Source organism: Neomonachus schauinslandi, chromosome 6 (genome assembly GCF_002201575.2).
Source record: "Neomonachus schauinslandi chromosome 6, ASM220157v2, whole genome shotgun sequence".
Lineage (NCBI taxonomy): Eukaryota > Metazoa > Chordata > Mammalia > Carnivora > Phocidae > Neomonachus > Neomonachus schauinslandi.
In genome coordinates, this window is record NC_058408.1 from 47106762 (window position 1) to 47178850 (window position 72089).

Consider the following 72089-nt stretch of genomic DNA (forward strand, 5'->3'; position numbering starts at 1 on the left):
GATCGAGTCCCACATCGGGCTCCCTGCTCGGCAGGGAGTCTGCTTCTCCCTCTGACCCTCCTCCCTCTCATGCTCTCTGTCTCTCATTCTGTCTCAAATAAATAAAATCTTTAAAAAAAAAAATATTTACTGACACCCCCCCAAAAAAGTGATTCATTTGTCTCTTAGATTATAACTACACCATCCACATAATATTAAACACATATTCTGACTTACAAATAAAAATTAGTAATACTTGAAAAACTAAACTGAGAATTAGATTAATAATGAAAAATTCTGAATAAATGTACATATTTCAATTTTAGGACAGCGTTTTAACCATTGTTTTATCCACAGACTGGATATGTCAATTTCCCTTCCCGACAGGTTGCTCGGAATGTATATCGTGGTGTCTTTCTGTCATAGTTACATTCAAATTCAACAATATCCTCTGCTCTTGCGGAAATTTGTTTCTCACTACTCCATTGTAACCATATGTTAAACATTCTCATGGTTTCTTCTGATAGCACACATGGATCTGAAAGTATAAAAAATGAACAAAAAACATTAAGTAGTAAATAAATATTTTCCCCAGAATTTTGGACTTTCAAGGGGAATCTTCCACACTGGTTCAGGGCTTCATTCTCAAAATCTTTTCTAAACCAACTGACTGAAAATCCATCATGTAGATTTAAATGATTTTAAGCAATGAATGATGTAAAAATGAGGTACTATGTTTAGTCTGTGATAATTAAGTGTTACAATCAAAGATTCATAATGTCAATTATGAATTATGAATTAAAAAATATTTTGCTGCCTGAACAAGAATTTTTCAAACTTTATTTCCTCACGTATTAATATTTGATAGTCAAGCATTCAACAGAATGATGGTTTGTTAATCCATGAAAATTCTATTATAAATAGCTAAACATCATATTCACTACACTGATTTTCCCAGGATCCATGAGAACATTAAAATATTTACCTAAGCATTTTGATGGTTTCGACCACTGTCCATTACTACATATTACATTCCTGTTTCCCTGAAGTGCATAGAAGGCCTGGCATTGGTACTCAACTGATGATCCTGGAGCATAAGCTGGTAATGGGAATGAGGTAATGTCTCCATTGTCAATAGGCAGAGGGAGCCCACATTTTCCTTTAGGGTATAAAAGACATTATTTGATTTATTGAAAGGCCAAAGAAAAACAGGTTAAAGCGATAAAAATATAGTACAATACTTAATATCAACACTTGTAATATCTGCTGACACAAATGATTCATTAAAGAAATTTTAATCACAGAAACTGAAAAGCACACGTTTACACCCTTTTTTATCCCACATGAAAGCATACAGAAGCATTAACAAATACATCTGCTTTGCAGTATTGTGATATTAAAAATGTTTTTCTTAGTGAATAAATGCTGGATAGATGGGTAGCTAATATAAACAAAGAATCTTTATTGCTATAGACAACATACTACAGCGTCTATTGGATCTCTAGTCATTGTTTATTGATTTTCACTTTTATTACAAAAGAAATATCGACTTCTTTAATAAAATTCAAAGAATTACACATCTGTATAATGTGAAAGGGAATTGCTGGCTCCTGTTCTGGACAAGATGGGGTAGGAACATTTCTGCTCAGTCCTTCTGCTAAGTATAACTAAAAATCCTGAACGTATTGCAAAAATCCAACATAAGAGACTATGAAAGATGTAGACAAGAAGTCAGTCTTTCAAGGACTTCAGAATTCAAGGACTTCAGAATTCAAGGAATCACACTGCAGTGAGTTATTTGGTTTTTCATTCTGCCTTCAGTGGATTCTGGACTGAGCACTGAAGAAGACTGTAACCCAGAAATGATACCAAGTTCAAGCAAAAAAAAAAGGGGGGGGGGTGTCCCAAGAATTTCCTTTGTTTCTTTAGACAAAGGCTCAGGAAAGGAGTAACCTAGCAAAACAAACATTTTTACACAATACTTAAATTACCTCAGAAAAATATCATAAAAGAAACCTAAGACCACACCTCTCCCGACCTTGATCCACAGAGGCCAAGTGAGGAGCCTGAACTTACACCCTGCATGGTAGTAATGGGAGCCTGAGAAATAAAAGACTTCAATAAAATCCAAAGTCTTAAAACACAATACCCAAAATGTCCAGAATATAATTGGAAATCATTCATCATACCAAGGACCAGAAATACCTAAAAAGGGAAAGAAAATCAACAGAAGACCACACCAAGATGACACCGATATTGGAATTCTTTGACAATGATTTTTAAAAATCCAATAGGAAGTATAGAACTGAGAAATATAATAATAAAAATTTTTAGAAACCTACTGGATGGGCTCCGTTATAGATCTCAGGTGACAGAAGGATACACAAACTTGAATATAGAACACAAATTATTCACTTTGAAAACAACAACAAAAAGTAGACAGAGATTTAAGGACCTATGAGAAGATAGCAAAAAACTGGATACCCAGAAAGAGAAAAGAAAGAGGTTGGAGATTAAAACAACAACAAAACAACTTCCAAAAATAATGTCCAAAAATTTCCCAAATTGGGCATAAGGCATAAACCTACACATTAAAAAGGCTGAACAGGATAAACCTAAAGAAACTCATGCCAAGATACATTGTAATCAAACTGCTGAAAACTACTGAGAAAAGAAAAATATATATATATCCAAAGCAGCTAGATAGAAATTATGCTAACCTAAAGGGGAAAGAGGATTCCAATGTTAGTGGGATTCTCATCTGTCACCATGGAGCCAGAAAGAAGTGACTACACCTCTCAAGTGCTGGAAGACAAGAACTGTCAAACCCAAATTCTATATGCAGAGATACTATCTTGTAGGATTTAAGGGCAAATGAAGACATTCTGAGACAAAGGAAGACAGAGAATTTGTCTGCAGCAGACCTGTCTGTCCTTAAAGAATTGCTCAAGGAATTCCTCAAGTTAAAAGGAAAGGATAACAGAAGGATGGAGACTTCAGGAAGGAAGAAAAAAAAAACAATGAAATTAATAAAAATGGGGGTGAATGTAATATACTTTTTCCTAATGAGTTTGTTAGGTTTGATGTTTGTGCAAAATTATAAAATTTAATGTGGTGCTCACTAAATGTAGAGGAAATACTTAAAAGCTTTATGTTAAAAATGTGGAGAGAGTAAATAGACCTAAATGGAAGCAAGGTTCCCATATTTCACTTGATATGGTAAAATGTCAATACCGGGGGGGAGTGATAAGCTATATATGTGCATCTTCACACTGCCAGAAACACTAATAAAACTATACAAAGAGATCTGTTCAACAACAATATAGATATATCAAAACAAAATGATTTTAAAATGTTCCAAAAATCCACAGGGAAGGCAAGAAACAGGAATGAAAAACAGAGGAAACACACATAAAACAAATAATAAAATGGCTAACACAGCCCCTAATTTATCAATAATTATGTGTAAATGGTATATATTTTTTAAGATTTTATTTATTTGTCAGAGAGAGATAGAGAGAGAGAGAGCATATGCATGCACAAGTCGGCAGAGGCAGACGGAGAAACAGGCTTCCCTCTGACCAAGGAGCCTGATGCTGGACTCCATCCCAGGACCCTGAGATTGTGACCTGAACTGAAGGCAGATACTTAGTCAACTGAGCCACCCAGTCGTCCCTGTGTAAATGGTTTAAATACTTCAGTTAAAAGAGTGAAAATGGCAGGGTGGACACATAAACAAGACCCAACTATATAGCATCTAAAAGAAACTCACTTTGAACATGAAAACATAGGTGGGCTCAAAGTAAAAGATTGGAAAATATATATGGCAGGCAAAAGTTTATATGAAATACAAGTGGCTAATATAATATCACTTTTGTTGGCTTCCTTTATTTCCTGAACTCTAAATACTAGAGTGTTCTATGACCGTTTCTCAGACTTTCTTTTCTGTACACACTAATCCCCTGGATAAGCTCTGCTAGTAAACTACCTTGAAATATAATCCACATGCTGAAGAAGCCAAATTTATATCACCTTCTATGATCACACCCCAGCTGCCTATTCCATGTCTCAAAATGGAATTTCTTGAGTTGTCAAATGTACTTAAGGTAGCTTTAATACATTTGCCTCAGAAAATAACTGAGTGTCCTAATGCTTAAGATAGGCAATTTTCCATGATTCCAACTGTTCTTTTAATCTGGCCAAATCCTTCATGAAACAAATACACTACATTGGGGGAGGAAAAGATGGCAGAGGAGTAGGGGACCCTATTCCAACCAGTCCCTGGAATTGAGCTGGATATCTACCAGACCACTCTGAACACCCACGAAATCAGCCTGAGATGTAAGAAGATAGATCTGGATCTCTACAAACAGAATATCGCAGGCGGTTGGTTTCGAGGTGTGAAGTGGGGAGCCATGATTCTGCAGGCAGATATCAGAGGATAAATGGAAGTGGGGAGGGAGCAGAGCTGTGGCAATCCTACACCACCAGTGAGTGATAGCCTCTCACACTGGGGATGGGGCACAGACTTGCAGACTGGTAGCGATGGAGAAAGGACTTTAGGGCAGCCCCCAGACTGAAACCCAGAGCAGCGGGACCACGCATGTGAACTGGGGGCCACAGGCAGTTTTAGAAGCACAAAGGGCAGAGACATGCCCCAACCCAGAGGTCAGGACTGGGAGCCCTGCTGAGGGGTGCACAACACAGGACGCTGCAGTTTATAGCAGCACAGACAGAAATGGAGATAATGTGGCCTGGAGAGCTCACTGAAGAACAATCTGCAATCTCTCCGCTCTGAGGCAGAGGGTTGGAAACAATCTCTTCTGCTCTGACTCTCAGAAGAGATGTGGAAAGCTGCCAGGGAAAGCCGCCAGAGAACGAAAGCCCCAAAAAAACGGTTTTCACTGAGCCCATCCCCTGCCACAGGGGGGCAGGGCAACTTTGCCCAAACAGGGTTGCCTGAGTAACAGCATAGCAGGTCCCTCGCCCAGAAGACAGACTGGGAGAACAAGAGGCCGGCAACCCTAAGGTCCCTATAAAACAGGTGCATCTTGCTTGGGTTGTGGTCAATAATTTGGACTCTGCACATTCCCACAACCACCCCTCAGCAGAATGACTAGGAGGAACCCCCAAAATAGGAAAGACTCAGAGACTGTGACTTCTGCCACAGATTTACAAATGGATACAGATATAACCAAGATGTTGGAAATGGAATTCAAGGTAGCAATTGTGAAGACAATAGCTAGAATGGAGAAATTGATTAATGGCAACATAAAGTCTCTAAGGGCAGAAGTGAAAGCTGAACTGGCAGAACTTAAAAATGCTATCAATGAGATCCAATCTAATCTAGATAATCTAACAGCTAGGGTAAGCGAGGCAGAAGAACAAATTAGTGACCTAGAAGACCAATTGATAGAAAAGAAGGAAAAAGAGGAGGCCAGGGAAAAACAACTAAAAATCCATGAAAATATATGACCTCACTGATATGAGGAATTCTTAATCTCAGGAAACAAACTGAGGGTTGCTGGAGTGGTGGGGGGTGGGAGGGCGGGGGTGGCTGATAGACACTGGGGAGGGTATGTGCTATGGTGAGCACTGTGAATTGTGCAAGACTGTTGAATCACAGATCTGTACCTCTGAAACAAATAATACATTATATGTTAAAAAAAGAAGAAGAAGAAGATAGCAGGAAGGGGAAAATGAAGGGGGAGATATCGGAGGGGGAGATGAACTATGAGAGACTATGGACTCAGAGAAACAAACCGAGGGTTCTAGAGGGGAGGGGCATGGAGGTTTGGGTTAGCCTGATGATGGGTATTAAAGAGGGCACGTACTGAATGGAGCACTGGGTGTTATACGCAAACAATGAATCATGGAACACTACATCAAAAACTAATGATGTAATGTATGGTGATTAACATAATAAAAAAAATAAATAACATAAAAAGAATAAAAATCCATGAAAATAGAATCAGAGAAATAATTGACACCATGAAACGTTCCAATGTCAGAATTATTGGGATCCCTGAGGGGGTGGAGAGAGAGAGAGGACTAGAATATATATTTGAGCAAATCGTAGCTGAGAACTTCTCTAATCTGGGGAATGAAACAAACGTTAGTGTCCTAGAGGCAGAGAGGACCCCTCCCAAGATCAAGGAAAAAAGGCCAACACCTTGGAATGTAATAGTAAAACTCACAAATCTTAGAACGAAGGAAACCATCTTAAAGACAGTTAGGGGGAAGAGATTCCTTCCGCACAGAGGGAGGAACATCAGAATAACGTCAGATCTATCCACAGAGACCTGGCAAGCCAGAAAGGCCTGGAAAGACATATTCAGGGTACTAAACGAGAAGAACATGCAGCCAAGAATACTTTATCCAGCAAGGCTGTCATTTAGAATGGATGGAGAGATTCAGAGCTTCCAAGACTGGCAGAAACTGAAAGAATATGTGACCACTAAGCCGGCCCTGCAAGAAATATTAAGGAAGGGTTCTATAAAAGGAAAAACACCCCAAGAGTGATATAGAACAGAAAGTTACAGAGACAATCTATAGAAACAAGGACTTCACAGGCAACATGATGACAATAAATTCATATCTTTCAATAATCACTCTCAATGTGAACGGCCTAAATGCTCCCATAAAATGGCACAGGGTTGCAGATTGGATAAAAAGATAGGACCCATCTATATGCTGTCTACAAGAGACTCATTTTGAACCTAAAGATACATCCAGATTGAAAGTGAAGGCATGGAGATCCATCTTCCATGCCAATGGATCTCAAAAGAAAGCTGGGGTACCAATTCTTATATCAGACATTAGATTTTAAGCTAAAGACTGTAGTTAGGACACAGAAGGACAATATATCATTCTTAAAGTGTCTATCCAAAAAGAAGATCTAACAATTGTAAATATCTATGCCCCCAACATGGGAGCAGCTACCCACATAAGCCAACTGTTAACCAAAATAAAGAGTCATATTGATAACAATACGTTAATTGTAGGAGACCTCAGTACTCCACTCTCAGCAATAGACAGATCATCTAAGGAGAAAATCAACAAAGAAACAAGAGCTTTGAATGACACACTGGACCAGATGGATCTCATAGATATATACAGAATATTCCACCCTAAAACAACAGAATACTCATTCTTCTCAAGCACACATGGAACTTTCTACAGAATAGACCACATACTGGGTCACAAATCAGGTCTCAACCAATACCAAAAGATTGAGATTATTCCCTGCATATTCTGACCATAAGGCTTTAAAACTGGAACTCAATCACAAGAAAAAAGGTAGAAGAAATTCAAACACTTGGAAGCTAAAGACCACTCTGCTTAAGAATGTTTGGGTCAACCAAGAAATTAAAGAAGAACTTAAATAATTCATGGAAACCAATGAGAATGAAAATACATCAGTCCAAAACCTATGGGATACTGCAAAGGCTTATTTCCTAAGGGGAAAATACATAGCCATCCAAGCCTCACTCAAAAAAATAGAAAAATCCCAAATTCACCAACTAACTTTACACCTTAAAGAACTAGAGAAAAAGCAACAAACGATGCCTAAGCCACACATTAGAAGAGAAATAATTAAGATTAGAGCAGAGATCAATGAATTAGAAACCAGAAACACAGATCAGATCAATGAAACTAGAAGCTGGTTCTTTGAAAGAATTAATAAGATCAATAAACCACTGGCCAGACTTATCCAAAAGAAAAGAGGAAGGACCCAAATTAATAAAATTATGAATGAAAGGGGAGAGATCACGACTAACACCAAGGAAATAGAAACAATTATTAGAAATTATTATCAACAACAATATGCCAATAAATTGAGCAACCTGGAAGAAATGGATGCCTTCCTGGAAACCTATAAACTGCCAAGACTGAAACAGGAAGAAATTGACAACCTGAATAGGCCAATAACCAGTAACAAGATTGAGGCAGTGATCAAAACCTCCCAAAAAACAAGAGTCCAGGGCCTGATGGATTCCCTGGGGAATTGTACCAAACATTCAAAGAAGAAATAATACCTATTCTCCTGAAACTGTTCCAAAAAACAGAAACAGAAGGAAAGCTTCCAGACTCATTCTATGAGGCCAGCATTACCTTAATCCCCAAACCAGGCAAAGACCCCATCAAAAAGGAGAATTTCAGACCAATATCCCTGATGAATATGGATTCCAAAATTCTCAACAAAATCCTAATAGGATCCAACAATACATTAAAAAAGATCATTCACCTGACCAAGTGGGATTTATCCCTGGGATGCAAGGGTGGTTCAACATTCGCAAATCAATCAATGTGATAGAACACATTAATAAGAGGAGAGAGAAGAACCATATGATCCTCGCAATTGGTGCAGAAAAAGCACTTGACAAAATACAGCATCCTTCCCTAATTAAGACTCTTCAGAGCATAGGGATAGAGGGAACATTCCTCAAGTTCATAAAATCCATCTATGAAAAACCCACAGCAAATATCATCCTCAATGGGGAAAAGATGAGAGCCTTTCCCTTAAGATCAGGAACATGTCAAGAATGCCCACTCTTGCCACTGTTGTTCAACATAGTACTGGAAGTCCTGGCAACAGCAATCAGACAACAAAAAGAAATAAAAGGTATTCAAATTGGCAAAGAAGAAGTCAAACTCTCTCTCTTCACAGATGACATGATACTTTACGTGGAAAATCCAAAAGACTTCCCCCCCAAATTACTAGAACTCATACAGCAATTCAGTAATGTGTCAGGATACAAAATCAATGCACAGAAATCAGCTGCTTTCTTATAAACTAACAATGCAACTGTAGAAAGAGAAATTAGAGAAATGATTCCATTTACAATAGCACCAAAAGCCATAAGATACCTTGGAATAAACCTCATGAAATAAATTGAAGAAGACACAAAAAGATGGAAAAACATTCCATGCTCATGGATCAGAAGAATAAACATTGTCAAAATTCTATGCTACCCAGAGCAATCTATACCTTCAGTGCCATCCCGATCAAAGTTCCAATGACATTTTTCAAAGACACCTTCAGTGCCATCCCGATCAAAGTTCCAATGACATTTTTCAAAGAACAAAGAATCATAAGATTTGTATGGAAGCAGAAAAGACCCCGAATCACCAAGGAAATGTTGAAAAAGAAAAACAAAGCTGGGGGCATAACGTTGCCGGATTTCAAGCTATATTACAAAGCAGTGATCACTAAGACAGCATGGTACTGGCACAAAAACAGACATATAGACCAATGGAACAGAATAGAGAGCCCAGATATGGACCCTCAACTCTACAGTCAAATAATCTTCGACAAAGCAGGAAAAAAATATGCAATGGAAAAAAGACAGTCTCTTCAATAAATGGTGCTGGGAAAATTGGACAGCTATATACAGAAGAATGAAACTTGACCATTCTCTAACACCATACACAAAGATAAACTCAAAATGGATGAAAGACCTCAATTTGAGACAGGAATCCTAGAGGAGAACATAGGCAGTAACCTCTTCGACATCAGCCACAGCAAATTCTTTCAAGATACATCTCCAAAGGCTAGTTAAACAAAAGCAAAAAATGAAGTTTTGGGACTTCATCAAGATAAAAAGCTTCTGCACAGCAAAGGAAACAGTCAACAAAACAAAGAGGCAACCCACGGAATGGGAGAAGATATTTGCAAAGTGCTGATTTCCAAGATCTGTAAAGAACTTCTCAAACTCAACACCCAAAAAACAAATAATCAAGTCAAAAAGTGGGCAGAAGTCATGAACAGACACTTCTCTAAAGAAGACATACAAATGGCTAACAGACACATGAAAAAATGTTCATCATCATTAGCCATCAGGGAAATTCAAACCAAAACCACATTGAGATACCACCTTACACCAGTTAGAATAGCAAAAATTGACAAGGCAAGAAACAACAAATGTTGGAGAGATTGTGGAGGAAGGGGAACCCTCTTACACTGTTGGTGGGAATGCAAGTTGGTACAGCCACTTTGGAAAACAGTGTGGAGGTTCCTCAAAATATTAAAAATAGAGCTACCCTTTGACCCAGCAATTACACTACTAGTTATTTACCCCAAAGACACAGATGTAGTGAAAAGAAGAGCCATATGCACCCCAATGTTCATAGCAGCAATGTCTGCAATAGCCAAACTGTGGAAAGAGCTGAGATGCCCTTCAACAGATGAATGGATAGAGAGGATGTGGTCCATATATACAATGGAATATTACTCAGCCATCAGAAAGGATGAATACCCAACTTGTACATCAACATGGATGGGACTGGAGGAGATTATGCTAAGTGAAATAAGTCAAGCAGAGAAAGTCAATTATCATATGGTTTCACTTATTTGTGGAACATAAGGAATAGCATGGAGGACATTAGGAGAAGGAAGGGGAAAATGAAGGGGGGGGGATCGGAGGAGGAGACGAACCATGAGAGACTATGGACTCTGAGAAACAGACTGAAGGTTTTGGAGGGGAGAGGGGGATGGGTTGGCCCGGTGGTGGGTATTAAGGAGGGCATGTACTGCACGGAGCACTGGGTGTTATACGAAAACAATGAATCATGGATCACTACATCAAAAACTAATGATGTATTGCATGGTGACTAACATAACATAATAAAATTTAATTTAATTAAAAAAAAACAAAGAAAGAAATACACTACATTACTTAGTTCTATCCGCAAAAAAAAAAAAAAAAATTGAATTTTTTCTTACATAACATATTCTCTGACCAGGTAGATACCTAGGCATCTCATTTAATATAATAGCATTTTTCACTCTGGGTGGATTCACACAGGAAACATCTGAGAAAGAAAAGAGTAGCATCTCTAATGTAATGATCATTTTGAGTAATAAATCAACAAATGAGATTCCAAATATATTTCAAGGGGGACGTAAAATCAGTATTTAATCTTTCATGGAAGACTGGTAATTTTAAGAAATTTATATGTAAGGGGCGCCTGGGTGGCTCAGTCGTTGGGCATCTGCCTTGGGCTCAGGTCATGATCCCAGGGAGCCAAAGGCAGGAGGCTGCCTCTCCCTCTGCCCTCCCCCTGCTTGTTCTCTCCCTCTTTCTGTCAAATAAATAAATAATCTTTAAAAAAAAAAAAGAAAGAAAGAAAGAAAGAAAGAAATTTATATGTAAGACTGCAGAAAAGGAGATAAAGCAATATTTTTATAAGATTTAAGCTTCTATGAAAATAGTTTTTCTAGACATTTCCCTTTGAGTTTAATAAAATCAATATTACAAATCATATAAACTCAAAATCGATTTATAAACCACAAGAAATCATAATAAAAATATTATTTGACATCAGAATTGGGCTTGCAATCATCCTATTTATGAAAGTAATTTTAGGAGCAAGATGGCGGAGGAGTAGGAGACCTGGATTTCGTCTCCTCTCAGGAATTCAGCTGGATAGGGATCAAACCATTCTGAACACCTACAAACTCAACAGGAGATCGAAGAAAAGAAGAGCAACAACTCTCTCATCAGAAAAGCGACCACTTTCTGGAAGGTAGGACGTGCGGAGAAGTGAATCCGAGGCGATATTCGGGAGGAGAGACGGCGGGGGAGGGGCCTCCAGCGGCCGCTTCTGGCAAGTGATAGAGCCGCGGAGCACAAAATCGGAACTTTTAAAAGTCTGCTCCGCCAAGGGACGTCACTCTGGTGGCTAAGCGGGGGGTGGAACCCTCCGGGACAGTGTGGTCTCAGGACCCACGGGTCACAGAAAGACCGGGGGTGCCTGAGTGTGGCAGAGCTCCCAGGTATCGGAGCAGGGAGGCCGGCTGCAGAGGCGGAGCCCAGGCGCGGGCTCTCAGCTCGGGGTTGCCATAAACCGGGATCCGCGGCACAGTCGGGCCCCTGCTCCTCCAGCAGGGACCCAACAAGCGGCAGATCCGGGGAGACTCACCTTCCTCCCCTGGGAGGAGCCGCGCGGGAGTGCGCTGCAGGGATCTGCTGGGTTTGGAGACTCCACCCGGGGTCGGGTGCCAGAGATAGAAACGCGCGGTCACAGGCCGGGTGAGCACGGAGTGCGGCTGGAGACCCGGGAGACGGGAGTGACTGACGGCTTTTCTCTGGGGCTCACTGAGGAGCGGGGCCCCGAGTTCTCGGCTCCTCCGCGGCGGAGATTGGGAGGCCGCCATTTTCACTCTCCGCCTCCAAAGCTGTACAGAAAGCTCGCAGGGAACAAAAGCCCCGGAGAGCAAACCTGAGCAGATTACTTAGCTGGGAGGGGGCAAGGGCGGGGCAATTCTGCCTCCGGCAGAGACATTTGGAAACCACGGCAACAGGCCCCTCCCCAGAAGATCAGCGAGAACAGCCAGCCAAGACCAAGTTTACCCATCAATGAGAACGGCAGAACTCCAGCTCTAGGGGACTACTGCACATAGAATTCATGGCTTTTTTACCATGATTCTGTAGTCTTTCAAAGTTAATTTTTTTTTAACTGTCTTTTTTTCTTTTTTTTCTTTTTGAATTTTTCTTTTTCCCTTTTTCAACCAACATCTTATCAATCCCTTTTTAAAAAAAAAAAATTTATTTTTCATTTTTAGAGTCATATTCTATCCCTTCATAGTAGTTACCCGTATTTTTGGCTTATATATATAAGTTGTTCTCTCTTTAAAATTTTGAGATAGTTTCTTCTAACAGATCAAAATATACCCTAAATCTCTAGTATATGGTGTTTTCTATTCCCCTGCCTGATCACATCCTCTCCCTTTTTTTTTCTTTTTTTAAATCCTCCTCTTTCTTTTTTCAAACAACTTCTTATCAATTCCTTTTATAAAATTTTTTATAATTTCCATCTTTACAGTCATATTCCATCCCTTCATCATATCAACCCTTATTTTTGTACATATATAAGTTTTTCTTCTTTAAAATTTTGGGAGGCACTTTCTTCTAAAAGACCAAAATACACCCCAAATCTAGTGTGTGGCACTGATCTATATACCAGCCTGATCATATTTGATCACATTCTGGTTTTTTTGTTGTTGTTGTTTTGTTTTGTTTGTTTTTGTTTTTATCTTTATCTTTTTCTTTTTTTTCTTTTCCTTTTTTCTCTCTTTCCCTTTCTTTTCCCACTGCTTCAGGTTTTTTCTGATTTGTTTAGAGTATATTTTCTGGGGACGTTGTTACTCTGCTAGCATTTTGTTCTCTCATTAATCTATTCTCCTCTGCACAAAATGACAAGACGGAAAAAATCACCTCAACAAAAAGAACAAGAGGTAGTACCGACTGCCAGGGACCTACTCAATACGGACATTAGTACGATGTCAGATCTAGAGTTCAGAATCATCACTTTAAAGATACTAGCTGGGCTTGAAAAAAATATGGAAGTTATTAGAGAAACCCTTTCTGAAGAAGTAAAAGAACTAAAATCCAACCAAGTAGAAATCAAAAAGGCTATTAATGAGGTGCAATCAAAAATGGGGGCGCTAACTGCTAGGATAAATGAGGGAGAAGAGAGAATCAGTAATATAGAAGATGAAATGATGGAAAATAAAGAAGCTGAGAAAAAGAGAGATAAACAACTACTGGATCACGAGGGCAGAATTCGAGAGATAAGCGATACCATAAGACGAAACAACATTAGAATAATTGGGATCCCAGAAGAAGAAGAAAGAGAGAGAGGGGCAGAAGGTATAATGGAGCAAATTATAGCAGAGAACTTCCCTAATTTGGGGAAGGAAACAGGCATGAAAATCCAGGAAGCACAGAGAACCCCTCTCAAAATCAATAAAAATAGGTCAACACCCCGACATCTAATAGTAAAACTTATGAGTCTCATAGACAAAGAGAAAATCCTGAAAGCAGCTCGGGAGAAGAGATATGTAACCTACAAGGGTAGAAACATTAGATTGGCAACAGACCTATCCACAGAGACCTGGCAGGCCAGAAAGGACTGGCAGGATATATTCAGAGCACTAAATGAGAAAAATATGCAGCCAAGAATACTCTATCCAGCTAGGCTGTCATTGAAAATTGAAGGAGAGATAAAAAGCTTCCAGGACAAACAAAAACTAAAGGAATTTGCAAACACAAAACCAGCCCTACAGGAAATCTTGAAAGGGGTCCTCTAAGCAAAGAGAGAGCCTAAAAGCAACATAGACCAGAAAGGAACACAGACAATATACGGTAACAGTCACCTTACAGGCAATACAATGGCACCAAATTCCTATCTTTCAATAGTTACCCTGAATGTAAATGGGCTCAATGCCCCAATCAAAAGACACAGGCTATCAGACTGGATTAAAAAACAAGACCCATCGATATGCTGTCTGCAAGAGACTCATTTTCGACCCAAAGACAGCCCCAGATTGAAAGTGGGGGGGTGGAAAACCATTTACCATGCTAATGGACACCAAAAGAAAGCTGGGGTGGCAATCCTTATATCAGACAAATTAGATTTTAAACCAAAGACTGTAATAAGAGATGAGGAAGTACACTATATCCTACTTAAAGGATCTATCCAACAAGAAGATCTAACAATTGTAAATATCTATGCCCCTAACATGGGAGCAGCCAATTATATAAGCCAATTAATAACAAAAGCAAAGAAACACATCGACAACAATACAATAATAGTGGGGGACTTTAACACCCCCCTCACTGAAATGGACAGATCGTCTAAGCAAAAGATCAACAAGGAAATAAAGACTTTAAATGACACACTGGACCAAATGGACTTTACAGACATATTCAGAACATTCCACCTCAAAGCAATGGAATACACATGCTTCTCTACTGCCCATGGAACATTCTCCAGAATAGATCACATCCTAGGTCATAAATCAGGTCTCAACCGGTACCAAAAGATTGGAATCATTCCCTGCCTATTTTCAGACCACAATGCTTTGAAACTAGAGCTCAATCACAAGACAAAAGTCAGAAAGAACTCAAATACATGGAGGCTAAAGAGCATCCTACTGAAGAACGAATGGGTCAACCAGGAAATTAAAGAAGAATTAAAAAAATACATGGAAACCAATGAAAATGAAAACACAACTATTCAAAATCTTTGGGATGCAGCAAAGGCAGTCCTAAGAGGAAAGTATATAGCAATACAAGCCTTTCTCAAGAAGCAAGAAAGGTCTCAAGTATACAACCTAACCCTACACCTAAAGGAGCTGGACTAAAGAACAGCAAATAAAGCCTAAACCCAGCAGGAGAAGAGAAATAATAAAGATCAGAGCAGAAATCAATGAAATAGAAACTAAAAGAACAGTAGAACAGATCAACGAAACTAGGAGCTGGTTCTTTGAAAGAATTAACAAGATTGATAAACCCCTGGCCAGACTTATCAAAAAGAGAAGAGAAATGACCCAAATCAACAAAATCATGAATGAAAGAGGAGAGATCACAACCAACACCAAAGAAATACAAACAATTATAAGAACATATTATGAGCAACTCTATGCCAGCAAATTAAATAACCTGGAAGAAATGGATGCATTCCTAGAGATGTACCAACTACCAAAACTGAACCAGGATGAAATAGAAAACCTGAACAGACCTATAACCACTAAGGAAATTGAAGCAGTCATCAAAAATCTCCCAAAAAACAAAAGCCCAGGGCCAGATGGCTTCCCAGGGGAATTCTACCAAACATTTCAAGAAGAATTAATACCTATTCTTCTGAAACTGTTCCAAAAAATAGAAATGGAAGGAAAACTTCCCAACTCATTTTATGAGGCCAGCATCACCTTGATCCCAAAACCAGACAAAGACCCCATCAAAAAGGAGAATTACAGACCAATATCCCTGATGAACATGGATGCAAAAATTCTCACCAAAATACTAGCCAATAGGATCCAACAGTACATTAAAATAATTATTCACCATGACCAAGTGGGATTTATCCCTGGGCTGCAAGGTTGGTTCAACATCCGCAAATCAATCAACGTGATACAATACATTAACAAAAGAAAGAACAAGAATCATATGATCCTCTCAATAGATGCAGAAAAAGCATTTGACAAAGTACAGCATCCTTTCTTGATCAAAACTCTTCAGAGTATAGGGATAGAGGGTACATACCTCAATATCATAAAAGCCATCTATGAAAAACCTACAGCGAATATTATTCTCAATGGGGAAAAACTGAGAGCTTTCCCCCTAAGGTCAGGAACGCGGCAGGGATGTCCACTATCACCACTGCTATTCAACATAGTATTAGAAGTCCTAGCCACAGCAATCAGACAACAAAAAGAAATCAAAGGCATCCAAATTGGCAAGGAAGAAGTCAAACTCTCACTCTTTGCAGATGATATGATACTTTATGTGGAAAACCCAAAAGACTCCACCCCAAAACTGCTAGAACTCATACAGGAATTCAGTCAAGTGGCAGGATATAAAATCAATGCACAGAAGTCAGTGGCATTCCTATACACCAACAACAAGACAGAAGAAAGAGAAATTAAGGAGTCGATCCCATTTACAATTGCACCCAAAACCATAAGATACCTAGGAATAAATTTAACCAAAGAGACAAAGGATCTGTACTCAGAAAACTATAAAATACTCATGAAAGAAATTGAGGAAGACACAAAGAAATGGAAAAACGTTCCATGCTCATGGATTGGAAGAACAAATATTGTGAAGATGTCAATGCTACCTAGAGCAATCTACACATTCAATGCAATCCCCACCAAAATACCATCCACTCTTTTCAAAGAAATGGAACAAATAATCCTAAAACTTGTATGGAACCAGAAAAGACCCCGCATAGCCAGAGGAATGTTGAAAAAGAAAAGCAAAGCCGGCGGCATCACAATTCCGGACTTCCAGCTCTATTACAAAGCTGTCATCATTAAGACAGCATGGTACTGGCACAAAAACAGACACATAGATCAATGGAACAGAATAGAGAGCCCAGAAATGGACCCTCAACTCTATGGTCAACTCATCTTTGACAAAGCAGGAAAGAATGTCCAATGGAACAAAGACAGTCTCTTCAACGAATGGTGTTGGGAAAATTGGATAGCCACGTGCAGAAGAATGAAACTGGACCATTTCCTTACACCACACACAAAAATAGACTCCAAATGGTTGAAAGACCTCAATGTGAGACAGGAGTCCATCAAAATCCTAAAGGAGAACACAGGCAGCAACCTCTTTGACCTCAGCCGAAGCAACTTCTTCCTAGAAACATCGCCAAAGGCAAGGGAATCAAGGGCAAAAATGAACTATTGGGACTTCATCAAGATAAAAGGCTTTTGCAAAGCAAAGGAAACAGTCAACAAAACCAAAAGACAACCGACAGAATGGGAGAAGATATTTGCAAATGACATATCAGATAAAGGGCTAGTATCCAAAATCTATAAAGAACTCATCAAACTCAACACCCAAAGAACAAAGAATCCAATCAAGAAATGGGCAGAAGACATGAACAGACATTTTTCCAAAGAAGACATCCAAATGGCCAACAGACACATGAAAAAGTGCTCAATATCGCTCGGCATCAGGGAAATCCAAATCAAAACCTCAATGAGATACCACCTCACACCAGTCAGAATGGCTAAAATTAACAAGTCAGGAAACGACAGATGTTGGCGGGGATGCGGAGAAAGGGGAACCCTCCTACACTGTTGGTGGGAATGCAAGCTGGTGCAGCCACTCTGGAAAACAGTATGGAGGTTCCTCAAAAAGTTGAAAATAGAACTACCCTATGATCCAGCAATTGCACTACTGGGTATTTACCCCAAAGATACAAAAGTAGGGATCCGAAGGGGTACGTGCACCCCGATGTTTATAGCAGCAATGTCCACAATAGCCAAACTGTGGAAAGAGCCAAGATGTCCATCGACAGATGAATGGATGAAGAAGATGTGGTATATATATACAATGGAATATTATGCAGCCATCAAAAGGAATGAGATCTTGCCATTTGCAACGACGTGGATGGAACTGGAGGGTATTATGTTGAGTGAAATAAGTTAAACAGAGAAAGACATGTATCATATGAACTCACTGATATGAGGAATTCTTAATCTCAGGAAACAAACTGAGGGTTGCTGGAGTGGGGGTGGGGTGGGAAGGATGGGGTGACTGGGTGATAGACACTGGGGAGGGTATGTGCTCTGGTAAGTGCTGTGAATTGTGCAAGACTGTTGAATCTCAGATCTGTACCTCTGAAACAAATAATGCAATATATGTTAAGAAAAAAAAAAGAAGAAGAAGAAGGTAGCGGGAGGGGAAGAATGAAGCGGGGGAAATCGGAGGGATAGACGAACCATGAGAGACGATGGACTCTGAAAAACAAACAGGGTTCTAGAGGGGAGTGGGGTGGGAGGATGGGTTAGCCTGGTGGTGGGTATTGAGGAGGGCACATTCTGCATGGAGCACTGGGTGTTATGCACAAACAATGAATCATGGAACACTTCATCTAAAACTAATGATGTAATGTATGGGGATTGACATAAGAATAAAAAAAAAAAAAAAGAAAGTAATTTTAGTCCCTTAAAAAAATAAACACAGTAGGCACTTCCTTAGAGAATAAATCAAGAATTAACACACTTTGAAGAATACCATAGTTAAAGGATGAAGATGATTAACTGAGGATCCAAACAGGAGATAAGGAAAATAACAGAAAAACAAATATATAATTTATAAAAACACTCTTTAATGATTTTTTTTTTTTTTTGGCAAATGCTTAAGGATGCTACAGTGAGTAATGTGTAATTCATCACTCAAATTCAGGTGGATATAAAGTGTAATAAGCTATAGCTATGGCTCCTAAACTGGATTGTACATTGAATCCCTTGGGAATTATTAAGACATTTTCAGGGTTGCATGCCCATGTTTTTGACTCAATAGGTCTGAGTGAACCTGAGAATTTGCATTTGCATTTCTATCAATTTACCAAAAGAGGCTGATGTTGCTATTCCAGAGACCACACTTTGAGAACCATTGGGCTATAAGATTACCCAATGGGTACACAATTTCATCCCTTTACGTTAAGGCATAAACCTTTGTTCTGGCCTTTAAAAAATAATCTATGTCGATTTTTTAATGATGCTAGAGGCAATTCTACATTATATTCCTAAGACACTTTAATAAATAGATTTCATTAAAGTACCTCTGCATATCGGCCTTCCTATCCATTGGCTCTTAATACACTGTACAATATTGGATCCATCCAACTGGTAATATTCTGGACACTTATAAGTCACTTTTTCTCCTGATCTATATGAGTCCTTCTTCGGGCCTATGAGCATGGCATCACCAAAGTCAGGTAAACTAGAACAATACATTTCTGAAAGAAAAAGAATAGGTACTTGTTCAGTAAATCTTTAAAAACACATAATGGCCAATAACTATAATCTAGAACAATAGGTATGTATCAAATCAATGAATACTGTACAAAATTTTTCTTATAACTTGAAAAAAATAAGTTAGAAGGCTTGACTTAATTACATTGAATGGTTCTTTTTGTTTTCCTTTTTTTCTTTTAAGTTTTTCTTTAAATTCTAGTTAGTTAACATATAGTGTAATACTGGTTTCAGAAGTAGAGTTTAGTGAGTGGTTCTATGTTTATCTAAAGTATAACAGGGGAATGGTGATATAAAAAGCCTAGAGAAATACGAATACATGTAATGCTTGAGACCATACTACTTACATTTGAATTCTTTTTTGCCCATATAGGCCACCTGCATTATGCATGTATTTCTCATTTTTGCTTCTGTCAAAACCTGCTACCTTTAATTATGTCAAATATCTTAGAAAATTATATACATATAACGAGATAACTGACAGACTAACAGTACATTGAACAATGATGTGATTGAGGAGCTGTGATATAGGAACAGAAAATAGAAGTCTGAGAATGTGTAACAGAAGTTGTCCTAAGTGTACACAAGATGACAGGAACGTGAAATAATTTGGGTCTTATTGTAACCTTTTATTATTAGGGTTATTAATTCTCTACCAGAATACAGAACTTTCCAGAGATACCTTGTTAAAGTCTAGTATTATTTAGTTTCATAGTTGTACCATTTATGCTCTGAATTAAGGGTAAAATTAAAGGCACTCTACTTATGCATTCTGGTGGATGGGACCATTTTCCTTCTAAATATTTTATAAATGCAGGTCCATTAATCCCAAAACCTTCAGCACAGTTGTAAGTGACTTTTTACTCCATATTGGTAACTATCTAATATGTGAGGTAGAATACCATGTGTCATCAAATATGGTGGTTAACAAGGACGTCCTTTAAAAAATGAAAAAAATTACTCCATGTTTCACAAACTCTGAAATTTAATTTTATGTACTAGTTGTCATATTTTGTAGTTTTATTTAAAAAGAAATGATTACATAGGAGCTATGATCATATCACAGAGAAGGTGCACAGATGCTTCCTAAAACCAGTATTCTGGTGTGTGTCCAGCTGCCAACCTGGGCAAGAACTTGAAACTAAAATTGTGAACATATTTATCAAAGAGACTTTCAATTCTTCTCAAACCAATAATGAATAATAAAAAGAAAAGCATTGAGAATTTTTAATCATCTTAAGAAAAGTACCATATACTGTAACTAATCAGAAGGGACATTGTAGGAAAAATAAAATTTTTTAAAAACCTCCTGGCAAAGCAGGCACTACAACTCAAATAAATAGAATGTGAATAGCTAAATTTATATAAATAGGTAGGTTTAGTGTTACTATGGATCTAGTTTTAATTTTTTAAATGCCATAATTAAAAGTGACTCGATAATGAACAGTGAAATGAACAAAAATAAGATTGTTTTGACTATACAAAAATTGGGTTTAGCAAAATACATAAACATATAAATGATTTTAAACATTTAGATATAAGTGATTTCATATATTTAGAAACCTAAAGGATTCTGTATCATGACTTTGATGACAACTGATTATTTTCAATAAATTATATTGAAAATAGAATTTTAGTTTGCATCCTGTCTTCACCTACACACTGAGGTGGAGAACTCCATTTTCCCATGTAGCACATTATCCCATCTTCTTCAGATATCCTGAAACCATCTTCACAAATATAACTTAATTTAGTGCCATGTGCATAAAGCCTGGGTTTAAATGTTTCTTTCCTTTCTTCTGAAGAACTAGATATGATTCCATGTTCTATATGAGATGGTTGAGAACATGGAATCTTTTCTATATGAAGAACAGAGATCAAAGAGTCAAGCACCAATACAATGCTTACATTGAAAAATACAATCAAATACTACTTGGGATTTTAAAATAAGGACAATGTGAATAAATCAAATCATTTAAAACTGAAATGTTTGCAACTTGCAAGGATATGTCTCCATAATATCTATGTTGCTATTCTCTGAGTTTCAATATGTCCCTTCATTCTTGTCTTGCTCATCATAAGGAGTAAAATAGGCATAAAAGGAAATTTTATCTCATGTCTACATAGTAACCCAAAGTTTTTGTCTGTGTTCATTTCACAGAAGCAGTGAAAGAATGCTGATTGATTTGTGTACCTAGATTGTAATTTACTGTTTCAAGATAAAGTGGAATATAGAGAAAGGCTTCCTCTTGTTCATTTACAGAAAGCACAGGGGAGTGTTAACCTCATTTGAAAGAACATCATAAAGCAAGTTATGCACTACTAACCAACACAGCATGGTATTGACTGCCATCTTCCATCTTTACACACAAATTCTTCTGCATCCTGAATTACATAATTTTCTTAACAGAGAACAGATATTTTTTCTCCTTCCTGGTAATTCACTGTAGTTGTCATATCTTGAGCATTGGGAATCTGAGGTGGAGGTGGGCATGACTGCGTTTGTAGCTCTAAAAATATTAAAATTAGATTTCTTGATTAAAAATCATAGGTTAAAAATATCAAAAGGATAATTAAGCAGAAAATTCAAAATGATGTATCATAAATGATCACATAATAATGACATGTTCTAGGTTTAAATATGTTATACTCTTCAGCTTGGACCATGGTGCTTCACATTTGGCTTATTCTCATGGTTTTCTTTTGTACTTTCTTCCTTTCATTCTTTCTGTGATCAATCTTGCATAGTTTATATAAAACCTCTTTTAATTATTTCTAACCATTAGGATGTTCTAGCTGAATTACTCACTCAGTATCAGGTACTCCATAAAGACTGATATCAAGATCTTTTTAAAGATGTCCACAATCAAATGTGTTGGGATTGGATTAAAACCTTCACAGGATATCCTACCAAAGGAAGGTGATTAGCCACAGGAAGAATTATATTTAGTGAACCATCAGTTGATTTGATACAAATTCTTGGCCAAGATAAGAATGAAATAAGGATGATTTATAGTATGTTGCTTAAAACCAAAACTCCCCTGGAGGTACCATTTACTAGCTTGCCCATGCTGTTTAAAGATATATAGACTGATGAACAGTTTAATGTTTAAACAGCCTGCCTTTAGTTAAATGACCAGTGGGATATAAAAGACCTCTCTGTAAACTGTCTGAACTCCCATAAAACTGAGACAGCTTGGATATATCTGGGCAGTTAATAATTTGAAGGCAAAGCATGTCCTGGTCAACTGAGAAAAGTCTCTGGATGACTATACCTGGAAGCTTTTGGACCTCTCCATGATTTCTTGATGTTGCTTTCTCCTGTCACACCATATATTTATTTCATTAAAAGTTTTCTGTGAGTATACACTGTGAAGTTGTCAAAATTATTTCACTTGTCCACATTTTACGTTCAATTCAGGGAAATATTTGACTGAGTAAACTTCCTCCATGCTACTAACGTCAAATTTTCTAAGTTGATATGAGTATTGTATAGTTCATCAAAAATATTTTTTCTTGGAGTGCCTGGGTGGCTTAGTCTGTTAAGCGTCTGCCTTCGGCTCAGGTCAGGATCCCAGGGTCTTGGGATGGATCCCCACGTTGGGTTCCCTGCTCAGCAGGGAGTCTGCCTCTCCCTCTCTCTCTGCCCCTCCTCCCACTTGTGCTCTCTCCCTCTCTCTCTTAAATAAATAAAGTCTTAAAATTTTTTCTTATATTTAAGTATCTTGTCATATTTTTTCAATGTATTCTCTTCTATGTCTGATGTTTAACCATTTTTTTGTCCTAATAATCTAAACTTGTACTTCCTCTTGATAAGTCTTGCCAGAGGTTGATGCATTTACCAGATTTCCCTAAAAGCTGAATTATTATTCTGTAAACCAGATATTTATGCTTTTTTTTAGCTTCTCATTATAACCATTTATGCTTTAATTGTTCATTACTTCCAAGTTCTTTGGGTGCATGTTCTTTTCTAAATTCTAGATGGTAATTCCTATTGCCTTTATTTTGTTCCTTGTTTATAATGAATGGTTTAAAGTTATAGATATCTGTGCCTTTGCTGTGTCCCATAGATTTCAATGTGTACTGCTATCATTGTCATTTTATGTAAAGTATTTTCTGTTATTTCTGTTATATATTGTTATTTCCGTTATTAACCACCCATTTCATTATATAAGCAGATATCGTATAGAAATTCATAAGCTTTCCTTGAAATTTTTCTGGAAATGAAATACCAGAATAAGTAAAATAATTTTGAATAGCAAGAACATAATTGGAGAATACAAATCAGACTTCAAGACTCATTATAAAGCCGTAGTTACCAAAGCAATGTGGAAGGAATAGGATAGATAAATGGATACATTGGCTGATACAAAGTCTAGAAATAGATCAATATTTACATAGTTAACTGATTTTCATTTCAAAGTCTTTTCCACACATATTGCTAGAACAGCTGGCATCTATATATATTTTTTTAAATCAACCCCTATTTTACACCAAATTCAAAAAGTAATATACAATGGATGATATACCTAAATAACATTGCCAAAGGCATGGCAAGCAAGGGCAAAAATGAACTATTGGGACTTCATCAAGATAAAAAGTTTTTGCACAGCAAAGGAAACAGTCAACAAAACCAAAAGACAACCAACAGAATGGGAGAAGATACTTGCAAATGACATATCAGATAAAGGGCTAGTATCCAAAATCTATAAAGAACTTATCAAATTCAACACCCAAAGAACAAAGAATCCAATTAAGAAGGGCAGAAGACATGAAGAGACATTTGTCCAAAGAAGACATCCAAATGGCCAGCAGACACATGAAAAACTGCTCAATATCACTCAGCATCAGGGAAATTCGAATCAAAACCACATGAGATACCTCCTCACACCAGTCAGAATGGCTGAAATTAACAAGTCAGGAAACAACAGATGTTGGCGAGGATACAGAGAAAGGGGAACCCTCCTACACTGTTGGTGGGAATGCAAGCTGGTGCAGCCACTCTGGAAAACAGTATGGAGGTTCCTCAAAAAGTTGAAAATAGAGCTACCATATGATGCAGCAATCACACTACTGGGTATTTACCACAAAGATACAAACGTAGTGATCCGAAGGGGCACGTGCACCCCAATGTTTATAGCAGCAATGTCCACAATAGCCAAACTATGGAAAGAGCCTAGATGTCCATGGACAGATGAATGGATTAGGATGATGTGATACACACACACACACACACACACACACACACACACACAGGAATATTACGCAGCCATCAAAAAAAAAAACCCCCGAAATCTTGCCATTTGCAATGACGTGGATAGAACTCAAGGGTATTATGCTAAGCGAAATAAGTTTTTCAGAGAAAGACAAGTATCATATGATCTCACTGGGGGGCACCTGGGTGGCTCAGTCATTAAGCGCCTGCCTTCGGCTCAGGTCATGATCCCAGGGTCCTGGGATCGAGCCCCACATCAGGCTTCCTGCTCCACAGGAAGCCTGCTTCTCCCTCTCCCACTCTCCCTGCTTGTGTTCCCTCTCTCGCTGTGTCTCTCTCTGTCAAATAAATAAATAAGATCTTTTTAAAAAAAAATTCTCTCTTAAAAAAAAAATCTCACTGATATGAGGAATTCTTAATCTCAGGAAACAAACTGAGGGTTGCTGGCGTGGTGGGGGGTGGGAGGGGAGGGGTGGCTGGGTGATGGACATTGGGGAGGGTATGTGCTATGGTGAGCACTGTGAATTGTGTAAGACTGATGAATCAGACCCGTACATCTGAAACAAATAATACATTATATATTTAAAAAAGAAGAAGAAAAAAAAGAAGATAGTAGGAAGGGAAAAATGAAGGGGGGGAAATTGGAGGGGGAGACAAATCATGAGAGACTATGGACTCTGAGAAACAAACTAAGGGTTGTAGAGGGGAGGGAGGTGGGGGGATGGGTTAGCCCGGTGATGGGTATTAAGGAGAGCACGTTCTGCATGGAGCACTGGATGTTATACACAAACAATGAATCATGGAGCACTACATCAAAAACTAATGATGTAATGCATGGTGACTAACATAACATAATAAAATTAAATTAAAAAAATAAATAAACAATGTTAACATCAGGGACAGAAAGATTCATAAATTCAATTGCTAATTAATATTTTTCCTCTGTAGCTACATATTGAACTATAAACAACAAATGTTTGAATTCATTGTAATTTAAGACTTGACATTTTCACAAATAATCTCTAAATTTCAAAAATATTGTTATAACTGTATATATCAAGAAATGCTATTCAGGGCGCCTGAGTGGCTCAGTCGGTTAAGCGTCTGCCTTTGGCTCAGGTCATGATCCCGGGGCCCTGGGATCGAGCCCCAAGTCGGGCTCCCTACTCAGCAGGGAGTCTGCTGCTCTCTCTCTCCCTGTCCTTCCACCCCACTTGTGCTCTTGCTCACACTCTCTCTCAAATAAATAAATAAAATCTTTAAAACAATTTTAAAAAAATGTTTTTTTAATTAAAAAAAAGAAATGCTATTCTCACCAACACACTGAGGAAGTGGGTCCACATTTCTCTAACACATGTAATTCATCTGTGTCCAATCAATGTAAATGTTTCTCTGCAATTGAACTCCACTGAATCTCCATGGTGATAGGGAGGGGCAGAAAACTCAACAATATGGCCATAATCAAGTCCCCGTATATCGCCACATGTACTGGCCTCTGTAAAAATTTCACAAAAATATGTTTATCTTTAAAGTATAATTTATGTGGTTATATGAATATAAACAAAAAGTGTTGATTTAATCAAGTTTGAATATTCATGATTTTTATACATTACCAATACATATAGGCAACATTGTCCATTTTCCATCAACACATTGAATTTTATTAGGACCCTTCATCAAAAATCCAGGGTTGCAAACATATTCCACCAATTCATTGTGTTCATAATTTTCTTTGTTTGTTTCTTTAACCTCCCCACTGGGGAGTTGAGGAGATGTGCCACACAATTTTACTAGCTCTACAGTAGAAATACTGTGTAAATAATGGTTACAGTGTCTACTTTATATCTTAAAAATCCACTAAAACAGAGGTTTTTTCTTTAATCAATTTATTATTCATGACATAATTTATTATAGTATTCTTAAGCAATTTTTAAAATGGGGTTTACAACAGATTCATTTCCCGATTCTATTACTTATATTGAACTAGCCTATTAGAAGTATATTCAAGCGTTGAAAATACATTCAATATATATAGGCATAAATCTGGCTAAAGACATGTAAAACTGATAAACTGAAAATGAGAAAACATTATAGAGATAATCTAAAGGCCCAAATAAAAGAAGAAATAAAGTTCAGAAGATTTAATATTGTTAAGATATCAACTTTCCCCAATGATCTATAGATTCAATATTACCCCAATCAAAATCACTGCAGTTTTTTTTGCAGAAATTGACAAACTGATTTTAATATTCACATGGAAATGCAAAGAACCTAGAATGGCTTAAAAGAAGAAAATTTTGAAGGACTAACATTATGAGATTTCAATACTTATTACAAAACAGTAATTAAGAAGCTGTGGCATAAAGACAGATGATAAAAAACAGAATGGAGCTCAGAAATAGACTCACATCTCTATCAACAATTGATTTTTGACAAAGCTGCAAAAGGCAATTCAGGGGAAAATAATCGTTTTTTTTCTACAAATTGATGTAGAACAATTGGATACCCATATACAAATCAAATCAGAGCTTTGATTCTATCATATCTCATATTCATATATAAAAATTAACTAAAAGAGCATAGACCTAAATATAAAACCAAAACCTTTAAAAAACATAGGTGAAAATCTTTGTGAACTGAGATTAGCAAAATGTCTTAGATAAGACATATAAAAAAGCTAAAGACACAAAAAATATTTTCTGACTCCCTTACAATCCTATAAACATAAGAAACTTCAAGAGTGGATTAAAAACCTCGGTAAAGCCCTGAATTCAGCTTTGAAAGTATAGTTCAGACAAATAGGAAAAAAGTAGCAAAAAAATATGTTCAATGATCTAGATATTCTAAAGATATATCCAAACCAATTAGTAAATATGGCTGTACAAGTATATTAATCATATTGCATGCAATATTTTATCAAAACTTTTTTTTAAAAAGTACCATCATTTGAGACAAGAGACAAGCACTTGATCAACATATTTTAACTTTGATTAAGCTATACATGTGATGGACTTGACCAAAAGTTGCTTAATATCATTTAGACATAATCAATGAAATGAGTTAAAGGTTAACTTATGTTAAATACTGTTTAAAATTGTTCAATACTAATGGTGGAATTGTAGGCAAAAAGAAAAGTAACAAAAGACCCTTCAGTGTCAGACACCCTGTAAATATCTATGGATACTTCTACTACATATTTCAATAAACAATTGGATATTAATTTCTAATTCTTGTTTCAGCAATTGTAGGATAAATATTCACCTTTACATGCTGGAAAATTAGGGGACCATCCAAAGTGATAACACTGAACCAAATCTGGTCCAACTCTTGTGAATCTTTGTCTGCAGGAGAATTTCAACATATCTCCAACTCTCTATTTGTCTTTTCTGGGCTCAACAATTAAGTATTTTTCTATTAGAGGAATCTCTCATTCTCTTTCTATAAAAAAAGGTAAAAGAACTTAATAAGAATATATAATCAATCATTGCCAAAGTAAATTTTACATGTGTCACATAATAATGGGGAGCAAGGTGTTACATATACAGAGGAGCTTCTGATAAATTCTCTTCTTTGAAAACTGTTACATATTAGATTTTATATGCCCTCTAAATCCATACAGGACTCAGAAATATTAAGGTGTTGAACAGCAGTAGATGTGTCCTAAAAATTTATTTGTAAAGTCAGTTTGCCTATACTGGATCTGATTTTTATCACTGACATTTATAAAATTTAATGTTATATTGTTTTAGACTGTCAGAAAAGTATTGTTTCACATTAAAAAAACTAAAGCTACAATTTTTAAATTGCACACTTAAATAAAAATTGGTATTTTTCTTTAATATAATTGGGGACCTAGAACTCTAAAGAGAAACATTTCTAATGTATTTTAGTTAGAGGAACATTTAAAAAGCTTAATCAATACTTTATAAGTGAAGAAATCAAACTGAAACACGAAAGAAAATGAAGAAACGTGTTCAAGGCCACATAGTCATATTCTAGGTGTCCTGAATATTTATGCAATATACAACTACCTATTCTTATTATACCTATAATTATAGTAACTCTTAATAAATTGTTAATTGTTCTGATTCAAATTAGGAAGGTATAAAATTATTCCTTAAAATGTGTGATATTTGTGACATTGCTAAGTATTGTCAAAAACTGTATTTTAAAAAAGAAACTGCATTCTTCTTATTAGGAATCCTCCTAACTTGCTAACTAATTTATAAAATTAAAAACTGAAATTTAAAAATTAGAATCATACTAAAAAGAATATTCATACTATCTAAAGTCAAGTATTTATACATAATCATAAAATTAGGTGTAAGATAACTATTCTTAAAAGTAATGCCACAAAAAATAACTTTTTTTTGCTTTAATGTTGAGTTTTGTAGCTTAGTTGAGAAGGTCACACTTGATGAGAACTACAGGGATTCTCTCCTAAAATTCTATTTCAGTCTTCTACGTAGCAATTCTTTTATTTGTATGTATCTTTGTTTATATACTTTATCTCATCACATTGTGAAAAATGCTGCCTTAACAACACCAAAAAACAATAATAAAAAAATAATAATAATAAATCTTGGCTGTTGGCTATTTTCCAACTGTTATATAGAGATACTGACTTTTAAAATGTAATATAAAGAAGAGTTTGAATGGGCATAACCTGAATTAGAGATATTTGTCTTTATCCAAAAGTCAAAATCATAAATCCAGGCACTGATACTTGGAAATACTAGTACAAATTTTTTTTAAATGTACATTTATTTAAGATGGCTAGAAACACTGTTTGGCTTAAGTGGTTTACGATAATAGTAATTTTTTTTTTTTAAAGATTCTATTTATTTGAGAGAGAGAGCATGTATGGGGGAGGGAGGGGAGGGAGAGGGATAACAGACTCCCCACTGAGTGTGGAGCCCAATGCAGGGCTTGATCCCACGGTCCTGAGATCATGAACTGAGCCGAAGTCAGGCACTTAACCAACTGAGCCACCCAGGCGCCCCAACAATAATTCTTTGGAAACCTCTCCACAAAGGAGAGAATTCCTATGACAATAAACTCAGATATCAGCCAATCTTTGTGCAATTTTCTGCTACATGGTAAAGGGAAATTATTTGAAAAGAACATTAAACTGTCATTTGTTCATTCAATTTTGGGAGGTTTTACCATGTGGGTGAATTCCTACCAATGGGTTCACAAGGTCATAAGTTTTATAAAATTTGTAATAAAAGCCTTATTGGCCACATCAGTTTTTACCACTGTCCCTGTCACTCCAAATTCTACTCAGTCCCATTTTTCTGACATGTGGTGACATTGGAAAGATCACAGGAATTACATATTCATGATTTTGAATTCTTTTTTAAAGAGGGCCCGTCAACATTGTAAAAGCTTCTGATTTCATAAAACCTGGATCTGCCTCTAATCCCAGAAAAGAAATTCATGATCATCTTAAAAGCCTCCCCTTTTACTTAGAAGAAAATCCAAGCTCTTCCATTTCCTGCCTACACTTCCAGTATAACTGACAGCCTCTCCCCCTGGCAATCCAGACTCCAGGCTTTTTGATCTTTGGATTTTTTTTTATTATTTTTTTTATTATGTTGTGTAAATCACCATACATTACATCATTAGTTTTTGATGTAGTATTCCATGGTTCATTGTTTGCGTATAACACCCAGTGCTCCATTCAATACGTGCCCTCTTTAATACCTATAACCAGGCTAATGATCTTTGGATTTTTTTTTTAAAGATTTTATTTATTTATTTGACAGAGAGAGACACAGCGAGAGAGGGAACACAAGCAGGGGGAGTGGGAGAGGGAGAAGCAGGCTTCCCGCCGAGCAGGGAGCCCGATGTGGGACTCGATCCCAGGACCCTGGGATCATGACCTGAGCCGAAGGCAGACGCTTAACGACTGAGCCACCCAGGCACCCCTGATCTTTGGATTTTTTAAGGAGCTCAAATTCTTTGCTACTTCAGCTTTTGCATAGACCCCCATCTCTATCCTGAAGGGTTTTCAACCTTTCTTTGTGCACATGCCATCCTATAGAAAATAGAGCCCTCCATCCTTGCCCTCCCATTTTCTAAGTTCTTGGATTCTTTTGTTTCTTTGAACACAGTTATGTATAAAATACATTTAAAATGTTTTTATCATCCTGTTCATTATTTGCCTTTATTTGTTGGGTTTTTTAGTTTTTTTGGTTGTTGTTGTTGGTTTGTTGTTTTTTTGTTTTTGTTTTTGTTTTTTTAATATTGGAATGAAAGCTCCCAAAAGGCAGAGCCATATTTGTGGGTTTTCACCATTCTCTCCTGGCCTATTTCTAGCTCATAAACAGGCATTTTTTGACAGCCTGAATTAATCAACTTTAACTGGAACTAAGACACCACTAAGCAAGTCTACCTCATCTCAATAATAAACTCACTGTGTGCTCCTTTCTTGAAGTCTCTATTTTAAACCTTTTTTATTCTTCCTAAGTGTTCCTTCTCCTCCTTTCCCTGTGCACCATTCAATCTCAGGTGACTCTGTCTTACAGTTCAAAGGAAAGTGGAAACCATCAGCTCCTGCTTCTTTCCAGCATGAGATTTACACCTCTGTTTTCCTTCCTTCCTCCTATTACAAAGTTGGAAGCAGCTGTGTTGCCACAGAAACCTCATACTTCCACAGAATTCGGTTCCCTTTCCCTCCCACCCCCACAGGGAAATGTCCACCTCAAGTATTCAGTCTCTATTATATCCTATTTAGCATTCACTTGGCTCTAATGTCCTCCATCTTAAAAAAAAAAAGAATCTTCCCTTTGGTGTATGATTTCCTCTAGCAATATTCTGCACTTCCTATCCACCATATTCACACAAATGTCTTTAAAGAGTTATGACCACACTCTATACTGAAGTTCTTACTGATCATTTTTCTTCAGTAAACTCTATTTAGGTTCTGCACCATGTATTCCTTCCAAAACTATTTCTGTTACAGTTATTGCTGGCCTCCAAATAGCCAAATCTGTGATATTTTCAGTCTTCTAGATAGACGTATTAGCTTATTCAGTCTAACCAAAGCAACCTTTTGAACAATTGTACATTTTAAAGCCTTTTACAGATAAAGAGGAGTCAACAAAGGTTCAACTAGGCTTGATATGTTTCCCTAAGATACATGCTTAGCAAGTAGTGGAATTAGAATGAGAGCCCATTCATGCTGACCCAATAGCTTCGCTATTAATCATTCTGGTGTATTTTTTCTTCCTTTAGTCATTTTCTTCTCTCCATTTCTATGACAACATTCATTCCTACATTTTTTTCCTCCCAATTTCCACATCCTCCATTTTTTCTATCTACTTGGCTACCTATTCCTCTTCTGTCTGACACCTAAATGTTAGAATGCTTCAGGGCTCAGTCATTCTATATTCTTTTCAATTTGATATCATCATTACATGGTGATAATCCCAAATGTGTATCTCCTGGCTAGACCCATCTATCCAACTCTGTAGTTTACATATCCAAGTTTTATTGTCTGTGGCAGTTCAGTCATGATGTGTCCAAGTCAGAACTTGTAATGTTCCTCCCAAAGTGCTCTCTCTCCTGCCAGCATCATTTCACAGAAAGCCACTGGTATTTACCTGGGTACATTAAAAAAAAATCAAATAAAATGTGAATCCTTGATTTGTTACTCTTTCTCACACCCAACATTTAGTAATATTTTCTGTGCTTTCTACCACCAAAATATATCCCAAATCTGTCCTCTGTTCTGCATCCATCCACTCAGCCATCACCTATGTGATCCCCACCTTTCTCACTCTACAAGGACTCCTGAATATTTTCTTGCCTACCACAAGAAGAGTGTAGGAGGGGGACGGGGGGGGAGAGAAATAAAACAACATTCAGAAATTCAAATCAAATTATATCATTCCTTTGCTTAAAGATTCGTTTATGGCTTTTTATCAATGATAAAATTAATCCAAATGCTGAGATGCCCTAATATAACCTAAATAGTCTTTCCTTAGCCTCTTATCCAGCCTCAGCTCATAAAATTCTCCCACATAAAGACTGGAATCCACTTACCAAGATATCTCCCAAATACTGTTTTGTTGTCAAAGCTTTGCACACTCTACATCCACTCATTTTCCCACACATCCAAGCTCTCTTTCTAAATCTGGAATTGTGGCAAACACAAAAGAGATTCATGCAACAGTCCACAGAATTTGTCAAAGTCAGAAAATAAAGAGCTCCTCTGGAGACCTATAGAAATTAACTCTCAAGGTGGGAGGGGTCAAGCAGAAACTCAAGAGCAAAATAGCTGAGGACCAATGTTACTAAGGAGAGCTAAGTTTAAAATAACTTAAAAGCTTTCATTTAGTAAAACAAAATATTTATACTTTAATCACAAATCTGTGATGTATATGACCCATCGGAAACATTATGTTCACATACTGCGTTAAAGATAAAATATTCTCTTTGAGTTTTAGAACACCTTCTCTTCCCAGCTGACATTGAATCAGAAGGATTCACCTTGATTTTAATTATTGTGCCTTAAGAATACCTCCAGATAATTCAAAAATTTTTAAAAGGAGCACATAGCATTTTTTAACTCCGTTTTCCTTTTACAATCCTTATTTCCAGTTAACTGATAACTGCTAATTGAAGACAAAAAGTGTTCTGTTCTGTTTTTTAATTGAAGTATAGTTGACAATGGTATATTAGTTTCAGGTGCACAACACAGTCATTCAACAATTACAGATTTTTTTATCCTAAAAAAAAAAAAAAGAATACCTGAAAAAAGGGTAACTTACCATAACATGTGGGTGTATCAGACCAACCAGTGTGACCACAGATGTGGAGCCTGTGGTGTGTCCAAGTCTGTTTTCATATCCATCATAGCATTCAAAGTCCAGTTGGTCATTGAGCTGAAACCTTGTGCCACCGCTCTTGAGTCTGGCATTCACGAATACTGGCATATCACAAGATTCTAGTTCATAACAGAATTGAAGATTTTATTTATAATGGTAGTTCATGAACAACCTAACTTAGTAAATCCCATCCCTAGAACAAACATCTTGGTCAATTAGTATGTGCTAATGAATTAATCACTATGTAAAATTAATCTAAAAAGACCCATGATAAATTGTTGTCTTCAAATAGTTACCAAAAGTGAAGACAATGTTTCTACTTCTCATCACTAAAACACTCTGAAAATTTATTTCAGGAACATTTTTCTCAATTCAATTATACTTACACATTCATAGCCTGCTAGTAATAAAAAAGGCCATTACAGTTTATAGTACTTTTTTCTAGGAAACCGGAATAGCATTTTGTGAATTAAGATCCCAGACTTCTTAGCAGTTACAATATATATACCAGAGTAAAATGGGTAATTAAATAAAAAGATTGATGTGTTTATTATGTAAGACATTTTTTCTTCTATGATAAGAAATCTTGAAATGGAAAATTAATTACAATTAATTCAAATCAGTCTACCAATGCCTTTCACAAAGTTCAAATTTGAGTTCTGGAAGGAGGTAGGAGAATGGTCAAAATCAGAAATGTGTTTATACTGGAATATTTGTTAAAACTCAAATGTTTCTTGAAAGCAATACCTATGTGCCACTGGTGCTTGTCTTTTTGTTTTTTCTGTTCTATAAATGTGATCTAAAATGCATGGAGGGCGCCTGGGTGGCTCAGTCGTTAAGCGTCTGCCTTCAGCTCAGGTCATGATCCTGGGGTCCTGGGATCGAGTCCCACATCAGGCTCCCTGCTCGGCAGGAAGCCTGCCTCTCCCTCTCCCACTCCCTCTGCTTGTGTTCCTGCTCTAGCTATCTCTCTCTCTGTCAAATAAATAAATAAAATCTTTAAAAAAATAAAAAATAAATAAAATGCATGGAAAAAAGAATACTCATGAGCAATTTGTACTTAAGAAAGCTTGACCAAGGATCAGGAAGATGAACTGTGTAAGGATAGGATTATTTTACAGGTGGAATAAAACTGCTGTATGGTTATCTCCAGGTGTACCTAAAATTCTAGTGCTAACCCCTGGCCAAGATAAGCATGGGATGTGGTACCTAGTGATTTATAATTTGCTGTTTAAGTATAAAACTCCCTTGGAAACACCCTATACAAGCTTGTCTACATTTTGGAGGAATATATAGATTTGTGGTTTATACCTGGTTTAACTGGTTACACAGACTAGTTTTAAGTATGTAAACATAATGATATATGAGACCTCTTTGTAAATTTGTGCATTAGCCTGCCTGAAATTGAGATACCTTGCATATATCTTGGTGATTTGGAACCCATAGATGAAGAACATCCTGAGACATGATACTGGCTGGTTGTTCCTGAAAGGGTTCAAGCTTCCCTATGATTGCTTTGTTTCTTTTTCCTGTTGGGCTGTGTCCTTAACTTTTACAAAGCCTGATGTAAATCTATGCTGTGGAGTCCTGTTAATCTTAATCATCAGATAATCTATAATTGATGTAACAACCTATAGAACCTATAAAAATATTACCAAACTAATAGTAAATTAAGCAAGATCCATGATAAGAGGACAATACATTAAATGAAATTGTATTTCTATACAATAGTAATGGGAAGTAGAAAATCAAAACTTGAAGTATCATTTGTAATAGCATTAAAAGAAAAAGCCTGTGCCACAAAAGGAAAGATTTAACAAAACGTGTACATAACCCATAGTCTGAAAATTATATAACCTTCCTGAGAAAAATTAGAGACCTAAATAAATGGAGAGCTAAAACAAGTTCTTAAATTGGAGGAAAAAAAATTTTTTTTTAAGATTTTATTTATTTGCGAGAGAGAGAATGAGAGACAGAGAGCATGAGAGGGAGGAGGGTCAGAGGGAGAAGCAGACTCCCTGCTGAGCAGGGAGCCCGATGTGGGACTCGATCCCAGGACTCCAGGATCATGACCTGAGCCGAAGGCAGTCGCTCAACCAACTGAGCTACCCAGGCGCCCAGGAAAAAATATTTTTACAATCAACTATCCCTAAAGCGATATACAGATTCACTGAGTTCCAGTGAAAATCCTAGTAGGCTTTCTGTAGAAATTAACAAGATAATACTAAAACTCAAAGAAAATGGAAAACACATAGAAAAGCCAAAAAACATTAAAAATTAATGTATGAATTTTCTACTGCAGCTACAAAAAAAAAATCCACATACTTACAGGCTGAAACAATACTAACTTACTTCTTAAAATTTTGTCAGTTCAAAATCTGACAAATATATCACTGGACTAAATCAAGTTGTTACAGAGCTGTGTTCCTTTCTTGAGGCTCCAAGGAAGAATCTGTTTCCTTGTCTTTTCTGGCTTCTAGAGGCTTCTTGCCTTTCTTGGTTCATGGTGTCTTTCTCCATCTTCAAAGCCAGCAACTATCTCTCTCTGATCCTTCTTCAACCTCATGCATATCCCTCTGTCTGTCGGTCTACATGTCTCTCTCTCTCTCTGTCTCTCTCCATTCCACCCCCCCTTCCATGTGGTATTACCCTGAGCCCATTTAGAAAATCAAGAATAACCTCTCGATTTCAAGGCCTTTAATATTAATATCTGAAGAGTTCTTTTCTCCACGTAAAATACCATAATCACAGGTACTAGGGATTAGACATGGACATCTTTGGGGAGGCCATTATTCTACCTTCCACAATTAAGAACAAATTGGAGGATTCACATTATAGTAATCAAGGCAGGGCATAATGACATAAGGATAAATATATAAATTAGTGGGAAAGAATAAAAAGTCCAGAAATAGACAAAAACACATCACACCTATATTCAGTGGATTTCTGACAAATATGACAAGTTATCCAGTGAGTAAAAGGATACCATTTCCAACAAATTGTGCTAAACAACTGAAAATCCATATGAGAAAAAGAGTTGAACCCTATTCCATACACCAAAATACCTGGAATCAATCATAGAGATGAATGTAAAAGTACATGTGTAAACTTTCCAGAAAAAAAAGTATGACAAATCTTTGCAACTTTGAAGATGGAAAAAAATATCCTATGTAGAGCACAAAATAAATAATTAAACAAATGGTCAATTTGGATTTCATCAAATTAAGGCATATGTTCCTGGAAATAAACTGTTAGAAACTCAAAAGATATGACACAAAATGTGAGAAAATATTTGCAAATCACATACTTGATAAAGGAATTGTTTCCCAAATATCAAAGTGTCTATTACAACTGAATTATAAGACAAACTACCTAAAGTTGGGAAAAAATTAAGTTTCACAAAAGGAGAAATAACAATGACCAATAAGCAGATGAAAATGTGTTCACCATCATTAGTCAACCAGCAAAATAAAATTAAAGCAAAATGATATACCACAATATATACATCATAGTGGTTAAAATTTAAAACCTGACCATCTTGTTTGTTAATAAAGATGAGAATCAATTGGAATTCTCATACATTGCTGGTGGGAATGTAAAACGCTAGTTAACTTGAAATTCAGCATGGCAACTTCTTACAGATTTAATCATGCTCATAACCCAGCAATTTTCCTTTTAGGTATTTATCCATTTTCCTTTAGGTATTTACCACTTAGGTAAATATATGGTCATTCAAAGACTTGAATTCAAATGTTCACAAACAGCTCAATCATAATTGCCAAACCTGGAAAAAAATTGCCAAAACCTGGAAACATTCCAAAAGTCCATCAATATGGATAAACAAATTTTATATCTATATAATGCTACACAAGCTCATGATGGAAAGGAATGAGCTACTGATGCAAGAAACATCACAGACATTATGGAAAAATAAAACAACCAGATTTGAGAATCTGTTTCTATAAAGCCATTGATATGCAACTGTGGAAGGGAAACGTTAATCTATACTAACAAAAAGAATATTGGTTACCTGGTGTGGTGTTGCTGGGGGAGACTGAACGGCAAAAGAATAGAACTGGTTCAGAAGATGAGAACTGTTTCTAGCTTGACTGGGTTTGTGGTTACACAGAGGTACACATTTGTCAAATCATTGGCCTACACACTAATATGTGTGAATTTTATTGTATATAATTCATACCTGCATGAAGATGATATTTTAAATGGGCATTTGGAAACTAAACATATAGTTGTCAAGAAATTTGTAAGTGATTAAGTTACTAGAAGAAAAAAAGCTAAAACATTCCATCTAAATAAAAAATAAAATGTGAAAATATATGGAATTATGAGAAAAATGCTATGTTCCAAAGAAAATCAAACCAAATAACAAGAAACTCCAGACAGAAAGAACAGAAAATACTACAAAATAAAAACAAAAATAGTGAGACAGGGAAACTGAAGGACCCCATAACAATCTGCTTTTTGTTCCTTTTCCTGCTTCTCTTCCTGCTAGGCCCTGCACCCCCACCCCACTTTACACATGCATTGTAATGCAAATAGCATATGTCCTCCTTGTAAGGGACAAGAAATTAATGATTTCTCTAGAATAGATAACATCTAAGGAAAAATGAGGTGAGACTGACTTGATGAAGCTATCATATGTGTATATGAGACCACTGGTGCTAGACATCTCGATGCCAAGGCCTCCTGACTCCAAGGAATAACACCTGGGCCCTTGTCCTGGTTCTAACCAGTTCATGGATGCCTGAGAAGACACGTACACCAGACCACTGTCCTCAGTAAAAAACCCCAGACCTTAAACAAAGACAAGACTCAAGTTCCTTTCCTTTCTCATCTCCCAGACCCTGTATCTGCTCTCTATCTTCAGTAAATTCTGCTTTCACCTCCTGCTGGCTCATGTTTGACTTCCCTCCACACAAAGCCAAGGATTTTGGCTGGTCCTGTGGGACTCCCTCTGAGTCCCCAGACCCAACCTGCCAGCATCAATAGACAAAAGTGCCTTTGTGGGAGATGTGGGATCCAGGTAGGAGACTGTGAAACCCTGGTCCAGCCTAAGAACAAGGAGAGTTGTTTTAAGAAGACAGGCCTGCACCCAGGCAGCTGACTTGCCATCTGTGGTCCTGGCTAGAAACTCAGAAACAGCTCCATAATCCTGAGGATGGGCTACAGCCCCATTTGGCTTTGACTCTGTAACTAGCACCATAAGCCAACAGACCTGGGACGAGTCTCACCCACCCATGTGTATATTAATAGGTACACAGACCTTGGCCCTGCTATAGACCCTGAAGCAGCCCATGAACCAGCACCAGCCCCTCTCAGTCGGTCTAGGAGCCCCTGGAGAACATTAATTTAAATAATTACCCATGGATAAGAGAGCCTTTGTAGAAGTCCAGGAGTCCAGCAGGGAAGCTCCAGCATATCGTTGCAGCAAAAGATCCCAGATTGGTTGCTTTGAAGACGGTCAATTTAGCTTTATCATTGATATCTCTCCCACAAGGTGGTATAGTCCAGTGCCAAGAGGGCTTCTCAGCACATGATTTCTCCAACAGGTGAATGTGATGGTGTGTAAATGAGCACAAGGATTCCCAGCTGTGTGGGATGCTGCCAACGAGGCCCATTTCTCTCTTGCTGCATCCAGAGTACTGATCCATAAGCTGTGCAGTTGGGGAGTAGTGAGCAGCTGAGAGAACAGCAACCAGCACATTGAATGAATTATATCAAAGAAATCAAGGGGTTTTTTCCTAATCCTTTACTTAGAGCCAAACTATATTTTTAAGTTTGAAGTGAAATTCTTATACATTGCGTCTTGTTTATATGTCCACCCTGCCATTGTCAGTCTTTTTTTTTTTTTTAAGATTTATTTATTTACTTTAGAGATAGAGAGAGTACATGAGCAGAGGGAGGGGCAGAGGAAGAGGGAGAGAGACAGACAATCCACAGATTCCCCACCTGAGCACAGAGCCCCGACACAGGTCCCAATCCCAGGACCCTGAGATCATGACCTAAGCCAAAACCAAAAGTCAGTGGCTCAACTGACTGAGCCACCCAGGTGCCCCTGTCAGTCTTTTAATTAAAGTATTTATACCATTTACATTTAAAGTAATTATTGTTATGTTAAAGCCTATGGCAGTCATTTTGTTATTTGTTGTGTGTGTGTTTCCTCTGTTTCTCATTCCTGTTTCCTTTTCTTGCCTTCCCTGTGGGTTTCTTCAACATTTTAAAACAATTTTGATATGTCTACATTGTTGACTATGCTTCTTTGTATAGTTTTAGTAGCAGTAGTCTAAGTATTAATATAGACATTTACAGCTTATCACTCCCTCCTGGTATTGACATGTTACCACTGCAAGTAAAATGTGGAAACCTTACTTCCATTTGGCTTTCCCCACATCTTAAACTTTTCATACAATGAATATGTCTTTTCTGTTATCACTTATTGTGTTAGTCACATTCAGTCAGGGAACAGACCAATCTAGCTATTTCTACCAGTGAGAATTAAATATAGGTAATTAGTTGCAAAGGTGTAGAAAAGTCTGCAAGACCAAATGGGAGGGTGAAATAGCTGAAAAACATAAAGAGCAATAAGTATAATATCAAAAAGCAAAAAATTCTATTGCTTTCAAGATGGTACCTAAAGCTTGAACCTGTTGCTCTGTTGTTGGAAGGAGTTTTGCAGTTAGTTCTGGGTCTAGAGAAGAACAGGAACAAACTACCAGGACTTCCAAAAGTAGTATTCCCTCTGGATCACCCAACCTCCACTTGAATACATCTGTTCCTAACTACTGTTGGGAACTGCCACACTGGTAAAGCCAGAATGATGTTCCATGTCTCTGATTTCCTACTACTGCTTCTATAGGCAAAACTCAATGAAAACCAGCAAAGAACAATGGGAAATGTGGTTTATATGCTCTAAATCTTAAGAGTACATAGCACTGTATAGATGTTTGGGTGGGGTGCTTGATGACATCAGTGAAATAATCAATGTAATCCACCACTGTCCATCACAATAACAGTAATGATAGTTCCACATAACAAGATCAAATTTGCCTTCTTATAATGAAGATGACTTTGTTTTCTTCCTGTAAATGGGAGTCGGAACTTCCAAGAGTCATCCTTTTGATATTTGGTGATGTTATTACCTTACTTATTTAGTCGCAATCCCACAGAGGTATTCTGTATCTTAAAAGCTAATTCATTCCCTTTCACAAAACCATAAGGTCAAGGAAGAGAAAACAGTTAAAAAAAATATGCAAATATATCTATAAAAATCAAACCAGAAAGTATACTGCATAGTCTTCTTGTAAGTTATTGATCATTAGACTGTGGTTATTATAATTTTTCTTCTACACACCATTATATGTTTCCTTCCTCTTCAGCCAGCATCTAAACTAGTCCAGGTCCTCTACCTGATGGGGTTAACCACACTTCATTTCCAAATTGTCAGAATCCACAGCAACCTTATATTTAGTAGTTTGCTGATATCTTCTATTAACCTTTATTGATACACAGAGAAGCCTCAGGGAATTTTCTGCATTCAAATATAATTTCCCTGCTCTCATCAGGTAGTAGTAAATAATAACCCTTTGGCAATTCAGTTCAATATCCCAGCCTGTGTACACAACCCACTCCTATGCCTGTTAGTTCTATGACATGAGAGGCCCAAGATAACAACAGAGTTACCATCAACTTCCAGTAAAGGGAAATATTGATTTGGTCCTGGTGAAAGCATTGTATCTTATGACCTACCTTCTAAACTAGCAGCGTACAAACTTGTAAGCCTGGAGAGAGAATGTTATTAGTGATTAAACATCTTAACAGATGCAGATATAGTGATAATCCAATATATTTTAACATAAATTCTTGGTCAAAAAAGAAAATACAATAAACAAAATTCTTGCAAACCACAAAAAGAAGGGAATTTCTTTAAGCAAACAAAACAGAGCTGTTGAGATACTATGCTGCCAATATGCTACAATCCCAATTTACTTGCAAAAATGTTAACAGTGGTGATATTGTGATTTGTAATATTATATATTTAGTCTTTGTCCCTACATCTGTCACAGAGCTCTTAAAATGCTTGGAATTTCCTAAGTGTTGATGTGACAAAGTTATCTTTAGTTATGTTAATGAGGTGACTTCTAGAACACACCAAGGATAGGGTCTGGTTGCCAGAGGAACTAGCTCTATCTTTAGAGTTGGAACTTGCAGTCCCACACCACCACCCCTGACCTCCAGGTAGGGGAAGGGGCTGGAGGTTGGATCTATTGCCACTGATTTAAGCCTTACAAAAAATGATGAAAGGAGTTTCTCAAGTTAAAACAAAGTATCTTCCACAGGAACATGAAAACATAAAAATAACACACTGTAAGGTAAGTATAGTCAGATTCAAAATACTCTGAAACTGTAATATGGTGGTATGTTAACCACTTAATTCTAATATAAAGGCTGAAAGACAAAAGAAATAAAAATAGGTATAACTACAATAATTTAATGGATACAGAAAATAAAAAGAAGTAAACTGACATGAAAAACATATAATACGGGGGGAAAATGAAGAGTAGAATTTTTATAGACAATAGAAGCTGAATTGTCATTAGCATAAAGGAGTGTTATGTCTATAAGATGTCTGAAGCAGGCCTTATGGTAAGCACAAAGCAAAAACCTACAGTAGATATACAAAAGATAAAGAGAAGGGATTCAAAGGATACCAAGATGAAAAATCATCAATTCACAAAGGCAGACCATAAGAGAGGAAGAAAGGATTAAAGGAACTGCAAAACAACCCAAAACAATTAATTAGTCCTTACCTATAAATAATTTAACTATAAATGAATTAACTTTCTAATCAAAAGGTATGGAGTGGCTGAATGGATGAAAAAAAAAACCAACAAAACCATAACTATATACTGCCTACAGGAGACCCACTTCTACTTTAAAAATACACACAGAATCAAGGTGTAGGGATGGAAAAAAAATATTCTATGCAACTGAAATCCAAAAATAAGCAAGGGTATCTATACTTATATCAGATAATACAGACTTTAAGTCAAAAACACTACAAGAAACAAAACAGGTCATCATATAATAAGAATGAGGTCAGGGCGCCTGGGTGGCTCAGATGGTTGAGCGTCTGCCTTCGGCTCGGGTCATGGTCCTGGGGTCCTGGGATCGAGCCCCGCGTCAGGCTCCTGGCTCAGCCGGGAGTCTGCTTCTCCCTCTCCCTCTGCCTCTCCCACTGCTCATGCTCTCTCTCTCTCTGTGTCTCAAATGAATAAATAAAAAATCTTTAAAAAAAAAAAAAAAGAATGAGGTCAACTCATCAAGAAGACATACAATAGCAAATAGATATGAACCCAACATTGTAGCACCTAAATATTTTAAGCATTACAAACAAATTTGAAGGGCAGTATACTCAATGTAATAATAGTAGGGAACATTAACAGTGCATTATCAACAATGGATAGATAATCCAGATTGAAAGTCAATAAGGAAACAGTGGACTTAAACTACATTTTAGACCAGATGGAATTTATAAACAAACACGGAGCATTTTATCCAACAGCAGCAGAATACACATTCTCCTTAGCTCACATGCACATTCTACAAGAGAGGTCACAGGATAGAATGTAGGCTATTATTTATAATAAATATAGAAACCTACTCATGGCCTTTCATCTGAATCTTTTTTATTTGTCTCTTATGGAGGGGGGTGGTATAAGTCTTTTAATCTTCCATATACCTTTTAAATCAGCTTATCAAGTTCCTTTTAATAACCTTGTTTATTTTTACTTGAAATTACCTTTAAACTTCATAGTTTATAAAAAAAATTCATAGCTTTATAATGTTGTGCCTTCCTATTCCTGAATAGTATAAAATATAAATGTATTCAGGTCTTTTTGAATGCCTACTAATGTCTATTGTATACTTCGGGGAGGTTTTTAGTTTTTGTGAGCTCTGTTTCTTGTAGATAACATGGTTATTTTTTTTTTTGAGACTTTATTTACTTATTTGACACAGAGAGAGAGCATAAGCAGGGGGAGCAACAGAGGGAGAGGGAGAAGCAGGCTCTCCACTGAGCAGGGAGCCCAGTGCAGGGCTAGATCCAAGGACCATGGGATCATGACCTGAGCCAAAGGCAGACACTTAACCAACTAAGCCACCCAGGTGCCCCAATAACATGGTTATTATTTATTTGAGCTCCAAGAACGTTCTTTTTACCTTTGGTGATTTGAAACTTCACAAAACAATACTATATATTAGCTTAAAATTTGGAATGAACTTTATTGATGATCTTTGGCTTCCTTTGTGCTATTTTTAAATAATTTAATGTTAAGATTTATTTTTTGAGCTTTACTGAAATGTAACAGACAAAAACATTATGTAAGTTTTCTTCTGAGAAATACCTTTTATATCAACAACTAACATTTTTTTGGTGTTATAAGTTTATTGCTTTGTGTATGATATATAAACAACTCCTGTAGTACTATATTACAATGGAGGTATGCCTGGGTAGTTTAGTTGGTTAAGCATCTGACTCTTGATCTCAGCTCAGGTCTTGATCTCAGGGTTGTGAGTTCAAGCCCTGTTTTGGGCTCCACAGTGGATGTGGAGCCTACTTAAAAAAATAAATAAATAAAATGAAGCGTAGGTGATACTTCGGAATATAATAAATATTACTTGTAAAAACTGATGCCCCAAAATGTACATACAAGATGATCCCACCTTGATAAAACAATTAAAATAAAAACACCTTCTAGGAATATATGCAGAAGCAAGCACAGTGTGTAGAGAGAAAGCAAAGAAATAATGACCACGTGATCCTGGGTGGTGGTTACTCCAAGTGCTGGGGGAATAAGGTGATTCATGAATCACCATAATAATCAGCTGTAGGGTTTTTTTTTTTTGTAGGGGTTCTAGCTTTCATTTTGGCTAGTTTGTTTAAGGGAGTTTACACATTATTAATAGTTATTAACTTCATATTTTTAAAGATTGGGAATCAGCCAAACAAATGACACAAACATGATGAAAATGGTCATGAACCACGAATGCCTAATCTCTGTGTACTTTTAATTTAAAACTCTGAGTTTTAATTAAAAAAAAAAAGATATGGTTTTCTATTGCTATCAGATGGAGGACTAGGTGTCCTAAGAAATCTGCAATTGTGAAACACCTACCAACCAGGACAAAATAGTACTCACATTACTTTAAACATATAGTTGTTCTCAGAAGAAAGTGAAATCTCCAGACACCAAATATAAAAGGAAAGGTGAAAACTCTTGCCTCACATAGATTTACTCCTCATTAAAAGTTTTTCTGTGAAGGGCTGTGCGAGGCAGTGTTTGCTTTTCCTTCCCTTTCCAGGCTCTTGACTGCGACACCAAGGACAATATATTGCACAATAAAACCAAGCTACTGAATACACAGAAGAGTTCTACTATGTGGGTTGTTTTCTCTCTGGGCATCTAAACATAGGTGCAGCATAAATGTGCAGGGCATTTAGCTCAAAGGCCACTTTTAGAGAGTTCACTAGTTCCTAGACAAAGATTCATTTTCAACTGAAATATCAGGTAAAGGTTTGTCCAAGTTTCACATTTCCCTTGCACATCTGCATATTCCCTCTCCTCTGCTATTTCTCTTGTCTAGAAATATCCTTTTAATGCCAATTGTAATACAGTCTAGGGGACTAGACTACTTAACATACAGTTAGGAATTAAGAGAAAAAGACAATCAAATGACACATCCACCCAGCTCCTTAGCAAGTACACTGACTCTAGAACCCTCCCTATTGGTGAACGGGGGTACTTTTCATTGAAACTCTTAACAATGGACAGGAAGCTTTGTTGTGTTGCTGTGCATTGTTGTTGATAATGAAGGAAATTTCCCAAATATAGACTTAAATAACCTAGAAAACCCAGCATGCAACAATTTTGAAAGGAATAATACACAGTGATGCATATTCCACTTATCCCTGGTATTTAATGAGGCATGACAAAGCTCATTAGAGGTTTCATTTACAGTAACTTGGAAATAGAGGACTAGAAATAAAATAAAATGACAGATTTTTAAAAAACCATAATGAGGAATTTATAATTTTAATTCTAGAAATGATTTTAAATTTTCTTTTATTTTCAACATCTGCCAAGTGATCTCAGAAAATGAATTAAAATCTGTTGGCATTACACTAGGAATTAAGAATATATCCTACTTTTTATTAAAAGAGATATGCTTATTACCCATAGCTAATTTTGTTAAAATATTAAATCGATGGTAGCATTAATAATGTTTAGCAGCTGTATTGAGGTGTAATTGAAATATAGTAATATTTAAAATTACTATACGTATTTAAAAATGTATGATTTATGAGGTTTGGCATGTAAATCCATAAAACCATCATCATGTATGAGATTATGAGGATATTCCTTGCTCCCCAAAGTTTCCTTGCATTATATATAAGAATCCTGGAAACATTTTGGAGTTACAAGCTAGCTTTTTTGTGACATATTTTCTAGTTAAGTTTTCATGAACATACTTACATATCTCCATAATCCTTAAGTGGCCTTTCACACTGTAGAACTCAGAAAACAGAAAACATATTTTTTATTTTATACTTCAGTGAATATGTAATAATTTTTACATAAAGGTATTCTTTAGTACTGACAACACAGACTATTTCTACCCATCAACTCAATCAGAAGTATACACATATGAAAGTAGATACATAAACGGGGATCAGCTGAGTGTTCAGATCTGTTTCAACTTACCTTATCCTTGACAACAAGAAACCCACAAGATGAGAATGACATTGATTAGTAACCACATGTCAGATATTCCCAATGGCATGTTAATACAATCTTCCAGTTGTGTTGTTTGGGGTTGCAAATCTGCTTCATTGGCAGTTATCAGGTGTGACCCTGAATTTAAGTGCATTACAATGAAACTAGTTAATTGTTGCCATCCAGTAAATAACAAAGTTCAAAGAGCTTTGCAAAAACCCCTAAATAATTCCCATCAGTGGTTTGACAATACCTCCTTGCATTCAATATTTGATATGTATATATTCAACTTGATGTAGAACCAGAAATAGACTGGCTCTGAAAATAATACAAAACACTGATTTTTAACAAGACAGTTCTGAAAAGTAGGTGAGGTTCTTCCCAGTCAGCTGAATCATCTCTGGTCATGGGCTTAAGAAAACAAATGATTTTTTAAAAATCACATAAGATCTTAATATCTAGTACAAAGCTTAAAGCAAAATTCTTGGTATTTATATATTCTATAACTAATATGCTTTGGGCCACTTTTTATTTAGGGCCCAATTTATTCTGAAACATATAATGGTTTCCCCTCCTAGGAAAAATATCATATAAATTTCTGCCTGATTATATTTGTCAACTTTTAGGAATCATCCTATGCTATGTTGGCAACTACACAGGTGGGTGTGGGCCACCCCAGGCCTAAAGGACTAGAGCGCCCCACTGGCAAGCTGACGGGGTGCATACTATCCACGGGTGCTCAGAGCAGATCAGTAATAGCTTGGGATGTGGAACAGGGAATAGACCAGGAAAAGCCAGTCACAGGCGCAGGATCAAGGTGACACAAGGCATTTGCCTTGTTCAAAGCCCTAACCTACAAAGTGGGCATAATGTCTTCCGAAAGCAGGGCTCAAGCTCAGAGTATTGCCTTCACAGGACTGTATTGAGAGGTCTGGCTAGGGTACCATAAAATCAGGGACACCTGGGTGACCTAATTTCTGGAAGAGACCAGACTTTTCAACTCCCACTTAAGGGACAACTAGTCATGCAGGACAGAGTAGCGGTCCATTAGGAGACACCTAGGAGTCCTGGTTCCCCGTTCAGCCTGTGAGCCCATCAGGCTGCAGGTCCACATGGAGTCTGTCTCCCATTTGGAGCAGGCCTCTCAAAGCGATTTGGGGAGGGAGGTCTCCATCCACACCTTCAGATCTGTGGGTGGCTGGGGCAGGGCCAGAGCTCCACAGGCTCGAAGGGATGGGGCTGCCCTTGCCCAGCTTTCTGGTGTGTTCCCTGTTACTCCACCCATGCCAGCAATGCAGAGCAAGGTAGCCAAGGACCTGGCCGGGGAAAGGGTGCAGAGAGGCCAGGTCACGGCAGCGGGATCTTGGGCTTACCGGCATCTGCTTGATCCCAAGGCTTAACCTACACAAAGGGACCTATTCCTACTGAGTCCCGATTGGAATCATCCGGGCTGCCTTACGAGGGCCAGGTTAAGCAAGCTGATTGTGGCAGCCTCTGGCAGATAAGGGACACCTGGAAGCCTCACTGGTACCCGGGAACCCGAACAATGGTAAGTGTACATGAGCGCTGACCGTGGCCAGTTAAAGACTGACGTTCTAGAAGGACTTTCCCGGGGAAGGGTGCTCTCCACCCTGAGCCAATCAAGGGCCTGGAGTGCCCCCAGCTGACCTGGGGTGGACTGGGCATGAGCCAGCCTAGCGGGTAAGGGGAGCCGGAACCTGGGGGACATTCGGTGGGCCTGCATACCATTGTGGTATACGACCCCAAAGGAAGTGCTAGAGGTTTTTCAACCCCTATTTGAGGGATGGACAGCTGGCCAGTTGGGCAGGACAGGGTATCCCTTCAACAGCAGACACCTAGGAATCCTGGGGCCTTGTTCAGTCCAGGACCCCATTAGGCAGCAAGTGCACGTGGGGACTGACTGCCACCCCCTCACAGCTGCGACCTCGGAGCAAATTTTCCACAGGTGGGCTCACTCCACACCTGGGATGCGCAGGTAGTTTGGGCCTGGCAGGAGTTTCCCAGGCTTGGATGGCCAGGCTGCCCAAGACCTGCTTACAGGGTACCTACTGGGCACGTGCAGGCTGCAAGTTCATGGGAGCCAAGGATCTGGAACAAGGCAAGTGTCTGAGAGGCAGGGTCATGGGAGCAGACTCATAGGGTTACGAAGCATCTGTCTAATTTCAAGGCTTAATCTACACCATGGGCGTATTCCCAACTGAAGGAATCGGGTCTCCCTTGCATAGGGGGCCTAGTGGGATGGCTGGGGTCCCCTCCAATGACACTTGGAAGCCTTGAGTACTGAAGAAGCTCCTCGCTTCATCTGGCAGCCATTCCAGATGGATACAGAATTTCAACAGATTAAAGCTGCCCTTTCAGAAAGATATTTGGGGTGGGGGTAGGCTCCTTCCACCCTGAGGGTTTTCTGTGGTTTGAATCTAGTGAGAGTTCCACAGGCCTGAAGTGCTCCCTGTAGGCCAAGGCCAGCTGACAGGGTATGGACTGGGCACGAGCAGACCCCGCGGGTCAAGGTAATCAAGGACCTGGAACAGAGCAATGTCGGGCAAGGCTGATCACAGGAATGGTTTAATGGAGGTACCTGGCATCTGCCTCGTTCTAAGACTTAACCTACACTAATGTGTGTATTTCCCCCTGAAGGCAGATTGGAGTAATCTGGACTGCTTTGCGTGGAAAGCAGAAGGAGGAAGCAGAGAGAAGGAATGGCTGAGGTATCCTACAATAACCGACACAAAGAAGCTTTCCTTACCGGAGAGCTGAACACCCCATCAGGCAGACCATTACCAGGTTAAAGCAGCTTTATCAGAAAGATTTTCAGGGTGTGGGCTCTCTCCACCCTGGAGGCTGGCAGGTGTTTGGGGACAGGCTTGAGCTGCATAGGCCTAGAGGGCCCTACTAGCCAAGGGCTGGCTGACAGGGTGTAGACCATGCATGCATGGGCCACACAGATCAAGGTAGTCAGGGACCTGGAACAGGGAAATGTAGGGTAAGGCCAGGTCACAAGAGGGCATTAATAGGGGTACCTGACATGTGCCTAATTTGGAGGCTTAACCTACTCAATATTTAGCCTAGCATAATACAAGGTGATTGTGCTTGGAGAAATATTGGCAATAACAGCCATAATAATTACAGAATTCCTTGAGCGACAAGAACAAGAATTAGAAGTTTACAGGACACTACCTTATATTGCGGGCATGAATCCACTATGCATCTTTTATGCTATCAGTATTTCTACTGGGTCAGGGCAGCATTTTGCCTATTGCTCACGACTGGATCCCATACTCATTGCAGCTATGGATACTCTTCTGACAGCAAAGTCAAATTAACTGCAGGAATTAAAAAGAGAATGAAAATATGCATCCCTAAAATAAGACAACCTTGAATCCTTATGTTACAGTGGTCAAACACACGCTTGATAGGGCTATGCAGGCTTGTACCCCTTGGAGCTTAATAAAAATGATCTCTACTTAGAAATAATTTGTCAAGGAAATTAAACTGGGGTTTAAGAAGGTTTGATTTGATTGAATGTTCATGATTAGATTGAAAGTGACGTAGAATCAAGGAGTAAATTATTTTTGTGAACTTAGATCTGTACTGGGCATTAGGTCTAAGGACCTAATTAGTGTGGGAGTGATTTGAAATTACACAGTTGATTGTTTTGCATTGGTTTCAAATCCACTCAAAGATTAAAAAAAAAAAAAGTTGTTTTAATATAAGAATGAACTAAGTTGGGGCACCTGGGTGGCTCAGTCGTTAAGCGTCTGCCTTTGGCTCAGGTCATGATCCCAGGAAGCCTGCTTCTCCCTCTCCCACTCCCCCTGCTTGTGTTCCTGCTCTCGCTGTGTCTCTGTCAAGTAAATAAATAAAAATCTTAAAAAAAAAAAAAATGAATGAATTAAGTTGTGTCAGGACATCATCATCTCCTCTGTTCTCACCCGTAAGAACTCAGTCGCTCAGCTCGTGAGGGGCCCTCCTGGGGGCTTACCAACAAAACCATATGAAGAAGCAGCTCTAGCAAGGCGCTTTTCAGACTACATAGACAATGCTGAGACTACATATATGATCTAAGAGTGCTGGGTCTGGGCAAGGCTACACTTCGCTGATCTAAGATAGCTCTCTGAGGCCCTGGGGCAATTAGTCTCTGCAGCCTGCAGCAGTAATGGTGACTCCTACGTCTAGTGGAGAAAGCCATCCAGTCAACCCTCTCAGAACATCTTCTGTCCATAAACACCGGCACCATCATTCCCTTCCAACGTGCTCTAGAACACAGGACTCTTGCCTTTGCACTAGCAGCCAGACTTCAGTTCTCAGTTGGCTAAACCATGTCTCCCAAATACCAACTCATATAGAAGTACACATTAACTACACTTGGGGTTTATTCCCTCCAGCTTCCCTGGCCTGGACAACAGTGTGACTAACCTAAGATTATTTTGGAGCATGTCATTTCTTTATTGGCTAATTAAAAGACATTGTATGCTAATGGCTTATGAAATTCTCACAGTGAACCAATGTAAATACATCGTTGGCCTAGACAAATGAGTCTATGAATATTATTGCCTTCCAAAACACAACAGCCTTTAGGGATATATGTGCACTTTTCAGAGGTTGGGGCTTGGAACTAGGCTGACTTCAGGTACCCCCACTAGCCTGCCCCTGTGACCTGGCCTTGCCCAACATTTGCCCTGTTCTAGGTCCCTGAGCTGCACCACCTGCCATGAGCAGTCCACGCTCTGTCAGCCACCCTTAGCCAGAGGGGATCCTCCAGGCCTGTGAAGCTAGGGCTCATCCCCAACCCCTGGCATTGTGTCAAATGTGGAGGGAGCCCACCCCTGAAAATCATTGTGAGGCAGCCATTAAATGGGTATCAGTCCATCCCCATGTGTACTCCCCATTTGCTGGGGTCCCAGGGTCCTGTAGTAATGGAGGCTCCCAGGTGTCTCTTCTTGGAGGGTACCAAAGCCAGCCTGCCCAATCCAACCCCAGTGAGGCAGTCCAGATTCCTTCAGCATTGCCTTGAAAGGGAATATGCTTACTTGTGTAGTCAGGGCTTAGAATTAGGCAGATGCCAGGCACCCCCAACGGCCTCCCACCATGACTGGCCTCCCTGGACATTGCCCTGTCCCAGGTCCCTGGCTCCCCTGACCATCAATGCCCATGCATGTCTAGTCTGCACTTTGTCAGTTGGCCTTCGGCTGCAGGCCTGTGGAGGTTAAGGCTGTTCCCAACTACCTGCTCACCCTCCATGTTAAAGAAACCACCCACCCCAATATCTTTGAGGCAGCAGCTTTATAATGGCAACTCTCAGCCCCCATTTGGACTGGCTGCCTGATGGGATCTGCTCTCCCGGAGGTCTGCTATTGGAGATAACCTGACCAGCACCCTGGGCCCTTCCCCAGCAAGGCAGTTTGGATTTCTCCAACTCTGCTTCAGCGGGAATATGCGCACTTGTGCCAATTAATGCTTGGAAGTAGAAGGATGCCCAGTACTCCTAATAGAATGGTCCTGTGATAGCCTCATCTGACATTGCCCTGCTCCAGGTCCCTGGCTACCTAATCTGTGAAGTAAACTTGGCCCAATTTACAAAAGTGCATCACAAGTAGCGATTTATCCTATAGGCCTCTTTAAAGCACTGTGCGCTCTCCCCATGTCAGCTGGTCTTGGGCCTCAGGGTTGAGGTCCAGAACTTCTCAGCAATCAAGGTCTGAAGTGTCTGTGATTGGAGGATACCCCAGCCAGCCCACCTGGCCCCCTCCTGGCAAAGCAATCCAGAATCCTCCAGCTTTACCTTCAGGGGAATATGTGTATTTATGTAGATTAGGGCTTGGAATTAAGCAGCTACCATGAACCCCCAAGAGCCCATTCCTGTGACCCACCCTCTCCCATTACTTGCCCTTTTCCAGGCATCTGCTTAGCCTAACCTGCATCACCAGCACGTGCCCATATGCCGCTGGTTTGCTGGCCTTTGGCAGCCGGGGCCCTCAGAGCCTGTGGAACCCAGGCCTGTCTATACACACCTACATACATGTCAGGCTTGAAGCATCTTTTTTTTTAAAGATTTTATTTAATTGTTTGACAGAGAGAGAATATGAGCTGGGGGAGTGGCAGGCAGAGGGGAGAAGGAGGCTCCCAGCTAAGCAGAGAGCCCGACACCAGACTCGATCCCAAGACTTTGTGAGCACTTTGTATGCTATGGCAGGTGATGGTTTTTCCTCTCTTCACTTGAAATTTGACCTTCGTTTGGGGGCCTTGGTTGACTTCCGAAAGGAAGCCTTGGTTGGGGGACAGACGTCAATCAAGAATCAGGGAAGACTTAGGGATTCTGCTCATAGAAGTTCTCTTGTTTCTTGGATTCTTGCTAATATGCATCTACTTTTGCTGTCGTATAGGGTAATACCTTGCTTAAGATAAAGAAAGTAAAGTAAAGCCTAGGCATGTGTCATATTAATTTGATCCCTTCATGCAGCCCTTTGGGATGTGTACTTAAAAACTGAGCAACTTTTAGTTGTGACCCCATGAAAAAGAGGATGATGATATTTTTCTATAATACTATTCAGCCACAGTAGTCTTTAGACTCCGGAGGAAAATGGCCTAAAGATGGATCTTTGAGTCAGAATTAGAATCTTGCAACGAGATTTGTTCTGTAAACAGGATGGGATGAAATACCCTTTTTCAGTTTTTTTGTGTTGTTGCACCAGAATAAGGCTGTGCAAAAGAAATATAAAATTTTAGTTCAACAAGAAGGGCAGGTGAAGAAACCTGTTCTACCTGATTCTAATGAAAAGGACTATTTATTGTTGATTCGTGCACACACTCACTGCACCTCCACTTCCTCAGCCCCAGCCGCAGCCTCAGGCCCAGCTCCCCATGTTCCCCAGGGTCAAAACTAGGAATGGTCTCTCCCTCCCACACCCAGCAGTGTACTCAATAAACGAGGAAGTCATCCCATCTCAGGTAGGGTAATTTGCTTTAAAGCAAGTCCTTATAGGAGGTGTGGACATTGCTGGGCAATCAGCCAGCTTTGATTTGGCTCTACTCTCCCTTTTCATCCTTGGACTTGTTTAACTGGAAAAAGATGCCAGTTTACTGAGATGACCCTATAGAATGGAGAATTTTTTAAAGATTTTATGTATTTATTTGAGAGAGAGAGAGAGAGAGAGAGAAGGAGCAACGGGGAGGGGCAGAAGGAGAGGGAGAAGCAGACTCCTCGCTGAGCAGGGAGCCCGAAGCGAAGCGGGGCTCGATCCCAGGACTCTGAGATCGTGACCTGAGCCAAAGGCAGACGCTTAATGACTGAGCCACCCAGACACCCCTAGAATGGAGAACTTTTTTGCCTCTATTTTTGCTACCCATAATCCAACTTGGGCCTTTATTCAAGCCCTCCCATCCTCCTCATATCAGAGGAAGGTAGGGTGATCTCTGAAAAGGCTCATGCTGAAGCTGATAAAATGCTTGAGGAAGCCCCTAATAATCCACTGAGAGCCAAAGCAGCCTTTGCCATGCCAACAACCGACTCTAGATGGAGCCCTTAAGACATGGGAGATAGAAACAAGCTTGACCATTGTAAGATTGCATATTTAAAGGGTTAAGGAGGGAGTCCCAAAACAAAGAAGCATAAATAAGGTTCAGGAGATAAAGCAAAAACCTAATGAACATCTTTCAAAATTTTTGGAAGTTGTTTTTAAGGCAATACACAGACATAGACCCAGAGGCCCCTGAGAATTTAAAAATGATAAATATGACCTTTATTGGTCAAAGTGCCCCAGATATTCAAAAGAAATTGCAAAAAGTAGAGAGAGCCCTAGGCATGTCTGTGTCTCATCTGGTTGAAATTGCCTTTAAAGTTTCCAAGGGCCGAGATCAAGTTCAACAAAGAAAAGGACAGAAGATGAAACAAGGAGCTGTTTTGGCTGGTGGCTGTTCCTGCCCCAGGACCACCTCACTCTCCACCACAAGGAAGAGTTCCGTCTAAGGTAGGCTGTCTGGGCCCCAAGCCCCAAACCTTAGGGGACACCCCACAGTGGCACCCCACCAATGTGCCTATTGCAAACAGGAAGGACACTGGAGAAAAGAACAGCCCAGCCTAAACCAAGCCCCAGGAAAAGGCAGCAACCAGCCATTCACCAGATGCCAGAGATCACTGTAGGGATCAGGAGTCAGGAAGCTCAGGAGCTGCTTTAGACCTCACTAACCCAGTCAAGATTTCCCACACGGAGCCCCACGTGCCCATGTCAGTGGGAATTAAACTCCTGGACTTTTTTTTTTTTTTTTTTTTTAGAGAGAGAGGGAGAGAGGGGGTGGGGGGTGGAGGCAGAGAGAGAGGGAGATGGAGAGAGAGAATATTACACAGGCTCCACCCCCAGCACGGAGCCCAACACAGGGCTTGATCTCATAACCCTGAGATCACAATCTGAGCCAATATCAAGAGTCAGATGCTTAACCGACTGAGCCCCGCAGGCACCCTGAACTCCTGGACTTTTTTGATTGATTCTGGGGCTAGCTATTTGGTACTCAACACTCAGCTTTCCAAATTGTCTGAACAGACAGTGTTAGTGACTGGAGTTTGGGGGAAAACCCTGAAAAAGTCATTTCTCCAACCCCTAGACTGTCAAATGGGAAAAATACATCTGAAACACCGTTGTTGGGGTTTTTTTGTTTTTGTTTTTGTTTTTTTTGTATTTGCCTCAAAGTCCTGTTCCACTGCTGGGGCAAGATTTACTGACCAGATTAAATGCTAGAGTCACTCTTGTACCCAAATGGCTATCAAAGTTTTACCTGATCAGGCTTACGCCCTCCAAGTAGTACTGTTGCAACAGACTACAGAGACTCTGGCCGAGATCCCAGAAGAGATTCTGTGAGAGGCATGGGCAGATGGTAGGCTGCCATGGGCAAAGACAGCAGTACTTACACATACTAAAGTCTCTTCCGAGTCAAAGGTTTCAGACTTAAAACAGTACCCACTAAAGAAGATGTTACACAAGGTATTCAACCCTTGTTGGCTCTGTTCCTTGAATATGACCTCATCGGCCCTTGCTATTTTCCATATAACACACCAGTTTTGCCAGTGTGAAAGCCAGGCACACAAGAATATTGCTTTGTCCAAGATTAAAGGGCAATTAATCAGATTGTAGAAGACATCCATCTGATGGTGCCCAATCCTTACACCCTGCTTACTACTCTGTCCAGAGATTTTAGCTGGTTCACAGTTTTAGACCTTAAAGTTGCATTCTTTTTTTGCAATCCTATGAGCCCTGATCCCCAAGATTTGTTCACTTTTGACTTAGAAGACCCCAATACCAGAGTCAAGGAACAATACTGCTGGATTGTTCTTCCCCCAGGGCTTCAAGAACTCCCCCACCATCTCTGGCAAAAGTCTGGCCAAGAATTTGAGAGACCTTCAGTTGGAAGAAGGAGCTCTTCTCTAAGACATAGGCAACATTCTGATAGCCACTAACACTAAAGAAACTTCAGATCAAAACACAATCTTAACTCTAAACCTCCTAGCCAAGCAAGGCTACAAGGTCTCAAAAAAAAAAAAAAAAAAGCCCAAATTTCCCAACCATCCATCAGATAGTTAGGTTTTGAACTGGTCACAGGGGCAAAGGAGTCTACTCTTTGATAGGAGGGAAGTACGAGTCTGGGTAGCAGGCCCACCACTAGAAGACAGTTACATGGATTCTTGGGCATCTGCCATATCTGGATCTCCAGCTCTGGATTAATAATCAAACCCCTTTATGAGGCTCTCAAAGGAGGAGACAGTGAATCCCTCAATTGGACTGGTGATCAAAGAAAAGTTACTCCCGGCTCCTGCTCTGGGTCTTCTAGATATTAGAAAACCATTTGATTTGTTTCTTCATGAGAGACAAGGAATTTGTCTTGGGGTTTTAACCCAGAATCTGGACCGCACCAGGAGACCAGTTGCCTCCTTTTCAAACCAACTGAAATACAGTACTGAGGGATGGCCCATCTACTTGAGAGCTGGGCCTGTCACCTATGATCTACTGCCAGAAAAAAGAGAAGTTCACACTAGGACAGTCTCCCACAGTGTGCAAACCCCACTATGTGCTTCCCCTCTGAAAACAGAAAAGGGGTTCTTGGCTCACATCAAGAAGACTGGGCAAATATCGGGCCATCCTATTAGACAACCCAAATATTACATTAAAGGCAGTTTCAAATTTAGATCATGGCACACTGCTTCTAACCAGTACAGAGGAACCTATGCATGACAGTATACAAATAATTGACCAAGTTCATTCCAGCTGCCCTGACCTGATGGATGTCCTATTAGAACAGCCAGACCTCAAGGTGGTCGTTGATGAGAGCAGCTTCATGGATCAAGGACAATGTAGGGCTGGATATGCCACAGTGACTCACCAAGAGATACTGGAAGCAGACGCCCTTCCACCATGTACCTCAGCACAGAAAGCAAAACGTAACAAGGGCTCTTCATCGAGGTAAGAATAAAAGAGTGACTATTTTTACTGACTCCAAATATACTTTTTCAGTGTTCCATGCTCATGGGGCCATCTGGAAAGAAAGAGGGCTATTAACTGCGGGGGCAAAAGGAGATTAAACACACCGAAGAAATCCTAGATTTGTTAGAAGCTATTATGGAACCAAAAGAAGTGGTCATTGTCCACTGTCCCAGCCATCATTTTGCTTGGCCGCCCGAGGAAACAATCGAACAGATCAAGCCACAAATTGGCAGCTAGAACAAAGTTGCCTAAATCTTCAAAGATGGCTTTAATCCCACATAGAAACTTGACCAAATATCACCCAAAATATTCCCCTGATGATTTAGAAAGAACTAATGAATGGGAATTTTATTGGAGTCCTAATTGTTCTCAAGATGCTAATTATAAGTATACCCCCAAAGGGTGGATTTATAATAAGGAGGGAAAAGTCCTCATCCCTGAACATCTTATGGAACACGTCAAAAGTCACATTTACCAGAGCACCCATTTCAGGAGAGAGGCTACTCTCCAGTGGATTCAAAAATTAATCATAGGACCAAACATGCACAGGACTATTCAAAAGGTAATTTTAAAATATATGATATGTGCTAAAAACAACCCAAAGATGGGACCACCTTAAATAATAAAAGGGGTCTGATCTAGAGGCACTGGACCAGGAGAAGACTGGCCGATTGACTTCAGTAGGATGCCAAGAGCAACTGGAAACTTCAGGTATTTATTAGTGTTTATAGACACTTCTACTGGCTGGGTAGAAAACTTTCCTTGCTGATCTCAAAAAGCTTCTGAGGTTGTTACACTCCTCTGAAAGGAAATATTTCCCAGCTTTGGGCTACCCATGTCTATTCAAAGCGATAATAGAGGAGCTCAGACAGCAAAAATAACCCAAAAATGTCAGGTGCCTTGAATAGTCATTGGAAACTACACGCTTCTTGGTGATCACAGCCTACTGGCAAGACAGAAAAAAATGAATCATACTCTTAAAAATACATTAGCTAAAATTTGTCAGGAAACTAATTTACTTGAGATAAGATCTTGCTAACTGTCCTGCTCTAAGGACGGCCCCTAGAAGCAGGCTCCAATTGAGCCCCTATGAAATGTTATATGAGAGGCCCTTCCCATACTTTGAGCACCATAAAGTATATAGTCCTTGAGAGCTACTCAAACTACTATACACGAGTTTGCTTCTAGCAGGTTATTATATCCTACAGATGCTCCTCTCCACCACTTGTCTCCTGGAAATCGGGTCCTATTAAAGTCCTAAAGAAACAAGCACATAGAAAATTAACTCCAACCCCACTGCATGGGACCATATGAGGTCCTACTGCTGATGAACTCTTCTGTTAAGCTAAAAGGTGTCAAGCCATGGATCCATCACTCTTAAATAAAGCTGGTTTCTTGGGAATCATCAGAACCACCACGCCCCATCTGTCGGAATGCCACTGGGAATGGAAACTATGCCATAGAAGAACATAACAACCCAGATCATCCCAATTCGGGCTTGTTTGATCCCCCAGACACTGATTTCTCCAAGTGGACCATTGAGGCTTTGACAGACCTCTCTCTAACTACTGTTTAAAAGGAAGGTCCCAATGGACCAAAAATATAAGTAATGAATAATATGCATGCTATCGTTCTCATTACTTTGATTTAATTACTTTAGGTGCTCATATTTAAGTACAAACATATGGCTCTTTTTCTTCTTTATCACATTTCCCTGCTGATTCCAACTCCCTAAGCCTGGAAAAATAATTCTATGATTAGGATTTCCCAGATTTTAGCTAATTCGGGAAATCTCTCTAGATGTTGAATTTGTCACCCAAAACCTTATTTGGTGCATTATCATAGTGACCCCATGCTAATGCCAGTGGCCAAATTTTCAAATTTTCCCAACTTTACCATGACATATGATCAAAAAAGTCTATGCTAGATGCTGGGGAATAATGTAAAAGCAAAAGCAGTTAGATTCATAAAAATTAATTTGCTGATGGGCAAAAGAAACTCACTTGTTTACTAAGATTTGGGTTATCTATACTTTGCATTTCGTTGATTGGGTACGTAATAATCAAACGTGCTTTCTGATGCTGCTCCAAAACAATCAAAGAAAGAATATTTTGGTCATGCAGAATGTACATGTTAAGGTAAGTACTGGAAAGTATTTCCAACAAAGTGCAAAGTTGTTTCATTCCTCAAGCCCCTTTCCAGCAGGTAGTAGCCAGAGCAACTGCCACCCCAATCCCTCAAAATTGAGGAATGATCAAATGATGGGGGGGACTGAAACCAACATGCCGAGTTAACAAATGTTTGCTTGTTTTACCTAAGAAAACTCAGGTTAATCTAATCGATTTATGAGCTTGTTTTGTAGAAGTTGACTGACCACCAATAAGCAAAGACTAGAGCAAACCAGGAAGAATTCTTGCAGTTGCACAAAAGGGATCGAGAATGCACAAAAGTGATCCCTGTGAGGACACACCCGGAGATCTCCCCCAACTTATCATGCTTACACCGCCATTTTATGAATGGTCTTCCATGAAGAGACACGATTCCTCAACAGGCGCACCTCCCCTTTTCCCAACATCCAATAAGCATATTCCATTCAACCTACATACTTTGTGAGATCCTGACCCCTTATCCTTAAATGCACCCAACCCCAACCCTTTGGGGAGGTGGGTTTGAGAAATTTTTCTGCCATCTCCTTGCTTGGTGCCCTACAATTAAACCTTTTTTCTGTCACAAAACGTGTCAGTGTCTGGCTTTCTGCACATCAGGCAATGGAAACTTGTCTGGTAACATCTTCATACTACAATCTTTAAATAAAGCACAAACGTGTTTACTGACAGACACAAATTTTAGCCTAAGTTTCTCTGTAATAGGGAAACCAAAAGTGGGTAAACCTGTATGTTTAGTAATTAATATTTCATTATTTTATTTGGAAATGATCTAGATACTCAATGAATTTAAGTCATCACTTGGCAAAAACTTTAAAGTTCAGGATATCAAAAAAATTGGGGGGGATTTTTTTAAGTACATATATCATAAAATATAATTGTTGCTAAAAGGTTATGTATAAACTCTTATTCTACTTATACCTATCTAAAACATTTGCTCCCAACAATTATGTTTAGATCACCCACAAAAACTTTATGAGACATTAGACAAAATCAGTTACATTCTAAGTTAGTTTTGTTGACAAATTTTGTAACAGAGATAACATGAAGTTATTTAACTAGTAAACCCCAGTAGGAGAAAAAAGTGTTATATTTAATTCTGATAACTCTAAAGACATGTCTATTTTAAACAAAGAACCTTAAATTAGCTAATGGATTATTTTTCCCAGATCCTGTAAACCTGAAATATATTTGGATTAAGTTTCTTTTTTATTTTAGAGAATTTTTATGAATACTAAATGTATGTAAGCACTCAATTTTCTTTAAGCCAATGAAATAGAGCTCTTTTATAAATTAATTATGGCGATACTATCTGGAGGTAGAAAAATACCATATCTCTAATATATATACATACAAATACAACAGATAAGCACAGAGATCTTATAGTTTCTGTTTTAAAACAATATAAAATATGCTAGTCAATAAATAACAGTCTGAATAAATTAAGTTTACTAGCTCAGATGGCTAAAGTCTTTTAGGGGTCCCTGGGTGGCTCAGTAGGTTAAGTGTCTGCCTTCAGCTCAGGCCATGATCTCAGGGTCCTGGGATCCGAGCCCCACATCTGGCTCCCTGCTCAGCGAGGTGTCTGCTTCTTCCTCTCCCTGTGCCCCTCCCCGCTGCTCGTGCTCTCTTTCAAAAATAAATAAATAAAATTTTTTTTTTTTAAATAAAGTCTTTTGGGGCACCTGGGTAGCTCAGTCATTAAGCATCTGCCTTCAGCTCAGGTCATGATCCCAGGGTCCTGGGATTGAGCCCCACATCGGGCTCCCTGCTCCACGGGAAGCCTGCTTCTTTTTTTTTTTTTTAAGATTTTATTTATTTATTTGACAGAGAGAGACACAGAGAGAGCAGGAACACAAGCATGGGGAGTGGGAGAGGGAGAAGCAGGCTTCCCAGAGAAAGAATGAAAGCGTTTTGTTTGTTTGTTTGTTTGTTTAGTTTTGGGGTAATTATTATTTACCTCTTTTAAGTACAAGGCCATTTGTTCTAATATCCTGGTGTTTTCTGATATCTACAAATATTTTGAGAGGAATAGGCAAGGTTTGGGGAGTGGTAAAGATAGGTGGGTTTTGACTTGTTTCTAGAGTTACATTTCTGGTTTTGTAGAGATCTTCAAGACAAAAGCAATAGTTTCTAATTCCCCCAGAGAACGGGATTAAAGCTTGGATATTAAGGAACTGACCTACCTTTTTTTTTTTTTAATTTATTTTATTTATGAAAGAGAGAGAGAGAACTTTTGTTAGAGTCATTTCTTGGCTTTCAACATTTACATGAGTAACCCGTATACTTTGAACCCAGAGATTGGATCAGAGTGCTTTTTTAAGTCAGGATAGGTAAAGGGAAGTTAAAATAGGCAGATGGGGCCAGATTTTAAGAAGGGGAACTTACGTTGGATATGGACAATAATATTTGTCTGAAGTCTAATTTCTGTTCTTTCCTCTTGTCGAGAGTCCCTAAGGCCAGCTGTTACGCTAATAAGACAATTGAGAATGCTCTATAAAGAGCGGGGTTTGGGGGCACCTGGGTGGCTTAGTCAGTAAGCATCTGCCTTCAGCTCGGGTCCTGATCTCAGGGTCCTGGGATCGAGCCCCACATCGGGCTCCCTGCTCAGCGGAGAATCTGCTTCTCACTCTCTCTCCGACCCTTCTCCCCACTTGTGCTCTCTCAGATAAAAAATTTAAAAAAAAAAAAAAGTGTTTTCTTTTTCTTTCAAATACAGCCAATTTAAAGGAGCCATCATCTGGCCATGATGAGTAGGATCATATTGATCTCAATAGTGACTCAAGACAATAAGCCTTTTTATGGAACGACCCAGAGGCAACTTTCCAGGCTTAGCCCTTGGGTGTAGGAGGCATCCCTGGAGAGGGCCTAGATGATGCGGCACCCACGATTCACAAGTTTACTCCCCAAAAATAGCCTAAGAAAACAAAGGCCTTTATTGTACAGGTAGTAAAAATGGGATAGTGAAAACAATGTCTCTGGTCTCCCACAAAAATGTGAGATGTCTCCAGTCAGTCGTGCTAATCTATGACACGAGGCGACATTACTGCAATGGGACTTTTCCAGCACTAACACACAATAAAGGGTAAGATGACAAAGGTCCCTTATTGGCAAGGGACCTCTTACAACTAACTCCTCAGAGAGGTGGCTGGCACAGCCAAAGGGAGCACTGCTTATAACTGTGTGTCTCTGAACCCCAGTCTATGTGACTACCCACCAAGTTGTGCCCAGGTTAAGTCACCCTCTGGATGGCGGAGACCAGAGAGAACAGTCTCACTAGTCTCAAAGTAAAGGTTTCAGACATAAAACAAGACAAAAGGAAAACCCTCATCTGGTTTTTACAGAGGGGCCCACCGCAAAGTTTGTCTAAACAGACACGGTCTGATGAGAACCATGAGCACACCAGTCTGTGAGGCTGGTTCGAACGGCAGGCTGATAAGGCCAATGCCTGTGTTCCTTCTCTACCATAATTCCTTTCATGGCAAATGACACAGAAGAGAAAGACAAACAGTGACCCTCTTTTGGAGGAAGTGGGTCAAACAAAGAGCACTTTACCAAATTTACCAGAGATGCTAAGCCCAAGTAACGAATTCCACGAATATTGTCTCCTGCTAATCTACGTTTAGAAAGAGATAAAAAGGGCCCCCTTCATTCTCATTGCATTAGACTCTGCACTTAGAGAGCCAAGTAAAGACTCTTACCTTATGTCAGCTGTTTGCTACCTGTCCCAGGATCTCAGCTGCAGCCGTGTCCAGCCAGCAAAGTCCATCCTGTTGACTGTGCCAGCCGTTGGGGAGGAAAAATATTTTTCCATCCTTCAAGATTCTTCTAGCTGGTCTAAGAATTAAATTGACATGAGAGAGATTAACAGAAGGAAAAAAAGTTTAGTTAACTGTGCATAGAGGCCCAACATTAAAACTGAGACCCAAAGGAATGACCAAGGCAGCCAGCTTTTATGCTTTTTAGGCAAAGAAACAATAAACCAGTGAGTAATAGTTAAAAGAAAACTTATGTTTGATGGCTTCAGTCAGTAAGGAATTCTAAAAAGAATTTGGTCTGAGGTAGCAAATTATTAAAAGTAACAAGGTTTGTTTATATAGAATTCCCTCTCTCTGGTGATAAGGATGTCTCTTCACATTCTGGTACAGGGAAAGGTGTCCCAACCTTTCACATGGGCAATTTATTTCCTGTTTTCAGGAGATACAGTGGAGGGAGAGTGTATCTGTGTGTTCTCCTTGCGCTGGCTGTTTCTTATATAACTTTATTTCAAAATAATATCCCAAAGGGGTATATTTTGGGGCAGACTACCATTGGCCCCCACATGCACATTTGTGTAGGTTAGGCCTTGGAATAAGGCAGATACCATGGACCCCCAAGAGATCACTTGTGAGAACTGGATTCTCCAGATGTGGCTCAGTTCAGGTCCCTGATTTTCCAGATCTTCAGTGGCCCACGAATGTGCAGAACCTACCCTGTCAGCCAGACTTGGGCTACCTGGCTACTCCCAGGGCCGGGCAGCACAGATGCATCCCCAACCAAAGGCATAGTGTCCAGTGTGGAGGGAGCCTAACCCCCAAAAACCCGTGCAAGGTGGCAGCTTTAAACTGGCCACGCTCCGTTCCCATTTGGACTCGCTGCCTGATGAGATATGGGGTTTACCAGTGATCAAGGTTCCCAGCGGTCTGTTGGTAAAAGCTATACCAGCCAATCACCCAAACCAGCCCTGGCAAGGCATACCAGATCCCTCCAGCTCTGCTCTCAGGCGGAATAGGTGCATTTGTGGAGATGAATGCTTGGAATTAGATGCCAAGTATTCCCAAGAGCCCCACGTCCTATGACCCAGCCTCACCCAACATTGCCCTGCTGCAGGTCCCTGGCTACCCAGACTTGCACGGTTCACATGTGTCAAGTACAGACCCACAAGCCAGCCTTGGGGAGTCCCAGCCCTCCAAGCCTGAGGAACTTGAGTCACCCTCCAACATAATCTCAGCACAATCCCTGACATGGAGGGAGCCCACCCTCTGAAAATTGCTCCAATGTGACAGCTGCAGGTGGGCAACAGTCCTCATGTGGACATGATACTTGTTGGGGTTCCAGGTTTCTTCCGGAACCAGTACCCCCACGCGTCTTCTAATGGAGAATACCTTGTCCTGCTGCCCAATCCTTCCCTGGCAGGGCAGTTGAAAAACCTCTAACAATGCCTCGAGGGGAATATTTCACAACGGATCAGCAGACCTTGAGATTAGGCCAATGTTTTATTCTAAGAGCCCACTCTTGTGAACCGACCTCTCCAGACACTTGCCCTGTTCTAGGTCCCCAGCTACTCTGTACATGCACAGTCCACACTCCAGCAGCTGCCCTGGGGCAGCCAGAGCCCTCAGGCCTGTGGAGCTGAGACCCACCCCCAACCTAACGCTTTGCCTCAGCGTGGAGGAAGCCAGCACCCCAAAAATCACTCTGAGGCATTGCTGAAATGGCCAACAGTCAGTCCCCTCGTGGAATGGGCCTGATGGGCTCCCAGGCATCTCTTATTGGAGCCCACTCAAACCAGCCCTAGCAAGGCAGTCTGGATTCATCCAGCTCTGCCTTCAGGTGGCGGGGGGGTGGTGATATTCACATTTGTGGAGGTCAGTGCTTAGAATCAGGTCAATGTCAGGTACCAGCAAGAGTCCCCTTCAGTGACCCAGCCTTGCCTGACATTGCTTCACACCAGGTTCCTGGCTCTGTGAGGCCCACACGTGCACAGTTTGCCCTCTGTCCGCAGGCCTTGGTCTGTAGGAGTCACTTCTGCCCTGTGGAGCTCTGGCTTGACCCCAATCACCTACATGGCCTCAGGGTGGAAAGAGCCCTTCCCCTTAAATACTTTCTGAGGCAGCAGCTTTAAACTGGCCCCATCAGTCCCTAACTAAAATGACTGCCTGACAGGGTCCTGGGCTTCTCCAACAATCGAAGCTTTCAGGTGTCTATTATTGAAGGAGACCCTGGCCCTCCCACTCTGTCCCACAAAGGCAAGACAACCCAGATTCCTCCAGCTCTGCCTTTGGGGGGAATATGCACATCTATGTAGGTTTAGGCTAAGCATTAGGCAGATGCCAGGTATCACCAATAGGCCACTCCTATGACCGGGTTTCTCCTAACACAATTTCAGTTTCCTGGCTAGTCTGACCTGCCCCAGCAGCAAACGGGCAGTCACAGGGCACACCCTGTCAGCTGGCCTTTTACTGCTGGAGCTGCCAAGCTTGTGGAGCCCAGGCAGGTCCTCAAACACCAGCATAGCCTTGTGAAAGAAGATTCCAAAATGAGATAAGCATTGCTAAGAGAGTCATTCAAAATGGAGTCAGAGGAGGCAGAGCGTTTGCACTCTCCTGTTTCAATTCTTGGAACACCATGAACTTTTGACTTTTGTCAGTTGCAACTGGACCACTTCCCCCAACATGCTCTGTGCATAAAGCATATATTTTTGTGGATAGGTTCACCAGTCTTGGGCCTATGAATGTCCTGACAGTTGGAGAGGCCTTGGTGGCACATATTTTGGGGGGGCATTTAACATCTTTTACTATTCTCAAAATGGCTTCCTGAATCTCACTCAAGAAGAAAAAGAGCCTCATCCATAGTCGATGAGTGCCCTGATGAGACCCTTCTGAATATGAAGACAACAGCTGTGGCCATAGCTAAGGCTGTGGCCTTCTTGTCAGATATTTCAGAGATCAGATACCGAGTCATAGGTCCGTGGCTTGGAGTAGGCACAGCAGACTTGGAAGTTATGATGAGAAGTCTTACCAGAACTGTTAACAGAGTAGCTTGAACCACCCCCAGAGCCGTTGGAGCCCAGAAAAGATCTTTAGGTTCCCTCGCTTTGGGTAGTCCTTCACAACAGGAAGGCTTTAGATTATTTACTTGCAGCCCTAGGAGGAGTCTGTGCCGTACCTAATACCTCTTGCTGTACTTGGGTAAACACCTCACAACAAGTAGTATGGGAAACCACTCCTTTGCTCAAACTAGCCAAATCCTTAAAGGGGCATTTGAGCTTTACCACCGGAGGTGTAATTTTAAGTTTTGTGATATTTTTAGCTGGATTATTTTAATTTGTCCTATATGCTATTTTCAAATTGCTTATACTGCATATTTCCTATTGCTGTACTACTCAAAATGTCAATGACAGGGCGCCTGGGTGGCTCAGTTGGTTAAGCGACTGCCTTCGGCTCAGGTCATGATCCTGGAGTCCCGGGATTGAGTCCCGCATCGGGCTCCCTGCTCGGCAGGGGGTCTGCTTCTCCCTCCGCCCTCTTCCCTCTTGTGCTCTCTGTCTCTCATTCTCTCTCTCTCAAATAAATAAATAAAATCTTTAAAAAAAAAAATGTCAATGACAGTTGCTCAAAGACTTGAAACCATTCATCAGATCTACCCTTTGACTAAAAGAAATGAGAAACTGATTGATGGCTAGACCTTATTTCCTCAAACCTCCTCGTTACTCCTCGAGGCCATAAGACTCTCACCTAGCACCTTGTTGAATATACTAAATATCAATCAGCTGTGAAACATCCCCCTTCCTGAGAGATATGATGGACCAAGAGGAGGCTGCCAACCACTGCAGCGATGAAATGAAACTCCACCATCATGAAATTGATCACTGATGCTTTCCTGTCTGAAAGATCTTGATCAAAAGGGGAAAATGTGAAAAAAAAAAAATTCCAATATGAAGTAAGCATTGTTAAGAGAGTCATTCAAAATAGAGTCTGGAAGATACTGAGAAAGCAGAGCCTATGCCCATCTCCTGTTCAATTCTAGGAACACCATGAACTTTTGACTTTTGTCAACTGCAACTAGACCACTTCCCAGAATGTTCCCTTCTACTTTGGGCTGAAATGGAGATAATGTAACATCTGCTAGCTAAATAGCTAATCCTGTATCAGTCAGCTGAACTCCACCAGCACCATTCATAATTCTTTCAAAACAAGTTATGTAACCTTGTGGTTTCTGCCTTTACAAGGCTGCACTCCTGAGCTCACAATTTATAATTCAAATGTTGGTCAACTCTGTGTCTCCCAAGATTGCAATCCCTAAGGCCCCAAATAAACACTTTGGGCTTTACAGACTTGTGGTCTTCTTGGTCCACAGCCTTCAGGGTGGAGAGAGCCCACCCACCTAAAATCTTTCCAAGGCTTCTTAAATTGGCCATTTTCAGTTGCCATTTGGACTGACTGCCTGATGAAATCCCAAGCTTTTCCAGCAATCAATGCTCCTGAGTATTGCTTAAGAGATAGTACCCCAGTAATCTCACCCACCACTGCCCTGGCAAGGCAGGCCAGATTTCTCCAGCTCTGCCTTCGGGGGGAATATGTGTATTTGTGTAGGTTAAGGCTTAGAATTAGAAAGATGCCAGGTACCTCCAGGAGCCCCCTCCTGTGACCAGTCTCAGCTGACATTGTCCTTTCTCAGGACCCTGCCTGCCCTGACCTGTCTTCCTCACTACCCCCCAACCCATGCATTAGCAGTCCAGACCCTGTTAGCAGGGCTTGGGCTGCAAGGAGCACTTCAGGACCAATGAGTCTGGGCAGGACCCCAATTACCAGAATGGCATCAGGGTATAGAGAGCCCATGCCACGAAAATATTTCTGAGTCTCCACTTGAAACTGGGGATTGCCGATCCCTAGTTGGACTGGCTGCCTGTTGGTGTCCCAGGCTTCTCCAGCCATGGAGGCTTCCAAAGGTCTCTTATTGGAGGGTACCCTGACCATCCTGTGTGGCCCACCCTGGCTAGACAGTTCCAGGTTCCTCCAGCTCTGCCCTCAGGGAGAATATGCGCATTTGTGTAGATTAGTGTTCAGAATTTGCCAGACGCCTTGCGCCACCAACAACCCACGCCCAGGACCTGGCTTCTCCGGACACTTGCCCTATTGCAGGTCCCTGACTACGCGGACCTGCACGGCTTGTGCATGCGCAGTACACACCATGTCTTCTAAGTGTAGCTCGGGCCAGGCCGAACCACCTGCATAGCCTCCTGCCTGGAGGGATCCCGCTCCCAAAGATCTTTCTGAGGTGGCAGCTTTAAACTGGTGATAGTCCACATGAGGACTGGCTGCCTGAGGAGCCTTTGGCTTCTCTAGCCATGGAGGCTCCCAAGTGTCTCTTATTGGAGGCTACTCTGGCCAGTCTGGATGCTGGCCAGTCAGGGTAGTTTCCTCCAACTCTGTCTTCGGGGTGAAGACAATGGGCATTTGTATAGCACTTGAGATTAGGCAGATACTTGTACCCCAAACAGCCTGCTCCTGTGACAGGCCTCTCTCTACAACTGCCCTGTTTCCAGTATCACGGCTACCCTGACCTGCGCGGCTTGCGCATGTGCAATCCGCACCTTGTCAGCCACCTGTGGTTGGCAGGCGCGCTCCAGGCCCATGGAGCTATGGGAGGACCGGACCCCCTGGACGGCCTAAGGGTGAAGGAAGCCCACTGGCAAAATATTTCCGCGGTGGCAAATTTAAATGGTGATAATCAGTCCCCATTTGGACTGGCTGCCGCGGGGGTCCCGAGGTTCTCCAGCAATCAAGGCTCCCAGGGGTCTCTTATTGGAGGGTACCAAAGCAGTCCAGTTTCCTCCAGCTCGGCCTTCAGGGGGAATATGGACATTTGTGTCGGTTAGGGCTTGGATTAGGCTGATGCCTTGTACCCGTGTAGCCCACTCCCCTGCCCCAGCCTCTCCAGACACTTGCCCAGTTCCAAGTCCCCGTGACCCCTACCTGCTGGTTTGCGCATGTGCAGAATGCATGCCGTTAGGTCATGGAGGGCGAGGGGCGGGTCCTCCAGGTCTGTGGAGCTGAGGTGGGTCCTGACCCACCTGCGTAGCCTCCTGGGTGGAGGGATCCCATTCCCGAAAATCTGAGGTGGCAGCTTTAAACTGGCAACAGTCCACATTTGCACTGGCTGTACCTCGGGGACCCCCAGCTTCTCCAAAGTCCAGACTCCCAGGGGTGTCTTGTTGGCTTACTCCAGCCCGTGTGCTGGGTCACATGCTGGCAATGTCCTCAGGTAAACAGTTTCCTCCAGCTCAGCCTTCAGGGGGAATATGCGCATTTGTGTGGAATTCGGCTGGAAATGAGGCAGATGCCAGGGGCTGCAAATCATCTGCTCCTGTGATTCCCCCTCTCCCTACAGCTGCCTTTTCCCAAGTTCCTGGCTCCTTTGACCTGCACTGCTTGCGCATGAGCAGTCTATACTCTGTCAGCCAGCCTTTGGCTGCTGGAGCATTTCAGAACTTTGGGGTTCAGGCTGGTCCCCAACACCTGCAAAGCCTCCAGGGTAGAGAGTGCCCACTCCCCCAAAAATCTTTCTGAGGTATCAGCGTTAAACTGCCATTAGTCCCCAATTGACAGGCTCCCTGGTGAGATCCCAAGCTTCTCCAGCAAGCAAGACTCCCATTTGTCTGTTATAAAGGGTATTTTTGAGACAGGGGAAAAGGGACCCCATGAAAGAAAAAGCTGTTTTTTTGCCCCTTTGCTTTTTTTTTTTTTTCCTGCTTCTATTCTTACTAAGACCTGCACCCCCACCCTACACATGCTTCAGTGCATGTCTTCCTTGTATGGAACAAAGAGTTAATGATATCATTGGAGTCTTCCAGCACAACAGATAATTCCTAAGCCACGGGCGCTAGACTTCTTGACGCCAAGACCCCTGGCTTCAAGGAATAAGTGACTTATGATAGACACCTGGGTCTTGTTCTTGTCCAAACCAGTTCCTGGATGCCTGAGAGGACACGTACACCAGACCCGAAACAAAGAGGAGACTCATGCTCGTGCTCCTTTCCTTTCCGAGTCTCCTGGTTGGGGGTCTGTATCTGCTCTCTCCATATCTTCAGTAAACTCTGCTTGCACCTCCCGCTGGCTCGTGTTTGACTTCCCTCCTATGGGACCCCCCCCCCACAGCCCGAGTCCTTGCACCCGGCCTGCTGGCATCATTTTGACCATCCCACACTTTCCACACTGGTAATGTAGTTTTCTATAGCTCTGTCTTTGGGGGAATATGCTCATTTGTGTAGGTAAGCCTTGGAACTAGGCAGATTCCAGGTACCCACCCAGAGCCCTTTTTTTGTGAACTGACCTGGCCCAGCATTGCCGTATCCCAGGTCCCTGGCTAGCCTGAGCTATGCAGCCTGCTTATGCACAATATGCACCAATCAACTGGCCTCGGGCAGACCCAGTCCTCTAAACCCATATAGCACAGGCCGGGCGCCCTGCGTAGCCTTTGGCAACTAGGGATCCCGCCTCCTGAAAACTGCTCTGAGGCAGCAGCTGCAGAGAGTGACTATCAGCCCCCATGAGACCAGAACGCCTGATGGCCCTCTGCCACAATCAAGGCTCTCAGGTGTGTCTTATAGAGGGCGACGCTGGCTAGGCCTCCCACCCAGCCAGGGCGAGGCAGTCCAGATTCTTCCTCTCTGCCTTCCACGGGAATATGCACATTTGTGGGGGCGCCTGGGTGGCTTAGTTGGCTAAGTATCTGCCTTTGGCTCAGCTCATGATCCTGGCGTCCTGGGATCGAGCCCCGCATCAGGCTCCCTTCTCAGTGGAGAGTCTGCTTCTCCCGCTCCCTCTGCCCCTCCCCCTCCCCCAGCTCATGCACATGCACGCGAGGGTACTCTCTCTTCTCTCAAATAAATATAAATAAATAAATCTTTAAAAAATATAGATGCACATTTGTGTCAGTTAAGGCTTGGAATTCAATACCACGAAGCCCCAGTCGCTCACTCCAGTGAGCTTACCTCCCCAGACACTTGCCATGCTCCAGGTCCCTGGCTCCCCTGAGCTGCATGGCTCACACATGTGCGGTATGTATCCCATCAGCTGCCTTTGAGCAGTCGGGGCCCCCCCCCCGGGCCTGTGGAAGTTGGGTCTATCCCCAACCACCTGCACTGCTTGAAGAATGAAGAGAGCCCACCCATTGGCAATTGTTCTGAGTCATCAGCTGAAATGGGCAACAGACAGTCCCCAGTGGACCTAACCCTAACCCTAACCTGATGGGGTCCTGGGCCTTCTGGTACAATCAAGGCTCCCAGGTGTCTCTTACTGGAGGATACTACAACCAGCTTGCCCAGTTTAGCCCTATCCGTAAACCAACCATTATCCTCTAATCTTTAATCCATAAAAATATAAGTTAGTCGATGCCTTTCCTTCCAGTATTACCTGCAGTGTCTATTTTAGCTTGTTTTGATGTCTTTAAAAATCCATAGATTGGCTCCTGTACTGGAGATGATCCCCCACTTCTTCTCATTGAGACTCATAAACTAAACTTACCCTTAGCCCAGGAGCATTTACCTGAACTAAAGAGCACATTTTGCACTTGAGAAGCAGTGGCCTGAGTCACATCACAATAGGGTAGAGTTGGCAAGAAGATGTAATGCTTGCCACCATTGGTCCAGAACAATCGCAGCCTTCCCTCTCCCCGCCCCAAACTCGGCCCCATCATTATCAGCACAAAGCTCCCAGCAGCTGTTGCAGTGGATCAGATTAGAAGCGATTTAAATTTATTTCCCATCCCTGTCATAAAAGAAATAGCACGCTGATTTCCAAACACAGGCGCATTTTGCTTTTTTTTTCTACTTAAAAAACAAATGGGCTTTGCCAATATTAATGTCACATTTCTTGGCAGTCCGTCTTCTTCCTTATGCAACCGTGATTGCTTTTGCATGTGTTTCTTTTTTTTTTTTTGAGATTTTTTTTTTTTCTGGTGGTTTATTTCGTATCATTATATTTACAATGTAAATTTACAATTTACAATAATTACAATGTTTAAAACATGGTAGGTACTTAAATGTTTACTTGAACATGAACTATGACTATTATTTAAATAGTCTAATGACTATTGACTATTATTTAAAACAACCTATCAAATAAACAAACACCTGCACACACATCTGCATTGCATACATATACTTTGCTACTGCACTCACCATGACCACAGGTGGATGCTTTTAAGAAAAGCAATAAATTGCATTTATTTCTTATGGATGTTGAAGAATGTGCCTTATTCCAATTGGTTGTCTTGTTTTACCAAAAAGAAAATCTTTTTCATTTTTCTCAGTCGACTGATTCTTGATTAGTTCCAAAAAGAGCAAGTTTATAGAAGTTGCATGTGTCATTAAGGATGGGACAGGAAACCGCCCTCCTTTAGCAATAAGTCCAAGAGCCAAAGAATCCTGCGAGGGTCAGGTGACACCCCTGGCCATCAGTGGAGTGACACAGCCCAGTGTCCAGGCCTGGAACGTGCTGCGCCCTCGTTCACCATTCTCCGTGTGCTCGTCCTCATTCACGAGGCTTTCTTGAATCGGAGAGAGAGA

General features: G+C 40.2%; 1 pseudogene; it reads right to left on the reverse strand.

Annotated features, from left to right (window-relative positions):
- Positions 1-326: 326 nt before the first annotated feature.
- LOC123325096 lies at positions 327-38229 on the reverse strand (annotated as a pseudogene).
- Between the last annotated feature and the right edge of the window lie 33860 nt (positions 38230-72089).